This window comes from Camellia sinensis, chromosome 14, assembly GCF_055761805.1.
Source record: "Camellia sinensis isolate YWXY chromosome 14, ASM5576180v1, whole genome shotgun sequence".
Classification (NCBI taxonomy): Eukaryota; Viridiplantae; Streptophyta; class Magnoliopsida; order Ericales; family Theaceae; genus Camellia; species Camellia sinensis.
This window is the reverse complement of record NC_138974.1, coordinates 23,513,286-23,585,374: the sequence shown is the minus strand read 5'-3', so window position 1 is coordinate 23,585,374 and position 72,089 is coordinate 23,513,286. Positions and strand designations below refer to the sequence as shown.

General features: G+C 38.6%; 2 protein-coding genes and 1 long non-coding RNA gene across 3 annotated transcripts; all 3 read left to right on the top strand.

Moving 5' to 3' along the window:
- The first annotated feature begins 21,133 nt into the window (after positions 1-21,133).
- Positions 21,134-37,843, top strand: LOC114281714 (uncharacterized). Its single transcript, XR_014351051.1, has 8 exons — positions 21,134-21,256; positions 23,693-23,753; positions 28,079-28,153; positions 28,270-28,320; positions 31,286-31,346; positions 37,066-37,111; positions 37,322-37,399; positions 37,499-37,843. It is a non-coding gene; the product is annotated as an uncharacterized LOC114281714 (long non-coding RNA).
- Positions 37,844-39,783: 1,940 nt separating this feature from the next.
- LOC145806848 (uncharacterized) lies at positions 39,784-41,624 on the top strand. Its single transcript, XM_082904682.1, has 3 exons — positions 39,784-39,861; positions 39,960-40,377; positions 40,546-41,624. The coding sequence occupies exons 1-3, from the start codon at positions 39,784-39,786 to the stop codon at positions 41,622-41,624; spliced, it is 1,575 nt and encodes a 524-aa protein (XP_082760808.1).
- A 556-nt stretch (positions 41,625-42,180) lies between these two features.
- On the top strand, positions 42,181-64,658 carry LOC145806846 (ATP-dependent DNA helicase PIF1-like). Its single transcript, XM_082904681.1, has 4 exons — positions 42,181-42,942; positions 43,028-43,163; positions 43,233-43,360; positions 64,542-64,658. Exons 1-4 carry the CDS (start codon positions 42,181-42,183, stop codon positions 64,656-64,658), a joined length of 1,143 nt encoding a protein of 380 aa, XP_082760807.1.
- Positions 64,659-72,089: the final 7,431 nt, after the last annotated feature.

Below are 72,089 nucleotides of genomic sequence, written 5' to 3'. Positions count from 1 at the left end.
ATTGGACCTCCTCTCACGATTTCACCGTGGTTTGAGTGTCCCATTCCTTACGTGATTTCAGCGTGTTTAGAATTTATCTCAGGACGCTTGATGTGCGGGCCTGGGCGGGTTTTATATCAGGTTGCTTTGTAGACGCGCTGGGCGGTTTGTTTTGGACCTCCTCTCACGATTTCAGCGTAGTTTGAGTGTCCCTTTCCTCACGCGATTTCAGCGTGTTTGGAATTTGACTTAGGTTGCGTCGTATGCATACTTGATTGTTTATTTTTCCTCCTCGCATGATTCCAGCATGGTTGGAGTATTTTTCTCTTTTCATTCTCCATTACATTTTGCATGCATTGTTCGCGCTTTCTTGCGCACCTTACCTGCACTTGTTAGTGCATTGCATTGTTCGTGCTTTTGTGCGCATCTTACCTGCACTTGTTGGTGCATTGCTCGCGCTTTCTTACGCACCTCACTTGCACTTGTTAGTGCATAGCATTACACTGTCTTATGCACTCTCTGGTCTGGGAGACCTTAAATCCGACATCTTCATTCGCACTGTCTTGTGCATTCGCTGGTCTAGGAGACCTTAAATCCTCTAAAGGTGCAATTTGTTTGGTGTTTGTCGTGCTCGAACGACTTCCAGTGGTCTGGTATAGCCACCTGCCTGTGTTTGCGGTGAGTTCCTAGGAGACCAACTGAAACAATAGAAACTAGAGTTTGAATGGCTCATGCTTAGAACGCAAAGGTTCGGGATTTCCGAGACTAAAGTCTGGTTTAAATACCTAGGGGTATATCCTCGGCTTGAAATCTGTACGGCAGCCCCATAGATTGAGATTGCATGTGTATGGGCCTCAATTCTAGACACTGAACCAACCTAGTCTGTCACCCTGTTGAAGAATAGGGAAAGCTGCGACCATGGCCAAGGAGAAATGTAGTAGTTGTGGTTCAACTAAGAAGAAGCAAAAGATCCCCAGCAGCATGAGGTGAGTCATCACCACTTGCCCCTGCAAGGTACTTTCACTTCCCAGCTATATTGCATTTTGTATATCTATTACGTCCATTACATTTTACATAGCATTTATCGCATGCATTCACTGCATATCCATTGTATCGCCTGCATCCTTTCCATGTTAAGCTTAGTCTGGCATGTGTCCATACTTTTCGCGTTAAAGCATGGTTATGTGTTTATGTGTACGCACCTGTTCCACTAAGGGAATTGTGGTTTAAGGGTGACGACACCATTTCTGTGTTAGACGTGGTTTGTTTGTGTCCATGCCTTTTCTAGGCAAGGTATGGTTTGGCTGCGTGCCTTATTCAATTCATCCATTGCATCCATTGCATTGTATTTTAGTCTATTGCATCCAGCATTTAGGATCACGATCTTTCCTCAGCAGATCATTCCTCACTTATATCATGTCATCCACTTACTTGTATTTTGTGTTCTGTCTACGACACACATAGTTCTGCATGTGTACGCGCCATTTCCACTAAAGAGATTGTGGTTTGAAGGTGTCGGCACCTTTTCTATGGTAGGCACGAAGTTCAATCTTGCATCTCCATCCTTTCATGATATTTGCGTGGTTTTGTACTACTCGTGGTTTGATCATCTCAAATGCATTGCATATCATTTGCATTGTTTTCATAATATTGCATATCATTTTGCATTGCTCGCGCTATTTTGCGCACCCTTACCTGCACTTGTTAGCGCATTACATCGCGCTATCTTGCGCATCTTATCAACACTTGTTAGTGCATTGCATTGTATTCCGCATTGTTATGCGTCACACTTAGGTTGCATTGTCTTGCATCCATACCGCATTGTTATGCATCACACTTAGGTTGCATTGTCATGCATCCCTCGACTTGTGTTGTTACGTACTTTTCGATTGTATTGCTACGCATTGTCTCTAACGATATTGTACCTGTTGAGTTTCTTCCTCTTTCAGGCACGATATTGTATGTATGGTTCATTTGAAGTTGGTGCGACCAGACGAACCGGATGGTATTGTATTCTCCGTGTGAGACGTAACGAAAGTTGTATAATTCTCCTACATCATAACTGCATGAAATGTAGTTTGATTTTCCATCTTGCTTAAAACTGTCACATTTATTGTGAATTTCTGCTTCATTACAGCTTTCTTCGCATGATTCTTACTACATGAAATGTAGTTTGATTTGCATGGCATTCTTGCTTAAAACTGTTGCATTTATTGTGAATATTTGCTCCATTACAGCTCGCTTTGCATAATCATGAGTTATGTTCGGCTTTGTGCATATCGTTTTGCATTTTCCCCCTGCCTGCGGACACATCTCTTGCTTATCCCGCCTGTTTGTCTAAGTCTTCGGCCTTATCAAAAATGGGTCGTCTCTGGGCTTTGACATTCACTCCCGTCGCGTATGACTTTCGAGTTCTGTCAAAGAGGGGCAACTGTAGACACCTCATTTTTGATCGACCTTAAGACTCAGACGTCATCAATTGAGTGCTCGGTGATGGTGCATGTTGTGCTCGTTCTGAGGTTTCAAAGTTTCGGCTGAGAGCCTTACCCCCCGACCTCAGGACCCTTTTGTGCTTTGCCTCGGTTTGTGAATGAGGTCTTGTTTTCTCTTCCCGAAGGGAGGGAGAGGTCTCGTAGACCATCTCTCAGTGGCCGTAGGCTACTTTTTGTGGTCGTAGGCCACTTTTCCCGTTTAGAGACTAGTTTTCGATTTTCAGAGCCGTCGGCCGTGCGCCTCGGCTCGGGATCTCTTAACTTTCTCCGTTTGGCACGGTTTCTGGAACACACCTTGTTTTCTCTCTCTAGAGGGACATTGTGGCCCGAGAGACCACCTTCGTGGTCGCACGCCACTTTCGATGCTTAACAGTCAGTTTTCGGGGCACCCGGCTGTGCGTTTTGGCCCCCGAACCCTCATTTTGCATCTGTCTTGGTTCATTTTTGGCATGGGCCCTATTTTCATTGTTTGGAAGGTGGTACAAGGGTGGGAGACCACCTTTTCTCCTTGGAGACCACCTTTCTCTTTGCCGACCGATTTTCTTGACAGGAAGCTGGTCTCCTTGGTTTTGGGCCACATTTACTGGTCTCCCACCATACCACTTGCTTACATTTCATGTGGAGACCACCCTGGGAGGCTGCCGACCACTTGAACCTTTTGACCCTGGTCGGCCAACCAGGGCAAGTGGTCGGCCGACCACTTGAACTGGTCGGCCAGCTCCCATCAATTCTATCTCAGTGCGTTGATTCCAGCTGTGCCAGCTGGGAGGCACAGACTGCATCCTCCATACACGTGTATGGAGGATGTTTGCCCTTGGTTTTAAGCTTCTAGGAGAAGCTTTAATCCCTCTTGTCTATAAAGGAAGGGCTCCCCTTCCTTGTAGAGGGTTCAAAAAAAAAAATGGTCTAAGGCATACAAGACTTCTCCCTCTATATTTTTACATCCAAGCTCAAAAAGTGCATGGTTCTTGCACCATTGCATACCATCTCCCAACCTAACCCCTCCACCATCACTCTAAGCATCTTGGAGGCCATTTTCAGAGGTTGAGAGGCTGTCTTTGTGGTCCAGAGGTTGCTGGTCCTTTTGTGCTACAAGGGTAACACACTTTCTCCCTTTTAAGGCTTTATTTTGCTTTATCTTTTAGCTATACTTGCAAGCATATTTGAGCTTTGGTGTAAATTGAAAAAAGTCTTATTTTGAAGCCCTTAACATGTTTATTTAAGATCATTTTTCTGTTGGGGGTCATCTACCCCCTTGCATGCTTCATTTTACCCTGTTTTGAGCCATGCCTTAGAGCATTGGTGTTGGCCTTTGTTTGGCCTTTTAGCCACTGAAATCTAGTGGATTTTTAGTGGCTAGCATGCTATTTTGAGTGCCAAAATCAAATAGGGGTGACCCTCTCTCTCCTTGTTTTGTTTTCTAGCATTTTTGGCCTTACAAAGGAGCCCTTATTTGCGTGCTTCCAAGCCATGTTTCAGGCCATTTTCGATGAGTTTTAGGACCTACATAGGCTCTATCCAGAGCTTGTTTTGCCATATTGGATGTCCATCTTGCATGTGTAAAATAACCCTCTTCATAGCATATCAAAGGAGCATCTCATTCTTGCATGCATTAACCATGTTTAAGTGGGTTTTTGGGCTTTATTTGGCATGTCATACCTCTGACATTTGCTGGTTTAGTGGCCTATTGATTACCTCACATGCTTGTAGTGCAAATCCTCTTTACTACCTTACATTGCATGCTATTTTGGCCTTTGATTCTAGCACTTTTTGGCCATGCCTTAAACTGATTTTGTGCATGTTTTGGACTGCCTTAGCTCTATTTTTGGGCCTCATGGTCGAATGATGTTTGCTATGCATGGTTGTAGTTCAATACCCTTGCCTAGCTTTGAGTTTTGAAGCCTATTGCATGCGTATTTTGATATGTTTCCATGTTTTGGCATCATTGTAAATCATATTTCAGAGCTTATATGTATGCCATATTCCCATGTTTTCCACTCTTTAAATGTGTTTGAGAGTTATGCATGAATACCTCATTTTTGGACCATTACATGAGCATCATTTCCATGCTTTGCGAGCCATCATTTTAGTCCATATTTGCTACTGTTTTGGCCTGCATGCTGGTTTGGCCATTTGAGTATTGCTTTGCATGCCTATAGTGTAATCCACTTCACTAGTTTCGGTATTTGGGCCATCTAGCATGCATTGTGTGAGGTGTTTTCATGATTCGGGACCATCTTGCATGTCATTCAGAGCTGAAAAATATGTGATTGTATGCCATATTTCATGCTTACCATGCTTTGGTGGAGTTGCACTTTGTGCCTTAGGTTTGGTCCCTTGCATTTGTGCATGTTTGCATGTGTGTTGTTGCTACATTTTCATCATGCATGGCCACTGATTTAAGTGTGGCTGAGGCCCATTCATTTTAGTTTAAGTCCATCTTGCATTATGTATGCCATATCCGTGTTGTCGCATGCTTGATCGTGGCATTGTGAATGCCCTGTTCATGTCTTCGTGCATGTTCATCTTTGTATGTGCATTGCGTATGCCATATAGTTCATGTGCATTGACAAGGCGACTTGAGCATGCATGCATCCCTATCATTCGGAACAGAGCTTAGGCAGTCCATTTTGTTTATTTTGCATGCTGGTTTCCTTGCTTACTTAGTTAATTCGTTAATTAATTAATGTTGTGTAATAATTAGTTTAATTAGCTTAGATTAGCTAGTTTATTCTGTCATTCGAACCCTCCGAGGAGGGCAATGTTGTAATAAGTGCACGTGTGTGCATGATGCATGTCTTCCAACCCCACGTCTTTCTCCCTTTTATTTACCAGCTTATGATGGTTAGTTTAGGGCACGTTTCAATTAGCATACTTATGCTCGCATGTTTGCATCCATTTATCTGTCTTTCATGCACCGGGCTCGGCGCATCATACTAATTGCATTGTATTTCAATTCCGAGTTGAATACATGTTATCTGTAGCATCTCATATGCCATCTTAGAATAGCCGAGCCTATCTTAGTGACATTTTGCATGTGTTGCATTAGCCATCTTAACATGAACTAGGATCATGCATTGATTACTAACTAGTTTCTGTTTTGGCTCAAAGTACTCGGTAAGTGTTTATGCTTTAGCATCCTTGCATGCGTGTGAGTGACTGCCATGATAGCATGCTTACCATGAGGCTATGTGCTTATGTGATATAACTTCCTGAATGCCTGTTGGTGAAGGTTGGATTATTTGAATTGGAACAATTCATTGATTGCGAGTTTTAAGCCCACTTGAGAGTGGCAAATCACCATATTTTCTAAGCCCACTTGAGGGTGGCAAAATTTGCATTTTAGCCTACTTGCGAGTAGCAAATCGCTTTCAAAAACAAACATGAGATGTTTTGTTCCAACTTAGGTGATCCAGTCTATACTTGTATGTTGTGCGCATCACATAGTAATTCTAGGCTAATAAACTGGAATAAGAACGCATGTGTTTTCAAAAACTCGATATCATGTTTAGTAGTGGCCGATCTTTGATCTGGCGAGCGGGGGTGCTCATTGCATGACCTTCCCCAATCGTACCCAAGTTCCCGAGCCGAGGCAACTTTGGTGATGACGGACACATGGCCTTAGGCACGAGTTAGGGTTTCCTAAATTCCCCCAAAATAAAATATTTAGGTAGCGACTCTGTATCTAGGAAAGCAGTCCATGTTTGGCACTTCTTTCTAAAAATCGGTTTTTCAAAACGATTTGTCGGATTTGGACTCTTTGGTGATTTATCAGTCTCACATTGCACTCTGCTTTGCCAAATACAGAGTCGCCACCTAAATATTTTATTTTGGGAGAATTTAGGAAACCCTGACTCGTTGCCTAAGGCCACGTGTCCGTCATCACTAAAGTTGCCTCGGCTCGGGAACTTAGGTACGATTGGGGAAGGTCATCTATGAGCACCCCCGCTCGCCCGATCAAAGATCGGCCACTACTAAACATGATATCTTGTTTTGGAAAACACATGTGTTCTTATTCCGGTTATTTGCTAGAATATACTATGTGATGCGCACAACACACAAGTATAAGACTAGATCGCCTAAGTTGGAACAAAACATCTCGTATCTGTTTGAAAATGGTTTGAAGGTGCTACTCGCAAGTAGGTTAAGACGTGGATTTGCCACCCTCAAGTGGGCTTAAGAAAACATGATTTTGCCACAATCAAGTGGGCTTAAAACTCGCATTTCAATGAATTGTTCCAATTCAAGTAATCTAACCTTCACCCACAGGCATTCAGACAGTTATACACATAAGCAGTTAGCCTCATGGCAAGCATGCTATCATGGCAACAATTACATTCATGCAAGATGCTAAAGCATAAACATTTACCTAGTACTCCGAGCCAAAACAATAGTTAGTTAGAAATCAATACATGATCCTAGCTATGTTAAGATGGCTAATGCAACACATGCAAAATGCAACTAAAATAGGCTCGGCTATTCTAAGATGGCATATGAAATTCAACTTGATAACATGCTTTTGAACACGTATCCAAGTAAATGTATTGAAATACAATGCGGTTTATATGATGCGCCGAGCCCGGTGCATGCAATATAAATGAATGGATGCAAACATGCGAGCATAAAGATGCTAATTGAAACATGACCTAAAACTAACCATCAAAAGCAAGTAAGTAAAAGGGAGAAAGACGTGGGGTTGGAAGACATTCACACACTCACACACACTTATTACAAAATTCACCCTCTCGACGGAGGGTCCGAATGAATAATACAAATTGACTAATTACCTAACTAACTAGCTAATTAATTATTTCACAACACTCAACTAATTAAACAAATTAATTTAGCTACTAAAGCAGTAAAGAGGCCTCGGAAAGAGGGACAAATGCATTCATGCTCGGCTCCGCTCGGAAATCTATCGCCATGCTCATGCTACCTCTGTTTACACTGCTCTACACCTCTGAAAATTGTGCAAGTCTCAAGGATGCTTCTGAATCACCTTCTGGGTGTTGTGAGAGGCCATCGACCAAGTGGAAAGGCCATCGACCAAGGGGAACTAGTCATCGACCAATAATGGAGCCCTCAACCATAAATTTGTAGCCGACCGGCACTGAAGATGGCCGGCCGGCCATCTCTTCCTACAGAATGCTATTTTGCTGCAGCATAGGACAAACAGAGCATGACAATGTATTTTTAAAGCAACTATTTCCTATCATGTCACGGACTCAAAGGAGTATGGTTCTAGACCCTCGGGCCAACAATCACGCATTTCAACGCATGATGGCCAAAGGAGCCAAGTGTGCAAATGAATATGGAATGATGCAAAAAACACATGAAGGCCTCACACTCTATCATGTTGGATCAAGAGCGTCAGCAACTAAGGATTGAGGCACGTTTCATCACTTCAAGTACGAACGTTCCTCGCTCGTCATGTTTGGTTTGACACCCCAAACCAAACACAATGTAATGCAAGCGAGTATGCCAAATACAATGCAACATGGAAATGTAATGCTATGCAACCTAAGCATGCACAAGGCTAAGGTAACAAGCATGCCAAATGCAATGCAACCTAATCAAGCATGTGACAAAATGCAAACTAGCAAGCATGCAAAATGCAACCTAAATGTACAAACATGCAATGTAATAGGCATGCGACAACAATACCAATAACAAGGATGTGACAACATGCAATGCGATAAGCATGCAACGACACACAAACCGCATGATCCATGGACTTACATTGAAAATGGATAGGCCTCAACCACACCAAAAACAGTGGCCAAAATGATGAAGTGATAGAATGAAATGCACAATGAGCATGCACATGTAATGATCCAAGAGTTAAGGCATAAGGTCACAACACCCAAACATGAGCGAGGGGTGACAATCATGAGAATATGGCAATGAAGTAAGCTCTGAAATCTAATATAAATCGATGCCAAATCAACCAAACAATGCAAGCATAGCATGTTAGGATGTTCAAAGCTTAAGGCTAGCCGTAGAGCTTGTACTAAGGCCACATGAATCAAACCCCAAAGGGCCAAGGACAACCAAAATAGCCCTAGATCATGCCAAAATGAGTCTAAAACATGCATGGACTAAAGCTAAAACAAGCCAACATGAAGGGCATAAGACAAGATGCATGTAAGGCCAATAAGGAGGGTTACACTACACCTACCAAGACCAAGCATGGCATGACTTAACCAACAAAAATCACAGTTATGGCTTGTCAAACTAACAGCAAAAATGGGCTAATACCAAGTCAACACATGCTAGAATAATAAGCTCACTCATTAGGCATGCAAGACTAGTAAAGAGGGCTTACACTACAAGTGTAAGAAGCAAATGAGGGATGCTCTAACCAAGTAAAAATAGAGCTATATCATGGCAAAATAGGACCAAATACACACTGAAATGGTGACCCAAAATCCTAGGCAAGATGGCATACACATATGCTCATTCTGAAGGCATAAATAACCAACCCTTCAAAGCATTGAAAGAGTGACAAATGTAAGGGCATGGCAATGAAACATGCTCTGAAATATCATTCCAAATAATGCTAAATCATGCAAATAGCCCAAGCAATGCATGCTAGTGGCTTGGAAACTCAAGGCTAGTGAGCTAAAATGCACTATGGCTATACAAAGCATGGCATGTATGACCAAAACAACATAAATCAGACCTTAAGCATGCTAAAACATGGCCAAAAGCTTCTTGGAGTTAAGCCAAAATCACACTAGAATGATGGTCTAAAGCATGATCCATGTTGGGCTAGTGTGCAAGTTTACACTACAAGTGTATAAAGCATGCAAGAGGCTATCAAACCAACTTAAAACAGAGTCATGAAATGCTAAATAATGTCCAAAAACAAGCTGAAATGGAGCCCATACATGCTTAACAAACATGCTACTTCATGAGGCATATAAGGCTAGTTTGTAAGAATTACATTACAAGTGTATAAAGCATGCATAAGGTGATCAAACCAGACGTGGACAGAGTTATGGTAGGTGTGGAAAGTCAGAAAAATTAGCCTAAAAAAGTCCTCCAAGAAGTATAAACACATGCTCTTTTGGAAGGCCATCAATACAAGCAAACAAGAGAACAGGAGGGGGGACAACCCCCTCCTATTTTGAGCCCCAAAACAAGTTTTCTACCACTAAAATTCCTCTGGAATTCAGTGGTTTTAAGGCCAAAAGATGTTGTTTGAAAGGCTTGAAAGTTAGCTCAAAATGCCATACAAGCTGTAAACGCGCCCGCGTGGGGCCCCGCCACTACAGTTCGGACTCGATTTGAGTCACGGTTCTTAACCTGAAACAAAGAGTCCAAATCCGGCAAATTGTTTTGAGAAACAAATTTTTGAGAAGAAGTGCCAAACATGGACTGCTTTGCCAGATACAGAGTCGCCACCTAAATATTTTTTTATGGGGGAATTTAGGAAACCCTGACTCGGTGCCAAAGGCCACGTGTCCGTCATCACCAAAGTTGCCTCGGCTCGGGAACTTGGGTACGATTGGGGAAGGTCAGCTATGAGCACCCCCTCTCGCTCGATCCGAAGATCGGCTTCTACTAATCGTGATATCCGTTTTTTGAAAACGTTATGTGTTCTTATTCCGGTTATTAGCCTAGAATTACTATGTTATGCGCACAGCAAACAAGTATAGACCAAATCGCCTAAATTGGAACAAAACATTGCATGTTTGTTTTGAAAATGGTTTGCTACTCGCAAGTAGGCTTAAAATGCAGGTTTTGTCACCCTCAAGTGGGCTTTAGAAAAGATGGTTTTGCCACTATCTAGTGGGCTTAAAACTCACAATTTTAATGCATTATTCCAATTTAGGTAATTCAACCTCCATCCACAGGCATTCAAGCAGTTATATCACATAAGTAGCTAGCCTCATGGTAATCATGCAATTATGGCAACACTCACACGCATGCGGCATGCTAAAGCATAAAAGCTCACCTAGTACTTCGAGCCAAAACAAAAACTAGTTAGTAATCATATGCATGATCCTAGTTCATGTTAAAATGGCTAATGCAACACATGCAAAATGCAACTAAGATAGGCTCGGATAATCTACAATGACATATGAAATGCTACAACTAACACGTATTCAATTTGGAATTGAAATACAAATGCAGTTAGAATGATGCGCCGAGCCCGGTGCATGCAAGACAAATGTATGAATGCACGCATGCATAGCATAAGGTATGCTAAATTAAACATGTCCTATTACTAACCATCAAAGCAGGTAAATAAAAGGAAAGAAAGACGTGGGGTTGGAAGACATACACACACTCACGCACACTTATTACATAACTGCCCTCACTCGGAGCGTTCAAATAAATATTACAGTCCGAATAATGAACGCATAAATTATTACAGAATTTCTAATTAATTAACAGAAAGAATGCAGAAAAGAAAGGTGGCCACAGCCCCCGCCTTGGGATGCGCGAATGATGCATGCTCGAACCCGTCTTGCCCGGAAGGTCCGTACCATACCACTGCTGCCTCTGTTTACACTGCCCTACTTCTTTGAAAATTGCCAAAGTTCTGGGACAGGTCCCCTGAACACTGTGGAACACCATCGGCTGAAGGAAGTGTCCACCGGCCATTGCAAATACCCATCGGCTGTTTATGAAGTTATCGGCCCAAGAAGGGTTGTCGGTCGGCACTGAAAACTGCCGGTCGGCAGAAACTTCCTGCAGAAGACAGTTTTGACAGCAACAGAGGACAGACAGTATATGGCATGGGATTTCAGGCACATGTGAGCATGGTCATGTTCCCCATCATGTATTGAACTCAGGGAAGCATAGCCCTTAATCCTCGAGCCATCAATTGTGCATGATAGCCTAAGAGATCAAGCTTGCCATTTGATGTAAAAATGCATGCAACACACAAATAAGGACCAAGACCCTATCATGTTGAAGTCAAGGGTCCTGGTGACCGAGAGTTAAGACGCGTTACATCACTTCTAGTATGAACGCTCCTTAACCCTCACACCTGGTTTGACACCCCAAACCAAGTAATGCAATGCATGTTATGCAAACATGACTCAAAGATACAACATGAGATTAAGATGCAAGGCATGCCAAATGCCATGCAACCACCATGGCAAGTATGCAATGCTAGGTATGCAAGATGCAAATGCAATGCAAACATGGACGATTTAAGCAATAGGATCATCATGTTATAACACCTAATGAAGCAATCATGCAACAAACATGAGACAAGCATGCAATGGTGGACTTAAACCATAAAGGGGCAGACCTCAATCCACCTCAAAACAGTGGCCAAAAGTGCCCAAAATGGTGGATAAACACTCATGCCAACATGCAAGCCAATGGTCCTAAGGCTAAGGCACAAAAGGGGGCACTTTACATCCACTAACATGACCATGCATGGCATGAATTAGGCAAGCAAAAATAGAATCTTAGCATGCGAAAATGGACTCCAAAACCATTGATATGGCAGCTTAAGTGGCTCCAATGAGATGCATACACCAAAACTCATTTCTAGGCATAAAAGGGCATATCCTCAAAGCATGAAGGAGGTCACATATGCAGACATACAAACATGATTTATGGGCTGAAATATGATCCTAAATGATGCCAAATCATAAGGATGGTCTAAGCCATGCATGCTAGAGGCCAATATACTCAAGGCTTACAAGCCAAAACACAAAAAGATGACACCAAACATGGCAAGCATGACTGAAACAGATGGCCAACAGGCCTTAAACATGGTAAAGTAATGCCAATACCTTCATGAAATTAGGCTAATACATGCAAGAATCATGACCTAAACACAAGATACATTTCTAGGCCAAATAGAGGAATGTAAAGCAAGTATGTTAAGCATGCAAAAGGCCACAAATCCGACCAAGAACAGAGATAACATGTGACCTAGAGACACCCAAAAACCTCTGAAATAGGGCCAAAATCAATCAAGCATGCATGTTACCCTTTAAGCCAAAAGGCAAGGAAATGAGGCAATGAAGGGAGAGGGGTGTCCCTCCCCTATACAAGACTTCAAACCACCTTCCTCACCACTGAAAATCCACTGGTTTTTAGTGGTGAGAAGACCAAGACACTCAAGCAACAAAGCCTCACAAAGGAAACACCAAAAAGGCCAAATAAGGCCTAAGAGGGTGAGTTTGAACTCAAACCACAAAACACCCTTAATGAAAGTTCTTAAGCATGAAAATATAAGCTTTTTTTATGTTATGCACAAAGCTTAAATCAGCAAGCAAGACAGGTAAAAAACTAGTGCAAGTTTGGAGAAACTAAAGCAAAGTGATTACCCTTGAAGAACACCTCAAGAACAGCCAATGCAACCCTCTTCTTTTGATCAAAATCAGTCCAAAAACTCAAGAATCAACCCTCAAAGCCTCTCAATCTCGGAGCAAGGTGTAATGGTGTGTGTTTTAGTGCAAAAGTAAGGCCAAAATGCACTTTTGGGCTACCAAACACACACTAAGGGAGGAGAGAGAGGGAAATATAGAGAGAGATGGTATATCTAGCAGATATATGTATATAAGCTCTGGTTTTTAGGTTTAAAACTCCTAACCTTTAACAATGGAGGAGGGCTGCTCTATATATAGCCTAAGCAAATGGTTCTTGGCTTCTCCAAGAAGCCAAGTGAAAGGGGCAAAGGGTGCAAAGGAGTCTAGGCTTCTTAGAGAAGCTAAAATAGCTGGCCAAGCTTCTCCAAGAAGCTTAGCCAAGGGTTCATCCTTCTAGAAGGAACCAAAGGGGTTCAAAGGCTCATACCAGCCAGAAACTGCACGGGGAGGAGTGATGGTGCATTCCAGCTGGCATGCACCATGCCTCAAGGGTGCAAAGGAGTCACACCGGCCAGCAAAAGATGTCACCGGCAAAACAAAGTGCCGATCGGCAGTATATAATGCCGACCGGTCATTGATTTTAAGAAATCATGGCCGGTGGCGCCCCTAAATAGCCGGTGATGCTAGGGGAAGGCCGGTGGAACGTGAGGATGGCCAACAAGCCATTCTCCTCCCTTCAAGGCAAAAACACAAGTGTTTGGTGCCAAAGCCAAACACAGAACAGTCAGGTCGAGAGATCCTGAGGCGAGGCGCGCAGCCAAGACTTCCGGGAACTCAAGACGAACACAAACATGGATAATCACCGAGTGTTCAAACGGTGACGTCCAAGTCTTGAGGACGGTCAAAAATGGGGTGTCTACACAAGCCAAGGAGCAAAAGGGAGGAAGCACCTCCTAGCCAAACAAGGCACAAAGCAACACTTTTAGGACTGAAAAACAGAGAGAAAAACAAAGGTTTTTTTTTTAGTTCAACACCACCCCCAAAACAGCCCCAAAGTAGTGTGAAAAGATGGCCAAGCAAATGTGTAAAACAAGCTTAAAGGGAGAGAGATGTTACCCTTGATGCACAGCTGCAAAACCAACCCAAAATCTGAGCCAAAACACCTTTTGGAGCTCTAAAAAAGTCCCAAGTAAGCTTCAAGCAACCTCCTCCCAAAGATGGACCACTTTCACCAAGGATGTCTAGGCAAAAGAGGGGTATTTCTCTTCTTGCATGCACAAAAGGCATGAGGGAGAGGCTTTAGAGAGTGAGGGAGTTTTAGTGAGAGAGGCTCTCAAAACTTGCTCAAGAAGTTCTAACCCTTGAAAATGAGATATAAGCTTCATTATATAGCAATCCAAGAGCTTTTGGTTGAAATATCTCAATTGGAAATATTTGATGCAGTGTATAACAACTGGAGGATAAATATCTATCAATTCTGGGCTTTCTGGACACTTTTGGCCAACCGGCCACCATTTGTGGCCGACATATAGCTGCTGAGGTCAAATTGTGGCCGATGCAGTGTCATAGAGGCCGATGGGAAAAATCAGTCCTGGTCCATGACTTGAAGCAAGCCTAACTCCTTCATCTGGATGCCTTTTCAGGTCATTCTTAAGCCTAAACTGTAGCTCCGGAAGTCTTCTTTCCAAATTCGGAAGCCTCATGTCAAAATTTCATGTGTGTTAAGAGATATCCCTCTTTTAGTGAAGGCTGCTCAGTTTCGGTCCAACCAGAATGATGCCCAACTTCAACCAATCATATCTCCCCCATCTGGACAAAGCTTTAGAAGATTCTTAAGTGAAAAATGAAGCCCTGGAAGTATGCTTTCCAACGGTGGTAGCCTCATAGCTTAAATTCAAGTGTACAAATGGGTAGCCTTGATTTAGCAAGGACCGCTCGACTCTCTCTTAGCAATTCATGCCCAACTACTTCCTCAACTAGTTTTCTTCCCTCTTATCCTCTTTTCTTCAATTCCAAACCCCTAAACAAGGTGTTTTGAAAGATTTTTTTCAAAGATTTCATCTCTCTTTCACTCATTTCACTTTGCCCTTGCTTGGTTTACCGAAAAGCGCAACATTTAACAAAATGCGAGCCTCAGAACATCCTAGAAACGTTATTTCCAAAATATTTTGAAAGAGAGGATTTTAAGGTCTAAAAACCATTCAAAATAGCTTTGGTCCAAAATGGGGTGTGAGATTTAGATTTGACTCTCCTCTTGCCGAAGAAATTGAACTTTTGCTCTGCACATCTTTCACTACCAAGTAAACCATCAATAGCGCCCAAGTCTAAAGGTCGGTCAAAAATGGGGTGTCTACAATAAGTAAGTATAATTTTCTGAAAAGTATTTTTTGAAAAGTGGAAACAAGCAAGGTGAACACGTTATTCTGGAGTTATCTGTTTCTGGTTAGAATGGTCTAAAATATTGGAAGTATCTCTCTTATATATATATGATAGAATAAACAAAATTAGATATTTGTTTCAATTTTGTGTTTAGTTATAATAAACTAATTGTTTCATAAAATGCTCTTACATTTAGGTGGCATGCTTTCCCACCACTGCTGCTTAGGATGAAAGATTGCAAGACAGGAACATCATTATCAATAATTTCATGATGTTAGAAAGACTAAATTGGAAAAGGTGCAACTGAAGGGATTTGAGTAAAGGGATTTCAAGATTTATTTACCGTCCAAAATTGTGACTTTGAAGGGAATAGATTTATAAATGTACATTGGAAGTCTTGTTTCACATAATTCTTATTATATACAAAGTGTTTCATACAATTGATTAGCATATTTTTCAATGTGGATACGCAAGAAGTAGTTTTTCTCACTGATTCTTCACATCTACGGATTTTATAGCTACAGCTTCCAAACCAACCAACAACACAGCATAAATTTTTTTTGCAAACCCAATAGATAGAAACATGACAACTCCAATGGCATCTGCCAACAGTTTTTAAAATAAAAAATTACAACGTAACGTTTGGTTCATTGAAAATAATTTTGGGGCCTGGGAGGTGTGTTGGGAGGAGAAGTATGAAAAATGCAAGAAAGTTAAGAAGAGGAAGCAATGTAGTGTACAAAAACATACATCATCTCACTTTTTCTGGTATTGAGGACAAAATCCTAACAGTCTCAAAGTCCCAACCTCTTCAAGAGGCAGTAACAAACACAAAATTTGGTCACAACATAAATTTGATACTAAGATTCTTTTATTCCAATACCATTTCTAGAAAAAAAAAAAATCAAAAACAAGTGTCATTCTCTCCAAATAAAAAAGAATAAAAAAAAACGAACAAAAAAAATCTGAACATTAACTCCCATCAAATACAAAATGAATTTTTGACGCGGAATACACAGGGACTAGATACCGTTCTAGTAAACAAAAGGGGCTCTCAAATCCACAAGAAAAATAGAACCTTGAATCCACAAGGAAGAGAAAATATCTTAATATTATTGATTGAATGAATAAAAGTGGTCTTTGCCATGAGGCTTACATAGTTATTTATAATAAACTAAACCTAATACTTGTAGGAAAAGTAATTCTAAAATAAACTAGGAAACTTAAATCAATACGAATTTGAAAACCTAAGAGAATAGGAAACTAAAATTCTAAACTATTTAAAATCCTAGTCAAAATCTAATTCCAAAATAATAAAATTAAGAAACCTAATAATTCTAAAATATTTATACTAAATTACAAGAATCCTAATAAAATAATATATCAAGAATATTAAAACTAAAAATATAAAATTCTTAAAATCTTGTCCTATATCAGGCTCCTCTTCTTTAAAAGAACTCGTCCTCGAGTTCATATTAGAGATCTGTCATCTTCCATGTCAAATAAAGAGATATTTTGAATATTTCAGTTGCTTGCCCCTCTTCCAAAAGTTGTATATGGAAAAGTTTTCTTTCTGAAAGTTCTTCTCTATATGCTTCAACTAGTAGACAAGATTAATTAGACAAGCATTGCAAATCAAATAAAATTGGTCCACACTAAGAAAATCAACGAAGTATATTTTATGTTGAAGTTGGATACTCTCTGGACTTTGCTTTGTCTTAGATTTAGTTGGACATTCAATTATCAATCTTGGAATGTCAATTGCATACTCAATCAACTTCTTTAGTGTCAACCTTGTTACTTCATCTTTTATTTCTTCTTTTTCATTGAGTTCAATTAGATCTCCTTCTTTTGCGATCTCATAACCATTGTAATAATTAAAGATGATAGTTCTGTCATTAGAAGCTCTTGGCTAACTTTAATGTTTTTCTCTTGTTTCACCTCTTCGTCGTCTTCTTCAAACTTCTTGATTAAAGTAATTTTAGTGACCTCTCTTTTATCAAATTCAACGTTCTCACCGTTGTTCAAATCAACTTGATTTTCTTCTTCAATTGAATATCTATTTGGGTTTTCAAAATTTTCAAATATTGAGATACTCAAAATCTTTTCTTCTTTAATGTGTGGTTGAACGTGACAAATATGTTGACCTACAAGACTTGATTCACCCAAACTTGGCAGAGCTATAGTCACGTTTCTCAAATAATCTGTATCCACAATTGCATAATAATTATTGAGTTGCAAAGAATATTGTGAATCAGAATTATCTTGGAACAACTGTTTCGATTTTAGCTTTCTTTGATATTGTTGATACAATATTTTCTCATGATTTGATTGAAAGAATCTAGAACTCATCGACTTCTTCATCTTATGCCACGTCCTAGTGCGTTGTTTGTATTGTCGTCTTCAATCATACTGTAATTGTTTCCACCGTGTAGAAACATAACTTTGTAACTTACGTGCAACATATTTGGCTTACTTTTCTTCAAAGATTTCCGTACACTCAGGGAATTTGTTAACTTTGCGAAACCAATAAATAAAATCTTTGACATGACAAGAAGCATCAAAATAGGGAATTTCTGGTTGTACTTGATAATATGAAAAGCCATGATTGATGCTATTATTCGTATTGAACACATCATTAAATCTTCGTTGTCGCTTTACCGACTAATACTTACCATAATCTTCGAATAACTCATCTTCAGATTCGTCATCACTATCATATTGATAACGAGAAGATTGCCTCAAGACATTGTGATTAATAGGCTAGCCTTGGGCAAATCCCATAGTGCGGTTTCTATTAATGTTGTGACTAACAGGTTGGCCTTGGGTAAGTCCCTTGACTCGAATCCTATTAGATCTTTCTCTAAGATCATCGTCAATAGAACTTGTGCTTTCTCATTTGATGAATGCCACCGAGCCAGGCGAAACCTTGCTGTGATACCACTTGACGCAGCGAAATACACGAGAACTAGATATCATTCTAGTGGACGAAATGAGCTCTCGAATCCACGAGAAAAATATAACATTGAATTTACAAGGAAGAGAAATATCTCAATATTATTGATTGAATGAATAAAAGTTATCTTTACCTTGAAGCTTACATAGTTATTTATAATAAACTAAACCTAATACTTGTAGAAAAACTAATTTTAAAATAAATTATGAAACTTAAATCAACACAAATTAGAAAACCTAAGAAAATACTAAACTAAAATTGTAAACTATTTAAAATCTTAGTCAAAATCTAATTCTAAAATAATAAAATTAAAAAACCTAATAATTCTAAAATATTTATACTAAATTGCAATAATTCTAATAAAATAATATATCAAGAATATTAAAACAAAAAATATAAAAAAAATTAAAATCTTATCATACATCAATTTTAATCCCCATGCACTATTATCCAATATTGTCATTTGTTAGCTCCCATTCTTGAAGTTCACATCATTACCATTATCCACCCATATCATTGTTGCATTGCATCAACCAAATTGTAAGAAATTAAAGAAGTCAATTTTAATTTGTATCCAACAACACTATTCAAACCATAAATAAATACAAATCAATGGTAAGTTAAAAACCCAATAAAATATCAACTAACTTATAATCATCACAAACCCAACAAACGTATAAAGCACAATCACCACCACTCACAAAAATTAAAATAAGTGTCAAACCTCGTTTATCTGTGATCCACATATGATGTGATCATTAGAACTGTTTTTTAAAAATTTTAAAGTTAAAATTATCTATCATTATTGATATATTCGTGGGAGTCCTGAAATGAGCAGTGAGTGGGCCAACCAGAACCGACTCATTGATGATGAGTTATGCATAAGAAAACTGGACACATTGGGGGTGTTTGAGAAGCTAAGGTTTGATTTTTTTGGGTTAAAATTTATAAAATAATAAAACAGTTTAAAATAATTAATAAAATAAAATGTCATATTAAATCTATCATCATTTTACTTTTTTTTTTTTACGAACATCACATTCAATTATAAAAAAAAAAATTAATTTTCTTCTTAAATATAAATATTTTAACCTACTAAAATAGCTAAAAATTAAAATAACTTATTAAAATAGTCAACTTCCCAAACGAGTCCATTGTGAATAGGAATGGCAACGAGGCGGGGCGGGGCCGGGGATCACCCTCCCCGTCCCCAATCCCCGATGGTGGAAATCCCCCCGTCCCCGGCCCCGATCCCCGACGGGGAATCAACTACCGCCCCCACCCCCGTCCCCTAAAGGGGATCGTGTTTCCCCGACCCCGAAAATCCCTGGCCAAAAAAAAAAAGCACACACACACAGAGCTCCAGAAACCATCTTCATCTTCAGATTTGAACAACAACAATAACATCAATAGATCTCAACAACAACATCAACAGATCTTCATCTTCATCTCCACCATTTTTCAGATCTGCAGAACAAAAGCAAAAACACAAGAGAGAGAGAGAGAGAGAGGAGATCCGTGAGAGAGAGAGAGAGAGAAAGACGGAGATACCGTGAGAGGGAGATGAGTCGGCGGTGAGAAGGAGCGAAGAAGTCGACGGTGAGGGAGCTGCCGGTGAGAAGGAGCCGACAGTGGGAGAGATGCAGCGTGTGAGAGAGTGAGAGAAGCCGACGGTGTGGGAGAGGTGCAGCGTGTGAGAGATGAGAGAGTGAAAGAGAGGGGCCAGATCTGTTGTTTACATGTTTGTTGCCAACACACACACACACACCAAACCCCACGCACGCACACCACACACACGTATGTATATATATATAATATATATAAACACACAGCACACACATATATTTATACATATATAAACTGGATCGGGGGGCTAAACGGGGCGGGGCCGGGGCTGGGGTTGGAAAATATATCCCCGTCCCCGGCCCGAATATCATCGGGGATTTATTTTTAAATACCATCCCCGGCCCGTCGGGGGTATTTTTCGAAAAAAAACCATTCAATTCGGGGTCGGAGGGTCGGGTCCCCGTCGGGTCGGTTTCAAATTGCCATCCCTAATTGTGAAGCGTGGTTATGCATAAGAAGACCCCACGCAAGCTGATGATGAATTAAAGAGATTTAAGGATTGGTGTGGGGAGGGGGTTGATTTTTCAATTTTTTTAGTTTGGGGTTAAAAAAAAAATTGGGAAGAATTTTTTTAATTTTTTTTACTTTTTGTAAGAGAAAGAATGTAATGATTATAGATTATATATAATGTTTTGTCTTATTGAGATAAAAAAATCTATTTTATCTTTTTATAATTAAAATAGCTTCAAATCTAACCTAATCCTTCTTTCCAAACGAAGCCTTAAAAGGCCGTTTGGGTAGGGTTTTTAACTAAAAAATTTTTTTTTAAAATTATATTATTTTCACTATTTTTTTTTTCCATATTATTTGAGAGTTGTTTGGGATGATCTAAATAAGTGCACTTTTTGACTTTTTATGAAATATGGGTTGGGTTGGGTTTGAAGTGATGTGTTTGAGAGGTGATGTGACTTAAATAAGATGATGTGACTCAAATAGAATAGTGACTTTTTGACTTTTTATCTTTTTTCAAGTATGCCAAACTTGGCCTTGAAGTAAATCATAAATATATTTCCTAAGATTTATTTAAAATATAAATAGTTTCTTATGATTTAAAAAATTATAAATATTTCCTTATCATAATATTTTATTTAATAAAATTAATTAAAAAATAAAATTTTAACTATTTTTTTGTATAATAATAAAATTATTTAAATTATTAATTGAAATAAAATTTTGATATTATTAAAAATTATTAATTAATATAATAATTTATTAATAAAGTAGATTATTTTGTTATAAAATTAAAAATTTTAAAAGATAAAATGTACTATAATATATCTTACTTTATTTAAAAAAATAATTAATGCATGAAACAGAGCCTAGTGTAGAGAGAGTATGTATCATGTATGCATCTGTGTGGTGTGGGAGAGATTGGAGGGATTCTCAATCAAAACAACAGAGACAGAGACAGAGACCAAAGAGCAGAGAGGCAGCGGAGTCCTTTCTTACTGAGAGCGCCGCTTTCTTTTACTTTCTTGGCAGAGAGAGAGAGAGAGAGAGAGAGAGTAGTGTGTGGCTGTAGTGCAGTGTGTACCTTATCTGTATGTATCCATCCTTCTTCTCACTCCGTTTACTTGTGTCTGTTCGAGTCACTAAAGTCAAATACTATTCATGCGCCTCTCAATCTCTCCCCCTCTCTCTCTCTCTCTCTCCAGATGCAATGAGGTTGCTGGAGTGGATGAGCAGAATGAGCTCTCTCCTCCGGGAAAATCATTTTGTTATTATAACGTTGGTTTGGGGGCGTGGGTTAATTTTTTAATTATTTTAATTTACGATTAAAATATTTTATTTGAAATAAATTTTTAATCTAAGATATTTTAATCTAAGAAAGTCATGTCTAATAAAATATGTGCCAATTAATTAACAAATTGAGGTGGGTTTCTACTTTCAAGGCAACTAAAGGGTCATTTTTTTTTTAATAAAAAAAATGAAAAATTGAAAGAAGAAAATAAACATACATTCCTCTGCCTTTTAGGACATGTTTTTTGTGTTGAATGAGTTTATTTTTTGTATTAGTTTTTTACTTTTTATCTAATGTTTCAAATTTAACCAATATAGATAGGAGTTAAATTATTCTTTGTTTTTTTTTTCTTTTCTCCTTGAATGACACTTAGGACATGTTTGATTAGCAGTATTAGTGGTACTATTTTATTAACCTGTTAATCAAATAAAGCCTTAGTTTAAGTTTTATTTATTGCATAAAACGCCTGTTTATTAGTTTGTATAGCATTTTAATAACATTCGAATTTATTAGTTTGTATAGCATTTTGATAACAATTGAATTTTATTAGTTTGTAAAATTAATCTATTAGGAGTTAAATTAATAGTATTAATGGTACTATTTTATTAAGGCATGTTTGACTACGAGTTAATTAATTTTATTAACAAATAAGGCCTTAGTTTGAATTTTATTAATTTTATTACAAGTTAAATTAAAATTTTTTTTTTCCTTTTCTCCTTCAAGGACACTTAGGGCATGTTTGATTAATAGTATTAATGGTACTATTTTATTAACCTGTTAATCAAAGTGGTACTATTTTTATGAAATTATTTGTTGGCTTTTTAACTTTATGAAACAAAATTTGCTGTCTAAATATCTCAAAATAGAATGACTATGGAGGATCAATAAATGTATTCCATTCCACTGCATTATTTTCTGTGAGTTGGAGAGGCATTTGAGTGCGACAAGATGAAAAAAGAAGAGAGAATGTAATAGTGCTATTCTTATATACAAGATATATTACCTTTCTTAGGAAAAAGTGTCATTGTTCATATGAAATCACTATAATATTTTGGGCACCAAAAAATGCCATCACACATAAGAAATGTGTTTGAGGCTTCAAGAATATATTTTTTTCATTTGTGTGTAACTGACTTCTTATTTTGTCATGGTGACTGACCACAATCACTCTTCAAAATAGGCAATGGCTTTTTTAATTTTTATTTTTATTTTTATTAAACTAATTTGAAATTGATTATTTTATTGTATACATTTTTATTTGCATAAGGCTTGGTATGGTTTACTCATCTAAATTTGTTTGTTTCATCTGAGATGGTCCTAGAACAATTTGTGATCAATGTAACTTTTGATATAGTGGTCTTCCTATGGTTTTTTTGATATACTACTCAGGGCTATATTTGTTTGGGTATGCTACATAATACATAATTTCTCTTAAAAGTTTTACGAAAAATCATCTAGCTTTTGTTGATTGATTGATTGATTGATTGATCCTAAACATTTTTGATTGTTTGATCACAACTTTGAGACACTTTTCACAAAATATTTTTATGATTGTTAACTTTTTTGCAACACATAAATTGTAATACAAGAATTTTATTAGATAGTGCATTCAGGCACAGGCATAAAACACCTATTTATTAGTTTGTATAGCATTTTGATAACATTCGAATAGTTTAGTTTGTATAGATTTTGATAACATTTTAATTTGATTTACAAATAATGGGGAAAATGGAAAACTGAGTTTTGATTTTTCTTTAGTATTTATATTTCTATCTCTGGATACAAGTCTATAATTGTATTTTATGTGTGTATGGCTTTTTAAATAGAGAGAATGAGTTGATTTTATGTGTTAGTTTTTGGCTTTTTAGCTAATTTTTCTATTCGCAAACAAATTCAACCAAAATAAATAGGAGTTAAATTAATCTTTTGTTTTCTCTTTTCTCCTTGAATGACACTTAGGGCACGTTTGATTAGTAGTAATAGTGGTACTATTTTATTAATCAAAGGTACTACCCGTTTATTAGTTTGTATAGCATTTTGGTAACATTCAATTTTGATTTACAAATAACCTCTACGATTTATTAAATGTCATTCATACACAACCAACCAAGCATTAATTAGTAGCTAACAATTGGCCAAATGGAAATCTGAACTTTGATTTTTATATTTCTATCTATCTTTAGTAGCTAACCAACCAACCATCCATAATCTTTTGTTTCAACAATATTGACAACAGGTTTGAAGCATTGAGTCTGAAGCATTGTGGACTTCTTTAAGACCTTTCATATCCAAACAAGGTAAATTAATCTTTTATTTTTATTTTTATATATGATTATGGATGTATATATGATTCCAAACCCCAAACCCCCTCTTTATGTATGATTCCAATATGTATATATATATTGAGAAGCCATGTCTAAGAAAATCATGTCTAACAAAACCTGTGCCAATCTATATAAAAAGGAAGCTCAGATTTTTGAATCTGGATGGGACTTTTGTCCCTTTGTCCAAATTTTGACCATTAGATTGATTTAATCTAAGGGCTAAAATCATCCCACTCTCATCTCTATTAACACACACTCTCTCAACACACACCCTCTCTCTCTCACAGATACCCTCTCCTCTCTTTTTGTTTTCACATTTTGAACACTCTCTCTCTCTCTCTCTCTCTCTCTCTCTCCACCTCCATTGGAGCCCATTCCCGAACTTCCCTTGCCGTGCTTCCCTGTCTTCATCTTCTCTCTTCCTCTCTCCCTCTCTGCCGTCAACAGGGGAACATCAACAAGGGAGTCATCACTGCCGGAACCGGACCGAAGTCTGTCCCCGGCCAGAGCATCACCGTCACAGTCCCCGGTTACCTCTCTCTCTCTCTCTCTCTCTCTCTCTCTCTCTCTCTCTCTCTCTCTCTCTCTCAGAACTGAACTAGGAGTTGAACATATTTCTAATTATTTTCATCATTTCTCACACCTCACAAGATCATGTCATGTTTCCCCTCTCTACCAATCCGTATTTCTGCCACAGCAAAATGACTCCATTGTTGCCATCACTAAAGTTGGAAAATGACTCCATTGTTTCCCCTCTCTACAAATATCCAATATTATTTATGGTTTGCTGCAATGAGCTAATTCAAATTATTATTATTTATTTATAAATATCCAATATTATTTATTATTTATTTATTTACAAATTATAGATCTACAATCAGTCTTTTCTTCCCCTAACTCAACTCTCAGTTGGAAACAATATGCTTTGCTAACAAAATGGGACAATGTAAGTTGAAGATGAAGTTTCCCACGAAGGCATTTGAGACTCAAAATTCAAATGCATCACTGTATTTGTGTGTATATATATGTATGTAATGGGTTTGAAATATTTGATATGGTTAATTTGAAATGTTTGATGTTGAACATAGTTTTGATTTATGAAACGGGTTTGATTATTTAATGGGTTTGATTTATGAAATGGGTTTAAAATGGGTTTGATGATTTATGTTGAACATGTATGTATTTGTGCGTATTATATATATCATTATATATATAATTTGCATTTTGGATGTATATAGATGTATATATATATATATGTAATGGGTTTGAAATGTTTGATATGGTTAATTTGAAATGTTTGATGTTGAACATAGTTTTGATTTATGAAATGGGTTTGATTTATGAAATGGGTTTGAAATGGGTTTGATGATTTATGTTGAACATGTATGTATTTGTGTGTATTATATATATCATTATATATATAATTTGCATTTTGGATGTATATAGATGTATATATATGTATGTAATGGGTTTGAAATGTTTGATATGGTTAATTTGAAATGTTTGATGTTGAACATAGTTTTGATTTATGAAATGGGTTTGATTATTTAATGGGTTTGATTTATGAAATGGGTTTGATGATTTATGTTGAACATGTATGTATTTGTGTGTATTATACATATCATTATATATATATATATATATATAGTTTGCATTTTGGATGTATATAGATGTATATATATGTATGTAATGGGTTTGAAATGTTTGATATGGTTAATTTGAAATGTTTGATGTTGAACATAGTTTTGATTTATGAAATGGGTTTGATTATTTAATAAGTTTGATTTATGAAATGGGTTTGAAATGGGTTTGATGATTTATGTTGAACATGTATGTATTTGTGTGTATTATATATATCATTATATATATAATTTGCATTTTGGATGTATATAGATGTATATGTGTATATATATATATATAAATGTATGTAATGGGTTTGAAATGTTTGATATGGTTAATCTGATATGGTTAATTTGAAATGTTTGATGTTGAACATGGTTTTGATTAAACCAAACAAGGCCATCAAAATATATAATCTACTTATAAGTCTCAGTGAATCTCACATTATAATAGTAGTCATTGTTTGGCTCTCCAGGTCCCCTATTTTGAGAGAGTATATTATAATAGCAGTCATTGAGACAGTGAGGGTGATGGAAAGGATTAGATTTTGTTTATTTACTGTTCTGCAGATTTTGGCAGAAACCCTGTAATTGAGGGATGGGTTTTAGGGTAGTAATGAGACACTATTTGGCTCACTGATTAAGCGTTTTATTTATTTTGTTCTGTTTTACTTTTTTGAAAAGATGTGTTGAAGTGTTTATTTATTTATTTTTTTAATTTCTTAATAGTGTAATAGGGAAAAAAATACACAAATATAAAGGGTTACAAATGAGATTTGCATCCCCATAATTTTTTACTTACACCTCATAACAGAATCACTTATATCTCATATGTCTGTATTTTTTTTTTACTTCACTGTTAAGTAATTCCCCAATTTTTTAAATATATGTACTATATGTAAATTATGATATTTATAAAATTAATGATTATAAATGTCATAATTGAATTCTTTTAATGTTGTAACTAAAAAAAAAAATTTAATATCACAGTAATATTATAATTAAATATCAAAAAATTTAATATCACAGTAAAAATTTAATGTTGAATTCTTTTATGTTGAACATGTATGTATTTGTGTGTATTATATATATCATTATATATATAATTTGCATTTTGGATGTATATATATGTATATGTGTATATATATATATATAGATGTATGTAATGGGTTTGAAATGTTTGATATGGTTAATCTGATATGGTTAATTTGAAATGTTTGATGTTGAATATGGTTTTGATTTATGAAATGGGTTTGATTATTTAATGGGTTTGATTTATGAAATGGGTTTGATGATTTATGTTGAACATGTATCTATTTGTGTGTATTATATATATCATTGTGAACACACACCCTCTGTAATCTGATGGCTCTATTTTTTAATACACATGCTCTAATATCTAGAAATCTTTTTTTTCTCGAAGAGTCAACTTGGAATTTTACACAAATTGTTAGTGTTAATGGGACAATTATATATGTTGTTTAATTATTGTTTTATTTTTCTTTGATTCAACTAGGTCTTTCCTTGCTGGACTCTGTTGTTTAAAAAATTCAACTACAGTGTTTCTTTCATTTGTCCTTTTAAATTTGTATATTTAAAAAAAAAAATTGATTAGTATAATTAAGATGGTCACAATTGTTGACAAATAGGGTTCTATCATTAGAGAATAGAGAGATGAGCTCTTGCCAAATTTTGGTATTGTTATAATTTGGCACCAAAAAATAGCACATGAATTGGAAGTGTTGTTGCCAAATTTTGGCTTTCGCATGAAGGGGAAGCATACCATTAGAGTTGCTCTAACATGCAATTTTCATGTCATTTGAATCTTTAAAGCTGCTTTGTCACGTTCCAATATGTATTTTTTATTTATTTATTATGGGGTATAGGTTATTTGAGAAATAAACATAATTGACATTTTTTTTGTGGTGTTTCTTTTGATAAATGTGTATGAATGTGCACTAAATCTGAGCATGTTAATGAATAGATTTAAGCATCCATTTTATGAAGTTTTAATACATATCGGAATGTATTATCAAATATGTAAAACAATTATATGTATTTGTTTACATGTGGTATAATCATAATAAGTTGCAAGTCTTCCCATTTAATAACTTCTGTTGTGGGCAACTTTTATGGCCTTAATTGGTTCCATATTAGTGTATTAGTTTTATGTTTTTGGGCCAAAACTTGAAAATTGAACTGCAAGTCCACATGACATTTGGTTATATATGATTAGGGACAATGCAAATATTGAGAATACAGATATCCCAAATATTGAATCAACTCTTTTATATATAGATACGATTATGGTTACTTGATCTAAAATGGGTTTTCAAAATGGTTTTCAAGATTGTTTTGAAATGGGTTTTGAAGATGGTTTTGAAATGGGTTTTTAGAAGGTTTTAATTTATAAAAGAGTAAGGATTGAATATGGTTTTCTTTTTTAAAAAATGGTTAAAGCTGATTGAATATGGTTTTCTTTTTTAAAAAATGGTTAAAGCTGATTGAATATGGTTTTGGAATTTTTCAAAAATATTTGCTGAAAAAAAATAGTAAGGATTGGAGTACTCCTATCAAATTAAGTTTTTAACCAAGATTTCAATTGAATTTGATGAAAAAAGAAGAGTAAGGATTCGAAATATCATTTAGTTGTTGATGGATGGCAGATATTTTTTTTAGGGGAAGAAGACAGTTGCAGATGTTATGCCAATTGCTACAGGTCATGAGTGTGAAGAACTTTAGGCCGAACTCAAGGTATCCTATTGTTTATTCAGTTCAATTCATGTGTTTGATCCGTATGTGTAATACCATATACATTTGATAGTTTGAGAGAGAATTGAATATGAATTTAATCCAATTCTTTCATTTAGGGAAGGAATGTTCTGGAGATGAATTATCCAGTTGGACCTTTTGTCCCCAAGGTTTGAATTATTGGATCTTTGCTGTGTACTGTGATTTCTGCTTTACTTTGATTGTGCTTTCATTTGTATCCATTGAGTTCTGCTTTATTTATATGCATTTTGATCCCAATCTGATATGCATTTATAAAATTAATTTGAAATGTTTGATTTCTCACATGGTTTTATGTATCTGCCACATCCAATTGTGGGAAATTATTTTTAATGTTTATAAAATTATTTTTCCAACATCTATAGTCCTAGGGGTGTGGATAAACATCTACATCTTATGTTTATACATAGAAATTATTTATGTATCTGCCACATCTATAGTGGCAGATAAACATCTATTGTGGAAACATCATCCAATGGGTTTGATTCTTTAATGGGAAATGGGTGTTGATTTTCTATGGTTTTGAAAAGCTTTTGATTGATAAAATCATTGGAACGAAGACTTAAGTGGGTCTTTCTGAGTAGAGAATTCTAATTTTACATAACGAAACAGAGGGTGTTTTTTTTTTAAAAAAAAAATTGGAAATTGGAAGAAGAAAAGAAACATACATTTTTTGTGTTGGATGGGTTTATTTTTTGTGGGTTGAGAAAAGAATGGGTTGTTTTTTTGTATTAATTTTTGACTTTTTAGCTAATGTTTCAAACTTAACCAATATAAATAGGAGTTAAATTAATCTTTTATTTTTATTTTTATATATGATTATGGACATATATATATATATATATATATGGATGTATATATATATATCTATATATATAATTCCAAACCCCAAACCCCCCATTTATGTATGATTCCAGTATGTATATATAATATTGAGAAGCCGTGTCTAAGAAAGCCATGTCTAACGAAACCTGTGCCAATTAATTAACAAACTGAAGTGGGTTTTCTGCTTTCTAGGCAACCAAACAAAGGGTCATTTTTTTTTTAATAAAAAAAAATGGAAAATTGGAAGAAGAAAATAAACATACCTTCCTCTGCCTCTTAGGGCATGTTTTTTGTGTTGAATGAGTTTATTTTTTGTATTGGTTTTTTATTTTTTATCTAATGTTTCAAATTTAACCAATATAGATAGGAGTTAAATTATTCTTTGTTTTTTTTTTTTCTCTCCTTGAATTACACTTAGGGCATGTTTGATTAGCAGTATTAGTGGTACTATTTTATTAACCTGTTAATCAAATAAGGCCTTAGTTTGAGTTTTATTTATTGTATAAAACACCTGTTTATTAGTTTGTATAGCATTTTGATAACATTTGAATTTATTAGTTTGTATAGCATTTTGATAACAATTGAATTTTATTAGTTTGTAAAATTAATCTATTAGGAGTTAAATTAATAGTATTAATGGTGCTATTTTATTAGGGCATGTTTGATTACGAGTTAATTAATTTTATTAACAAATAAGGCCTTAGTTTGAATTTTATTAATTTTATTACGAGTTAAATTAATTTTTTTTTTTCCTTTTCTCCTTCAAGGACACTTAAGGCATGTTTGATTAATAGTATTAATGGTACTATTTTATTAACCTGTTATCAAAGTGGTACTATTTTTATGAAATTATTTGTTGGCTTTTTAACTTTATGAAACAAAATTTGCTGTCTAAATATCTCAAAATAGAATGACTATGGAGGATCAATAGATGTATTCCATTCCAGTGCATTATTTTCTGTGAGTTGGAGAGGCATTTGAGTGCGACAAGATGAAAAAAGAAGAGAGAATGTAATAGTGCTATTCTTATATACAAGAAATATTATCTTTCTTGGTAAAAAGTGTCATTGCCCACATGAAATCACTATAATATTTTGGGCACCAAAAAATGCCATCACACATGAGAAATGTGTTTGGGGCTTCAAGAATATATTTTTTTCATTTGTGTGTAAATGGCTTCTTATTTTGTCATGGTGGCTGACCACAATCACTTTTCAAAATAGGCAATGGCTTTTTTAATTTTAATTTTAATTTTTATTAAACTAATTTGAAATTGATTATTTTATTGTATACATTTTTATTTGCATAAGGCTTAGTTTGGTTTACTCATCTAAATTTGTTTGTTTCATCTGAGATGGTCCTAGAACAATTTGTGATCAATGTAACTTTTGATATAGTGGTCTTCCTATGGTTTATTTGATATACTATTCAGGGCTATATTTGTTTGGGTATGCTACATAATACATAATTTCTCTTAAAAGTTTTACGAAAAATCATCTAGCCTTTGTTGGTTGATTGATTGATCCTAAACATTTTTGGTTGTTTGATCACAACTTTGAGACACTTTTCACAAAACATTTTTATGGTTGTTAACTTTTTTGCAACACATAGATTGTAACATAAGAATTTTATTAGATAGTGCATTCAGGCACAGGCATAAAACACCTATTTATTAGTTTGTATAGCATTTTGATAACATTCGAATAGTTTAGTTTGTATAGATTTTGATAACATTTTAATTTGATTTACAAATAATGGGGAAAATGGAAAACTGAGTTTTGATTTTTCTTTAGTATTTATATTTCTATCTCTGGATATAAGTCTATAATTGTGTTTTATGTATGTATGGCTTTTTAAATGGAGAGAATAAGTTGATTTTATGTGTTAGTTTTTGGCTTTTTAGCTAATTTTCCTATTCGCAAACAAATTTAACCAAAATAAATAGGAGTTAAATTAATCTTTTGTTTTTTCTTTTCTCCTTGAATGACACTTAGGGCATGTTTGATTAGTAGTAATAGTGATACTATTTTATTAATCAAAGGTACTACCCGTTTATTAGTTTGTATAGCATTTTGATAACATTCAATTTTGATTTACAAATAACCTCTACGATTTATTAAATGTCATTCATACACAACCAACCAAGCATTAATTAGTAGCTAACAATTGGCCAAATGGAAATCTGAACTTTGATTTTTATATTTCTATCTATCTTTAGTAGCTAACCAACCAACCATCCATAATCTTTTGTTTCAACAATATTGACAACAGGTTTGAAGCATTGAGTCTGAAGCATTGTGGACTTCTTTAAGACCTTTCATATCGAAACAAGGTAAATTAATCTTTTATTTTTATTTTTATTTTTATATATGATTATGGATGTATATATGATTCCAAACCCCAAACTCCCTCTTTATGTATGATTCCAGTATGTATATATATATATATTGAGAAGCCATGTCTAAGAAGGCCATGTCTAACAAAACCTATGCCAATTAATTAACAAACTAAAGTGGGTTTCTGCTTTCTAGGAAACCAAACAGAGAGCGTTTCTTTTTTTTTTTTAATAAACAAAATGAAAAATTGGAAGAAGAAAATAAACATACCTTCCTCTGCCTCTTAGGGCATGTTTTTTGTGTTAAATGGGTTTATTTTTTGTATTAGTTTTTGACTTTTTATCTAATGTTTCAAATTTAACCAATATAGATAGGAGTTAAATTAAAACAAGGCCTTAGGGCATGTCTGATTGGTAGTATTAGTGGTACTATTTTATTAACCTATTAATAAAACAAGGCCTTAGTTTGAGTTTTATTTTGTTTGTAACATTCGAATTTATTAGTTTGTAACATTCGATAACATTTGAATTTTATTAGTTTGTAAAATTAATCTATTTGGACTTAAATTAATCTATTATTAGTTTGAATTTTATTAATTTTAGATTGAATTTTATTAATTTTATTAGGAGTTAAATTAATTTTACAGATGTGGTAAGTATGGAAATCTAAACCACATTTCGTATTTTTCTATTTCAACAAAAAGGCCCTTATAGAATTCATGAGTTAATTTTTTAAATTCATACTGTGGTATCATACTGTTTGATTTCTTAAATTCATACTTTGGTTTGAATTTGTGGTATTATATACTGTTCAAGCTTTATTAAATCCGAAATTTTTGTGTCAAACAGTTTTAGGGGATTAATCAATAAATCGGATAGTTTTTGGCCAATAATGACCTCCATATGTGTTTGTGTTTCTAAGGATTTTGAAAATATTCTATCTTATTTGGTAATAAACCTAGGGATTAATCACTACATTTTTATTTCGAAAACAGTTTGGTTTGTATACACTGTTTTGGTTTCATGTCTTAGATGTGTTCAAGTTTTTACCTTTTCTATAAGATGTTGTAACAAGTCCGCGAGGGACCGCTACAGTTCGGACTCGATTTGTGTCACGGTTCTTAATCTGAACCAAAGAGTCCAAATCTGGCAAATCGTTTTGAGAAACAGATTTTTTTGAAAAGAAGTGCCAAACATGGACTGCTTTGCCAGATACAGAGTCGCCACCTAAATATTTTTTAATGGGAAAATTTAGGAAACCCTGACTCGGTGCCGAAGGCCACGTGTCCGTCATCACCAAAGTTGCCTCGGCTCGGGAACTTGGGTACGATCGGGGAAGGTCAGCTATGAGCACCCCCTCTCGCCCGATCTGAAGACCGGCCTCTACTAACCGTGATATCCAATTTTGAAAACGTTATGTGTTCTTATTCCAATTATTAGCCTAGAATTACTATGTTATGCGCGCAGCAAACAAGTATAGACCAAATCGCCCAAATTGGAACGAAATATTTCATGTTCGTTTTGAAAATGGTTTGCTACTCGCAAGTAGGCTAAAATGCAGATTTTGCCACCCTCAAGTGGGCTTTTGGAAAAAAATGGTTTTGCCACTATCCAGTGGGCTTAAAATTCACAGTTTTAACGCATTATCCCAACTTAAGCAATTTGACCTCCACCCATAGGCATTCAAGCAGTTTATCTCATGTAAGCACTTAGCCGCATGGCAAGCATACTATTATGGCAACATTCACACGCATGCTGGATGCTAAAGCAAAAATACTTACATTGTACTCCGTGCCAAAACAGTAAACTAGTTAGCAAACATGCATGTCCTAGTTCATGTTAAAAGTGGCTAATGCATCACATGCAAAATGCGATCTAGGCAGGCTCGGCTAGCCCTAAAACATGGTATGTGAAAATGCACAATTATCACATATTCGGTTTAGAATTTAAAATACAAATGCGGTTAGCATGATGTACCGAGCCTAATGTATGCAATACAAATGCATGGATGCACGCATGCATAGCATAAGGTATGCTAATTTTGAAAAATGCCCTAATCTACCACCATAAGCAGGTAAATAAAAGGGAAGAAAGAAATGGAGATTGGAAAACATACACACCACCCACACACACTTATTACAGATTTGCCCTCACTCGGAGGGACCAAATAAATATTAAAAATTAATTAACTACGCAAGCTAATTAAATATTACAAATTAATTAATTAATTAACAAATTAACTAATCTAGGAAAACAGGTAAACCGCCTCGGGAAATGCGCCGCCATGCATAGGCTGCCTCTGTTTTCTTTCCTCTGCTCCTCTGAAGGCTACCAAAACCTCAGGACTGCTTCCTTGGACACTGAGGAGTGCCACCGACTGAGTAGAATCGCCACCGGCAGTGTGGTGTAGTCACCGGCACAAGATGAATCCATCGGCTGCTTGTTTACTGCCGGTCGGCAATATATACTGCCGGTCGGCAAGGAATGTCTGCAGAACCTGCAATTGACAGCAACAGAGTGCAAAGCAAAGCATGGCAGCCCAATTCAAGGCATATATGCACCATTCATGTCCCTTATCATGGTAATGACTCAAAGGGGCATGTGCCTCGATTCTCGGACCACCAATCGCGCATTTCCATGCATGATGGCCCAAGGAATCAAGTATGCAACTTTCATGTCAAATGAAATGCAAACCAATCAAACAAACTAAAGCCCAACCTCTATCACATGATCAAGGGGCAAGGCATGCATGCCAATGCAATGCAACCTAGGTATGCGAACAAGAATACAAGCATGCTATGCAACTACATGGCATACATAATGCTAACAACATAACATGTGCAACGCTTTGAAACATGGCATACACAATGCAAGGTGGACTTACACCAATGTGAGTGGACCTCAGCCGCACCCACATCAGTGGCCATAAGATGAAAATGAAGTGCCTCGAAATGCGTGCACACGGGCACGCAAACCGAGGCAATGACATATGCAATGCAATGGCTAAAATGACATATAGAATGCAATATGGACTTATACTAACATGAGAGAGCCTCAGCCACACTCACGTGAGAGGCCGATGGATGAAAATGAAGTGCCTCGAAATGCGTGCACACGGGCACGCAAACCGAGGCAATGGCATATGCAATGCAATGGCATAGAAATGGAAAGCAATCATTCTAATAGAATTTCAGCACTAAAATATGGGGGAAAACAGTCCCGAAATGAGGCGAAATGACACCAAATGCATGGAATAGTCCCGAAATGCGAATTTAGGCACCCGAAATGGCCTATAGCTATGCCAAACATGCACGATATGGACATGGAATGTAAAGACAGAAGCAAGGCAGCCCCAAAATTAGCATTTTACTAGTACAAAACATGGTCAAACAGCAAACCAAGATAGGGCAAAACTAGCATGCAAGAAATGGCCCTAAACATGAGATTAAAAAGAAACTCATAGGTGCTGGCCCCAAACAGGTTAGGGTCCTTCAACAATGTTGAAGAGGGACCCAAAATAAGACTATTTACAGTTTATGGCAGCCCCCAAAACAGTATACAAATATATGAGAAAAGCAATGCAAAAATGAGGCTCAAAAGTGGCTATAACATGAGGTATACAAAACATTCACCAAACAAGAAAATACCCTTAATAAAACATGTTCAGGAGGTCAAAATAAAGCCACTTTTAGTTCGGACCAAGGTCCAAAAACAGCAACATCAGGGGCTGCCAAGACATACAAAAATGGGACCAAAAAGAGGATATAAAGGGAAGTACAACATGGAAGTCCCAAACAGTGTTGAGCCCTTCTTCAATGTTGAATAGGGGCTCAAAATAAGCCTATTTTCAGTTTACCTCAGGCTCGAAAACAGATCACACATAGGCTAAAAGAATCATGCAAAATAATGGCATACAAAGGGGTAATGAAGAAAGTGCCAAAAATAAGCTTCAAACTGTAATAAGCCCTTAACGAAACATGGAATATAGCTCAAGAAAATGGCATTTTATGTTTTGGTCGGAGCTCGAAACAGCAAGCAAAGAGGCTAAAAAAATGAGGCAAGAAATGAGCTAGAAAGAGGGAGAAGAGTGCTCACCCTTAAAGACCCAACCTTTGCTGCCTCTAGGACTGAAAAATGTTGCCTCTTAGCTGCTGGAAAGCCACTCCTATCTGCTGGAATGGAGTAGTGGTGGTGGTGCTTGGTAATGATGAAGGAATGATGCAAGGGACTTGGATGCTTGAGCTTGAAAAAGAGAGATGGAGGGAGATATATGGAGGGATGTATATATCAATCCCAGCTGGTTTTTCTAACCTAGTATAAGGAAGAGGAGAGCTTCCTTTATAGGAAAAACAAAGTGTAAAGCTTCTTGAGGAAGCTAAACAAGGGTGCATATCCTCCATACACGTGTATGGAGGATCCATTCTGTGCCCTCCAGCTGGCACAGCTGGCATATACTCAATCTGCAGAATGTTCCGGAAGGTCGTCGGCCAGCAAAATTTGCCGGTCAGCACAATAAAGTGCCGGTCGGCACAATAAATTGCCGGCCGGATAAATAGATTGCCGATAGATGCTGAAAAGGTCAAAAAAATGGCCGGTGGATGTCCAAATTGAATCCCCGGAAGTTAGCTTTCCAATGGCGCAAACCTTGCATTAAAATTCGTTCTGTGCAAAAAGTTATGCCCTTTTTCGTGAAGCCGCGCAGATTCGATCCAACCGGGATGATGCCCGACTTCAACTGATCATATCTCCCCCACCCGGACTTGGTTCTAGGAGATTCTTGAGTGCAAAATGAAGCCCCGGAAGTAAGCTTTCCGACGGTGGTGGCCCCATAGCTAAACTCCAAGCGTACAGACAGATAAGCCCGATTCAACGAGGGCTGCTCGACTCGCTTCTACCCGGATTCATGCCGAACTTCTCCCAAATTAGTTTTCTCCTCTCCTTTCCTGTCTTCTTCAACTCCAAACTCCTAGACAAAGTGTTTTGAAGGATTTGCCTCTCTCCTTGCCAAAGAAACTGAACATTTCCCCTGCACACCTGTCTCCACCAAGTGAACCATCAGTAGCGCCCAAGTCTTAAGGGCGGTCAAAAATGGGGTGTCTACAGATGTGTTCCAGGTTTTAGATAGCATCAGTTGGATCTCAAGTTCTAAAATTAATTAGCTTCGTTATAGGAATTCACCCAATTTTGATGTTGTTTGGATTCAGATTGTGTTACCAATACCTGAAAATGTTTGGAGTTAAATTATTATTTTCAAATTGTGGATTTATTGCAAATCTTTTGTTATTTGTTAATTTCAATAAATACATTCTTGGAAACACAACTCCTTTTGGTGGCGGAAAATGATTGTTGGGTTATTAGTTTGTCATATGTGTGATTTTTTTTCCAATGTGATTTTTTATTAATTCCTTGAATGAGATATTTTATCATATGAATTAACTGTGGATTTCAAAATGATTGATGATTTTTTATTAGTTTGTCATATGAATTAACTTTATAAATTTTGCAGTTCCATTTAAACTTATTTTAGTTCAATTAAACTCAACAAAGCTTAAGCCATCAATAGGTTTGATTCCATTTAAGTATCGATTGATTGCTTCATTTGGTTTCACTTGGTGAATTAAAATAACTTTTGTATTTACATAAGTTATGTATTCCAAAACCTTTACAGGTTAATTTTTTTATTATGTATTTACTGAATTCAACTTTTGTATTACAGGTTTTGGCAATATTAAGCTGGAATGACCTCTAACATTATGGATAATGTAAGTTGTCTTTTTTAAAAAAATTGGTACATAGATTTAAAAAAAAAACTTTTGTATTATAGGTTCTGATTATAAAAAAAAAAATTTCCTCATTTTTTACAGCTAGATGGAGACTTACAATGAACTGTAATATTCATTCCCTTTACGCATCGTCTTATAAAATTTCATTTTGTGTACATATCAGCTACTTATTTGTTTTTGTATGTATAGGTTCAATTTCTTCAACAAAGAAATGTCGGTGTAGTGATTCGTGATGAGCATGATTTCAATGTTGTTCATATTTCTAATGTTAGCCCAAAAATCACTTTCTTATCATTTTTTATTTATTTATATTTTTATTTCTTATACTTTGGTTATTTCTTAGACTTTGGTTATTTTTTTTTAAAGGCAATGGAAAAGGAAAATGCAAAGGCAATGTCGAAAGGAAAAGAAAAGGTGTCTTATGCGTCCAAGGGCAAAGGAAAGGAAAATGCATGTCCAGCGGTATAGTTCTTAATGGTTTTTGTAAAGTGTTTTTTTTTTTTTTAAATTGTTAGTTTTCGTATGTTTGTATTTTAAGCCATAATTGTAGAGTGTTTTTGAAAATGCATGTCCAATTATTTATTTTAAACCATAATTGTATTTTTATCTTTTAAACTGTGCACTTTTTTAAGTGTCTTCTGTATATATGTGTAAATCTGCACCACTTTTCAATGTAAGTGGGCAAAAATTTTGAGATAAGAGATAAAGAGAGGAGAGAGAAAATGGCAATTTTTTTTTTTCCAGCTATGTGAATGGGGATATTTTATGAAGTTCATGAGTTGGCCGAACATTTGTTTGTTTGTATAACAAAACCATACAATTTATTATATAGATTATAAATGACAATTTTGAGTTATGTCATTTTTTTTTTTTTAGTTATGACCAATTTTCTTCTTTAGTAATGGCTTTATTTTAGTTATGCGTCGCATGTTGTTTGATTTTGATTTTTTTGGTTTTTATATATAGTTATAACTCAAAAAGTATGAAATTATGCTATTTTTTCTTTAGTTATAATGTGCATACGGCACACACCATTTATAGTGCTTCCCTTATGAGAGGTATCATTTTGACAACTTATTTACATCTATAAATATAGAGAAGTGCTATTCAAATTTTAAAAAAATAACAATAATAAATTTATTGGGTATATTATGCAAATGGTCCCTATACTTTACACGATGTGTCAATTTATTTGTTTGAATTTGCTCGATTTTGCTCCTTAATTTAACAGATTGTGTCATTTTAGTCCAATAAATAACTGTTGTCAAGTTTGATGGACGGAAAGTCTACACAATATGTCAATTTGGTCCCTGTAGTTTACACAATGTGTCAATTTAGTCTCTGTTATTTTAATTTGCTTGGCTTTGATAAGAACTAAATTAGCACATTGTGTAAACTACAGGAACCAAATTGACACATAGTTTGACTTTCTGTCCACTAAACTTAACAACCGTTATGTATTGGACTAAAATGACACATTCCGTTAAATTAAGGACCACTGATTGCAAGGGCAAGTGAAAGGAAAATGCATGTTTAGCGGTATGGTTGTTATTGATTTTGTAGAGTTTTTTTAGTTTTTATTTTTATATCTTCATATATTGTATTTTATTTAGCCATAATTGTATTTTATTTTTGAAACTATGCACATTTTTTGGTGTCTCCTGTATATTCTTAGGAAGAAAGAAATATATAGGGGATACTTTATGAAGGAATATATAGTGCCTCCTGTAAGTGCATGGGCCCTACAAGAAAATGGGGATACTTTATGAAGCTCATCTGCTGATCGAACATTTGTTTATTACTGTTACAAAACCACACAATTTATTATATAGATTATTATTATTATAAAACTATTGGTAGTCATGGGCAAGAGTATAATACATTTTCGAAAAATTCTTGGTATTTTCTTTGGACAGTGAAAAATGACACTTGATAATATTTGCATTTTAAGCATTCAATGATTTAATATTCATATTTTAGGGACCCAATGGTTATGTTATATCAAGAGCTGTATTAGCTCAACGTGCACGACGAGAACGTGAAAGAAATGAAAATGCATGCTCTGCATATCAATCGAGACACTGCTTGCGACAAGAACGAGAGAGATTAGGAGCATATGTTAAAGACTTTCCTTCATTAACACCGAGTCGTCGCAGTCATGCTTGCCTAGAACAGGGTACCAAGACACTTGCAGATACTTCGTTGGCACAAAAACAAACAATGGTTACACATGCATCCACATGTTTGTTCTCTATGGAAGTACATCTTTAGCTCGGAATTGGTAAAACATGTTTAATTCTTTAAATAATACTCTTACTTTTACATGTGTATAAATTTTAATTTATGCACAACAAATATTTGTAGGCCTAATTCTACAGTCACATTTCTTCAAGAGGATCTATGTACAGATGATGAATTAAAAGATATGACTATAAGTACTGCGATTAATACTCAATCACACATGAATTCATGTCGTCATTCTCTCGGCAAGATGAATGTGTTGTGTCCTTACTGTTCAGCCTTAGATTGGATGGACGAAAAATTAGCACAATCATCTCGAAAGCGTCCCCTATTTGGAACTTGCTGTTCAAAAGGAAAGACTAGGCTACCTCTGCTTATGACACCCCCTCTACCGCTTCAAGCATTAAATGATGGGGATGATGATCAAGCAAGATCATTTCGATGTTATACTCGAGTATACAATGCAGCCAATGCTTTTACAAGTCTTGGTGCTACATTGGATCCAAGAGTACTAAGGGGAAGCGGCTCTAAACCATTTATTATCCATGGGGAATTGCGACATCGAACAGGATCACTTCTACCATAGCCAGGTCAGGATGCGACTTATGCTCAGTTGTACATTTATGATCCTGATTCAGCTTTAGAAGTTCGAAATCGTAGAAATCCTCACTTACAAAGGGATGTTCTCAAAACTATTCAAGATAGTTTGTTGCAAGTTAATGCATTTGTAGACAAATTTCACCAAGCTCATGCAATTTTGAATCAATTAGCCTTCACTGGACAAAATCTACCTGCTCATCTTCACTACAGTTCAGCAATAGACCGACGACGATATAACCTACCAATTGCTGATGAGATTGCAATTGTAATACCAGGTGATGGAACCGAGGTTACTGGAATGAGAGATGTTGTTTTACATCTACAGGGAAATAATGAACTGATGCAAATTAATGAATGTCACCCAGCGTATTTGCCATTGCATTATGTTTTATTATTCCTGTATGGTGAGCTCGCATGGGAACCTGAGTTGAAATTGTGGGACGTTAAACATGATCGGCCTTCAACTGATCGACTTACTCAAATGGATTTTTATAGTTATCGTTTGTTTGAGCGACCTACAGAGTATTCAACAATTTTGAGAGGTGAAAAACTATTCTAAGAGTTTTTGGTAGATGCTTGGGCTGCAACTGAGCAAAATCGGTTGACGTACTACAAGCTTAATCAAAAAAAAATTCGGGCTGAACTTTACCAAGATTTAAGCGATATTGATCCAGATGACTTGCAACCTAATCAAATTGGTCAAAGGTTTATTTTTCCATCTTCATTTACTGGTAGTCCTAGACATATGTTTGAAATCTTTCAAGATTCAATGGCTATCACGCGATACAACCAGCACCCAGATATTTTTCTCAGCATGACTGCAAATCCCAATTGGCCAGAAATTACTTCAGCATTATTACCACACCAAAAATCTATTGATTGTCCGGATTTGATTTTCCGTGTTTTTGAGCTAAAAAGAAAGTGTTTGATGAAGGAGATAGAGACAAACAAAGTGTTCGGTAATAAAGTTGCGCATGTTTTTTCAATTGAATTCCAAAAACCAGGCCTACCACATATGCATACGCTTTTCTTTCTTAAAGGTCTAGACAAAATTCGAACATGTGCTCAATTAGACAAATTAGTTTGTGCAGAATTTCCAGATCCAAAAGATGATCCTACACTTTTTGAAACTGTCAAGTGTTGCATGGTACATGGACCATGTGGTGCTCGAAATCCCCAAGCACCATGTACGGAAAATGGTAAATGTACTAAGAAATACCCTCGAGCCTTTGCAGAATCAACAACTATGGACCAAGATGGATATCCAATCTATCGTCGTTGCAATAGTGGTCAAGTATATACCGTGAGAGGACAAGAAGTTGATAATAAGGATGTGGTACCATACAATGCATATCTTTCTAAACAGTTCAACTGTCATATAAATGTAGAAGTTTGTGCTGGAGTGAGATGTGTTAAATATATACATAAGTATATTTACAAAGGTTATGATCGCACAACAATGGTTTTGGGATTGATTAATGAGATCCAACAATATCTTGATGCAAGGTATATTGGACCACCAGAAGTTGCTTGGCAAATATTCGGTCATCATTTGCATGCAGAGATGCCAACAGTTGTTCGCTTGGCACTTCATCTACCTGGAATGCATCGTGTTCTTTTCAATCCTAATGACTCAAATGATTCTTTCTAGAGCTGCGCAACAAAAATTGACTCTTATTGGCTTTTTTGATTATTGTGCTTCCAATGAAAATAAATGCCAATTCACTTACCAAGAATTTTCGCAACATTTTGTTTGGCTCAAGTCAGAACATAGATGGAAACCAAGAGAACATGGATATGCAATTGGTAGAATGTACTTTGCTAGCCCTAACTGTGGTGAAAGATTTTATCTGCGTTTGTTGTTAACTGTTGTCAAAGGGCCAAGATCGTTTCAATGTTTACATACAGTTAACAATGCTTTGCATGAGACGTTTAAATCAGCATGTGTTGCCAGAGGACTCTTAGAAGATGATGAAGAATGGATACAGTGCCTGAAAGAGGCTGCAGTTATGAAAACCGGATATCAATTGAGGAGATTGTTTTGTATTATTCTGACCCAATGTTTTTCACTACAACCACATGCGTTATGGAATCAATTTTCAATGCATATCTGTGATGATCTTGCACATAAGCTTCGTACATTGTTTGCCATTTCTAACCCAACTGAGGCTCAAATTGAAGATTATGGTTTGTATCTTTTGAATCAAATGCTTGAAGAATCAGGAAAGAGTTTAATTGACTTCCCGCCCATGCCACAACCTACAGCAAATTGGAGTGCAACAGTTGGTAACCGATTGATATTCGAACATCAACAACTACATAATGAGGCACAACAGACAGATGTGCAAATTACTATTGATCGCCTCAATAATGGACAACGAACTGCTTATAACGCAATCACTTCTTCAGTCTTTGAAAGTAAAGGGACTATTTTCTTTTTGAATGGCGGTGCTGGAACGGGAAAAACATTTTTGTACAATACGATTGCATTAAAATGTCGCAGCCTTGGCCATATTGTTGTTGCCGTGGCTTCATCTGGAATTGCATCATTGCTATTAGTAGGAGGTCGTACTGCACATTCAACATTTTCCATTCCATTGGATGTCTTGGAAAATTCAGTTTGTGAGTTTAGCAAGCAATCATTACAGGCTGAATTGTTTAGAGAAACAAAACTCATAATTTGGGATGAAGTTCCTATGCAACATAGACATTGTGTTGAGGCGGTTGATCACACACTTCGAGATATTTGTGATTGTGAAAAGCCATTTGGGGGTATCACTGTTGTTCTTGGTGGAGACTTTCGACAAATCTTACCAGTTATAACTAAAGGAGTTCGTGAGCAAATTGTGAATGCATCATTGAGACACTCTGTTTTGTGGAAGGATCTACATGTTTTATCTTTAGATTTGAATATGCGCTTGAATCATGCAAACCTTGGAAATGCTTTTTTTGCAAAATTCTTGATAGAGGTAATACTCATTCGAACTTTGATTATACCATTTGAGGATACTTTGATTATACCATTTTTTTAATTTATTTTATTTTATTTATTAGGTTGGAACCAATCCGCAAGAAATCATTAAAATTCCATCAACAATACACAGATGCCAGAATCTAAAGGAATTACTCTCAGCAGTTTATCCACAATTGGATGTGGCAGATACATCAACCCCATCATTCTTAACGGAACGTACAATTCTTTCTGCATGAAATGATGATGTCAGTGCTATCAATATTGTTGCGTTGAATATTTTTCCAGGGAATACATATACGTGTCTTGCTGCAGATAAGATGGCTGAAGATGATGAAATTGATCCTTCCATTGCAAACAGATATCCTAATGAGTTTTTAAATTCATTGGATCCTCCTGGGCTACCAGCTTTTAAGGTAGAGTTGAAAGTGGGTTGTTATAGCGACCCCGGTCTTTTTTTCATTTGATTATTGTATCCGGACTTAGGTTCCGTAGATTCTGTCATTGTATAATGATTGTGTTGTTGTTCCTTATTTTCTCTTTTGGAATTATAGGATGTGTTAGGCAGGTTTGTTCAGGCTGGTTGGGTTTAGAAACCAAGTGTTGCTGTCCAGGTTTTTGGTTCTTCGCTCGAGCGAGGAGTTGTTCGCTCGAGCGAGAGGTAGTGTTTGATTTGGACCTGTAGCTGTGCATTCTTGGCTCGAGCGAGCTTTTCTTCGCTCGAGCGAGTTAGTTCATCCTTCGCTCGAGCTATAGTTCCTTCGCTCGAGCGTGTGTCTGGGTTCAGACCTGAGGGTTTGAGTTCTTCGCTCGATCGAGCTTTCTTTCGCTCGAGCGAGCTTTTGGCTTGTTGGCTCGAGCAAGGCTTCCTTGGCTCGAGCGTAGTTTCTCTGTGTCTGGTCGCTCGAGCGACCAAGTCTTCGCTCGAGCGAGCCTGTCCAGTTTATATACCCAGCAGCGGGTTTTGATCAGTCTTTTCTTATTCTTTTTGGTTCTAAACCATAGGTCCGACTTCTCTCCCTCAAAACTCATCTTCTCTTTAGGTGTTCATCTACTTCTAGTGTGAATCCATCCTAAGTTCTTTGTAAGAAAGATAGAGGGCGGCTTGGGCTTCATTCTAATCTGAACATTTGGTGATTTGGAGCATATTGGAATTTGGGCACTCATCTCTGTCTTCATCATTTGGGTTGTTTTCTTTGAGGTAGGGATTTCCTACTCCATTTTATAGGTTTTGTTCTAAGTTTTGGTATTTTGACATGTTGGGATACTTAGGTAAATTTTGGGAAAACCCTAATTGTATTATTGAATTAATTTGTATAAGTAATTCATGGAATTGGGAAAGGAGGGTTAAATTCATGGAATTTATTGATTAAATGGCGTAATTGGGTGATTGGTATCATTTGTCTAATGAATTGTTTACATAGTTATTTTCAGTTTAGAAATAACTGTTTTGGGCTATCGGTGGAGGATAGTTGTGATTGTTGTAGACATTGCATGTGGATTAGGAATAACTGAAACTAATCACATTGGTTGAATCATTAATTTTGACTATGGCATTGATACAGAAAATACGTGTATTGATTGAGCATTGCATTTGCATACATTGTTTTGTGTGTGGGAGGAGATAGGGGATGTACTCCACGGTTTAGGGGAAGATAGGGGATGGACCTCTAAACCGGATTTTGTTTGGGAGGAGATAAGGGATGGACTCCATTAGCATCACTTTTATGTGTGCTTATTTATATAGAAGTGTTTTATTGATACAGCACTAAAATGTGTATCAATATGGAAGTATGAAGTGTTTGATTTGAGCTTGAGTCTCATTTGTTTGTTGATATTGGAAGGATGTGAATATTATATATGTGATTCACTGTTGTAAGTTTGGCCAGGTTCTGAGCCATGTTGATAAAATTGGTAAGTAAAACGTATCTTTGGCAATAGTGTCATAAGACTGTAAAATGAAGTAATTGATTATTTTGGTTGACCATCTGTTGAATGCTATTGCTTTATTCATTGCTTATATGTGGTTTAGTATATTTCTACTGGGCTGTGGCTCACCCTTTATGGGAACATCATTTTCAGGTTCAGGCGATAGACTACCTCCAAAGACTTAGCTTGGGAGGGTTTGGCTTCTGGATTGAAGAAGACTACCTTTAGTTAATAGTGGTTATTTATTGGTACATGTAAACATTCAAGCCTAGGGCTTTTCTTGTATTGAGATAGAACTCATAGTTTTGTATCCAAGTGTTGGCTTGGAAAGATGTAAGCCTGTAGGGCATTTTATTCGATGTTACATGTAATGCTTTATTTAGTAATACTCTGATGATTGAATTAATAAATTGTCTTCTTTAAATAATGCATGTCAATGATATATAATGGGTTAATTTTGAGGGCGTTACAGTTGTCCTATAATGTTATTAAGAAACATTGCACCGAAAGATGGACTGTGTAATGGTACAAGATTAATGGTATCAAGGTGCGACACTCGCATAATTGAAGCTCGAATCTTAACTGGAGAGAAGTTTGGCAATTTGGCATTTATACCAAGGATATCATTGACTCCGTCTTCTGCAATTGGCGTATGCTTTGACCATTAACAAATCTCAAGGACAATCTGTGAAAATTGTTGGGGTTGATTTGCGTATACCTGTTTTTAGTCATGGGCAACTATACGTGGCATTATCCAGATGCACATCTTTCGATCGTATAAGTATCCTCCTCCCTAATGATGAGCCAAATTCCACTACAAATATTGTTTACCCTGAAGTTTTGTTATGAAGACCTTTCAGAAATTGATGAGACGTTCGTAAGAATTGTGGGAAAGAACAAATTTGAAGACATTATCAAACACATATTTTTGTAAAATATATACATTTTGTAAAGCAGACGATAGCTATGACCCACTTTTTGTAAACCTTTCTACCTATGTGGACTTTGTTGCATTTCAAATATTTTTGTGAAGCCTTTTATTCCCCTATATTTTTGCATTTCCAGTATAGCTAAGTTTGATTTAAGAGTGCTGACTTGATCTTTTACAATTGAGTTATTACTTTGGACATGTCAGTTGTCACTACTTTGTATACACTTTTTTTTTTTTCCCTTTTTGTATAAAATTATGTTCTGTTTTATTTTCATAGGATGATGGAGATTTGCACCAAACTGTTATATGGTGTAGACACCCCATTTTTGACCGTTCTCAAGACTTGGACGTCACCGTTTGAACACTTGGTGATCATCCATGTTTGTGTTCGTTTGGAGTTCCTAGAGGTCTCGGCTACGCGCCCTGCCTCAGAATCTCCGAACTCGACCGTTTTGTGTCTGGTTTTGCACCAAACACTTGTGTTTTGCCTTGGAGGGGCAGGGAATGCCTGTGAGGCATCCCCACACACCACCGACAGTGGCTAGAGGCCACCGGTTGGTTTTTGTTGCCATCGGCAATGTATGTGGCCGGTCAGCACTCTTTGTTGCCGGTCGGCAGTCATTTTTGTCAAAATGACATTTTTGGCCAGCCGACTACTGTTAATCTGCTTTTGCAGATATTTTAGGACGGCTGTATGGCATTTTGTTCCCCTCCATACACGTGTATGGAGGGATGGCTTCCTTGTTAGCTTACCTTGTAAGCTTTACAAGATTGGCTCCTCTATAAGAGGAGCCCTCCTCTCTTGGCTTTAGGTTGGACATTTTAGAGATAAAAAATACAGAGAAGAGCTCTAGTTTTAGGGTTAGGGTTTGATACACATTCTCTCTCTCTTTTTCCCTCTTGTGTGTGTCTAGGTGCATTTGTGTCTTACTATTGCACACAAGCACATAGTATTACACCTTCCCTTGGCTACTGAGGTTCCAAGAGGTTGTTCTTGAAGTTCTTGGGTGGTTTTGAGCTTGAAGAACCAGCTGGTCCACCATTTTTGAAGAAAGTCTTCAAGGGTAAGAAACTTGCCTTTATATTCCCCATTTTTGCATTATTTTTTTACCTATCTTAGAACTGTTTTTGTGCTTAGTGTATAATACAAAAAAGTTCTATTTTTAGGCCCTCTAAATAGTTTGTTTAGAGTGTTTTTTGGTTTGGAGGTGTTTGACCCCTCTTAGGCCTTGAAAGGCCCCATTTTGTGCTATTTTGAGTGAGCTCCGAGACCTTGATGTTTGGGCCTCCTCACCACTGAAATCTTGAGGGATTTCAAAGGTGAGGATGGTGCCTTGAGGTCCTAAGAAGGAGAGGGCCACCCCCTCTCCTTATTGTCCTTGAAATGGACCATTTTTGGCCTCTTGAGGGAGCATCTAGCTAAGCTTCATGTTGACCATGCCTTGACTGTTTTTTATGCCTATTATATCATAATATGCCTCTGTTTATTGTTGGTTTTGGTACACTATGCATGCTTAGCATACCTACCTTGTAATGCCATGTTTAGGCCTTAACATGCCTTAGGTTGTAAACCCTTGTTCAAGCATGTTTTAGGCTTAGCCTTGTGAAGCTTTTGTGCATATTTTGCCATGTTTAAGGTCTGTCCATAGTGGTTTGGGTCGGCTTTGGCATGCTTAGTATAGCCCCTTTGCATTCTGGCTTGTTGGCCTTAAGTGTGTGAATGTATAGCATGCCATTCTTGCATTGATTTAATGGTTTGGGACTATCCACCCTGTCATTTCAGTCCACTTAGCATGATTATATGCTTGCATTTCATGGCCTTTTTGATGTTTCAAGAATTGATGTTTCATGCTTCATGTTTATGCCATTGTGTATGCCTCTAGGATTAGGTCATTTGGATGCCATCTAAGTGGTTCTTGAGGCTTAATTTTGCATGATTCGGGACTGTTTTGATTCAATTTGGTCATTTGCTGCATGAGTCATATGGCCATGTTTTAGGTACTTGGGTTTGGTTGCATGTATGGCTTGCATTGGTAGGTTAATTTGGCATCATTTCCTACATGTTTTCAAGGCTTATAATACATGTCACATGTCCATGATTATTCCCTTTTAAGTGTGCTTAGAAGTAGTCCTTTGATGCTTAAGCATTTAGGCCTTAAAATGTGCATGTGTGTATGTGTGTTTGGTTCCATTTTCTTAAGCTTTTGGCCACTGTTTTGGGCCCATTTAGAGCTGCCCAAATCATGTTTAAGTCCAATCTTTACATGTTGTTACATGTCCTACATTTTGCATGCTTTGATTGCACCATGTCTTGCATGTCCACTAGCTTGCATGCTTGTTCATTGCTTGCTTATTTGCATTGCCATATTGCATCCCTAACTAACATGCTTAGGTTGCATTGCATTGGCATGCATGCTTGGCCTCTTCACTATCCATGATAGAGGTTAAGTCCCCATTGGTTTGATTGTTTGCATTGCATTTGACATGGAAATGCATAACTTGGTCTCTTGGGCCATCACGCATTGAAATGCGCGATTGATGGTCCGAGAACCGAGGAGCATGTCCCTTTGAGTCACTAACATGATAATGGACATGATTGGTGCATATATGCCTTGAATTGTATTGCCATGCTCTGCCTTGCCCTCTGTTGCTGTCAATTGCAGATTCTGAAGGAGCTTTTTGCCGACCGGCAGTGCTAAGTGCCGACCGGCAATCCTCTCTCTGCCGATAGCTTCACCAATGGCCGGTGATCACAGGCCACTGCCGGTGGGCATTCTACTCAGCCAATGGCATTCCCCAGCATCCAGAGCAGCAATCCTGAGGTTTTAGCAACCTCCAGAGGAGTACAGCAAGGAAAACAGAGGCAGGCTATGCATGGCCGTGCACTTCCGAGCAAGACCCGAGCATGCGCTACATTTGGCTCCCCTCCCGAGGCGGTTTACTGCTTTTCCTAGCTTAATTAGTTTATTAACTGATTAGGCAATTTGTAATATTTAATTAGCTTGCGTAGTTAATTAATTTGTATTATTTATTTGGACCCTCCGAGTGAGGGCAATTCTGTAATAAGTGTGGGTAAGTGTGTGAAAGTCTTCCAACCCCCACTTCTTTCTTCCATTTTATTTACCTGCTTATGATGGTAGATTAGTGCATGTTTAAATTAGCATACCTTATGCTATGCATGCGTGCATCCATACATTTGTTTTGCATGCACCGAGCTCGGTACATCATTCTAACTGCATTTGTATTTCAATCCCAAATTGAATACGTGCATTAATTGGTTTCATTTCACATGCCATGTTTAGGTTAGCCGAGCCTACTCTAATTGCATCTTGCATGTGCTGCATTAGTCAACTTGACATGAACTAGGATCACGCATGTTTGCTAACTAGTTTATTGTTTTGGCACGGAGTACGATGTAAGTATTTATGCTTTAGCATCTCGCATGCGTGTGAATGTTAACCTGATAGCATGCTTACCATGTGGCTAGATGCTTATATGTTATAAATTATTTGAATGCCTGTGGGTGAAGGTTGGATTGTTTGAGTTGGGAAAATTCGTTGAAATCCGTATTTTAGCCTACTTGCGAGTAGCAAATTCCAAAGTACTTTTTTTTAAAAGACAAACGGATATGCAATGTTTCTTTCCAAATTAGGCAATCTAGTCTATACTTGTTTGTTGTGCGCATAACATAGTAATTCTAGGCTAACAATTGGAATAAGAACACATAATGTTTCCAAAAACGGATATCACGGTTAGTAGAGGCCGATCTTCGGATCGGGCGAGAGGGGGTGCTCATAGCTGACCTTCCCCAATCGTACCCTAGCTCCCGAGTCGAGAAACTCTGGTGATGACAGACATGTGGCCTTCGGCACCGAGCCAGGGTTTCCTAAATTCTCCCATAAAAAATATTTAGGTGGCGACTCTGTATTTGGCAAAGCAGTCCATGTTTGGCACTTCTTTTCAAAAATCTGTTTCTCAAAACGATTTGCCGGATTTGGACTCTTTGGTTCAGATTAAGAACCGTGACAATTTGAGAGTCCGAACTGTAGTGACTCCACAAATGAACAGAACGGGACTCACCCTCCCGGGGCGTTCGGGGACGTCTACATATGGGCTCTCTTTACTCATCTTCTTTTTTCATTGAGAAAATTACAAATCAATGAATTTTTAAATATTTTGTGAAGTTATCACCTATTTATAATTTTTCTTATTTAATTTACTCTTCTTACTATACATTTTCTTTCAAGTATTGATACTAGCAATACTTGATGGCTATTAGATGACTTTAAAATTTTTTTAATTTGACTATTTTGTAAAGCAACAATTTGTATTTTATAGTTGATATAATTGATGATTTTCACATTAATTTGACAAACTAGATGAGTTGCTGGAATTATTTTTTTTTACCATTTATTGTTGGGATGCTATGGCATAGAGTTCTCTTCTTCGTGATATAATGCATTTAGTTTTTCAATGCTTTCCGTATCTTGATTGGAAAATTATTTCAAAATATTTGATTTCCGTATCTTAATTTGTAAACAACTTCTAAAGACTACTATTTGCGAGGTTATGGTATTTATGTTCTGTGTATTATATAGATTTCAATCAAATATTTGTGGTTCGGGATACTATGACACTCACCAATGTATTAGGTGTTAGCCACAAACTAATGGTAGGAGTGCTGACTTGAACTTTTAGGGTACTATGATACGTACAAATTACAATTACATTTTAATCTCAATATTATTTATACCGTGCCTTCAGGCACGGACATACACTAATTTATTAATAAAGTAGATTATTTTGTTATAAAATTAAAAATTTTAAAAGATAAAATGTACTATAATATATCTTACTTTATTTAAAAAAATAATTAATGCATGAAACAGAGCCTAGTGTAGATAGCGTATGGCTTATTTTGGGAAGTTGGTAAAAAGTGACTTTTGACTTTTTTAATTAATGTTTGTTTATGATGTCAAATCATAATAAAATGACCAAACTATCCTCATTTATTTAAAATATTTACGACTTCACCTATATAACACATTTTGATCCATGAGGGCAAAATTATAATTTCATCGTCGACTAAAAACTAATTTCCCAAATGAAAAAAAAAATAAAAAAATTAACTTTTAACTTTTGCTACAAATCAAAAAAAAAAAAAAAAAAAACTTTTACCTAACTTCACAAAATAGCCCTGTGTATCATGTATGCATCTGTGTGGTGTGGGAGAGATCGGAGGGATTCTCAATCAAAACAACAGAGACAGAGACAGAGACCAAAGAGCAGAGAGGCAGAGGAGTCCTTTCTTACTGAGAGCGCCGCTTTCTTTTACTTTCTTGGCAGAGAAAGAGAGAGAGAGAGAGTAGTGTGTGGTGCAGTGTGTACCTATATCTGTATGTATCCATCCCTCTTCTCACTCCGTTTACTTGTGTCTGTTCGCCTCGGTAAAGTCAAATAGTATTCATGCCCCTCTCTCTCTCTCGCTCCAGATGCAATGAGGTTGCTGAAGTGGATGAGCAGAATGAGCTCTCTCCTCCGGGAAAATCATTTTGTTATTATAACGTTGGTTTGGGGGCGTGGGTTAATTTTTTAATTATTTTAATTTAAGATTAAAATATTTTATTTGAAATAAATTTTTTGATTTTTTAAATTTTTATAAGAGAAAAAATAAAATGATTAAGAATTAGATATCATATTTTGTCTTATTAAATTAAAAAAATCTATTTTATAATTAAAATAATCAAAAAATTAAAAAATCTCACATGTCAAACAAAGGTTAAAAGTGTGGCATGTGGGTGTGGATTAGATTGGGTTATTATAAAAAAATAAAATAAATTTTTTAATCTTAGGTTAAAAGTTATTATATTTAAATTATAATTATTTTTTTTATAAAAATCAAAAATATTAGAAGTCTATTTTAAACGATACTATTTTAGGCCCAGACAATTTCGTTTGAGAACAGATTATTTTAATAATTTTTTAATTTTTTTGTTTGTCAACTCATTACTTTAGCTTAAAAGTTAAAAAATTACTAAAAAAGCTAAAAAGTTAATAATCTATACCAAAAGTTAAAAGTTTTATTTTCTCTCTACTTTTACACATCTTTTTCTAAAATTTCATTTTCCTTATATTTTAATAAAAAAAATTAAAAAATTATTAAAATAATATATTCCTAAACGAGACTTAAAATAACTAAAAAATAAAAAAACTAAAAAATCAGCTCACATATCAAATGATGCCTGGGGTCCAAGAATAAAACAAATCTTACTAAAAATATTGTGATGATTTGTTTTATTATAAAAAAATTATATTTATTTGTTTGTTTAGAGAAAATATAACAATTTATACAATTTTCATATAATTAACTTGACTTTTCTTTTAGGTTGTGATATTTGGTACGGCAATATATATATATATATATATTTTTTTTTATGATCAATAAAAAATATTTTTTTGGGTGAATGTTTTTCACTAGGGAAAAAATATTTTTTAAATTGAAATTTTACAAATGTCACTACACTACCTCCTACTCCCACATCCACCCATCATTATCACGGCAACTGTACGGGGAGCAAATATTCCGGCGTGCCCGTATTCCTTTCTTCCGAGCTCCGTCGATATCCGATCACCTGCGAGCAAATAACGGTGAGCTACCCGGCGGTGTGTGGCCGGAAAAACCCTCCGACGGTCAAGTTAGCACACACCTTGGAGAGAATAGAGAGAAGGGAGAGAGTGTTTGAGTGTAAGTAATCCTTACAGATGTGTTCGTGTGTCGCGTATGGGGGGCGCAGGCATGCTTTTATACCTTCTGAACCCCATATCCACTCCCAGTCATCTCCTGACACGTGGCTCTGCTATCCCATCTGTCAGCATAAACCATGCCATTCACCACCTAACCTCAACTGCTTGACTTCACAGCTGGAGCTCGGCAGCCGAGCTGTTCTACTTCGGCCATGTCATGCTTCAAACCCATGCGCCTAGCCGGACAAACACATGAAGGACCGGGCTAGGCGGCATCTCGGCAAAGCCTAGCCCGGGCTCCTCCTTTGGTTGGCCCTCTCGCCGGTCAATCAACTACCTCGGCTGACCGCGCCTTTCCGGGCGCCGGTCTCTCGGTCTGTCTGGTTTCGACCATCCTCGGACCGAGCATCCTGGTCTGACCGGTCACTTCCTGGCCGAGCAGCTTCCGTACGGTCCGGGGCGGCACACACTCAGTCCAAACTCTGCCCGGCCCAAGTTCTGGTAGCCCATCTCTGGGTGAACAGTCGATCATCTCGGCCCAATGCACTGCTGGGCTCTCAACTTGCTCGGTCGATACCTCGGCCCAACACCGGATCATAAATCACCCTCTCAATTGCCCCTTAATCCCGTCCGCGAAAGCGTGACTGGGATTACTCACTTCGACCGAGATAACATTTCTCCAGTCGTCAAGTCGCCAAGCCTTCACCGAGCTAATCTGCTATCCTTCCCCGGTCATGTTCCTCGGCTTACAGCCTTTTCGTCGAAAGTAGCTCGGCTGGCTCTTCGTCTCTTCATCCCGTTGCTTCAATCCTGACGTAGCCATAAATGGGGACACGTGGCGAGCTCCCATTGGTCATCGAGAAGCCAACCCGCCGTTCTTGTCAGATTTTTGAATTTGGGCGGCCTTTCACCCTTACATATACATCACCCTCCTCAAGCCATTTCTTCCTACTGCCTTTCTACTATCTGACGATCCAGAGCTCAAGCCCTCTCCTCTATCTCGACTGCCATTTCTCATTCTTGGAAGAACAGCCCCCATCCTCCAAAGGTAAGGTTTTCGATCCCCCTAGTTGCTATTTTCTTTCATTTTACACACATTAGGGCACAAAATCGTAGCATTTAGGGCAAAGGCCATAGAATCTGTCCCAAACCCCCCACTATTCTTGGTGTTCTTCGTCTTCCTGAAGAACGCTGAAGAACTGGGGTGAACCGGGCTCTGGGCCTTCTTTTGATCCAAAAAATCAACCAAACCGGGCAAACAACATGTTTGTTTCAACCCCAGCGAAAACCGAGATAACAAAGGACCTGACCGTTCAACCGGGCTAACATCTGGTCCGCTTGGGCGACCGGGCTCCTTAGATAGACAACCGAGGTGGTTTGGCACCCTTAATGATCGAGGTAAAAACCAGCACCTTTCGCGCGACCGCGCTGACACTTAACACTTGCCATCCTTTTCCTGCAGAGTCCAAGGGGACCACTGTCATTCCTGAGGCTCTCAGGACCGGGCAACATCCAATACACAGAGCCAAACCCCTCAGCCGGGATACCCTAAGCCGGCCAAAAATGGGGAAATTCCGCTTCCTAGTGGATACTCCGGCTGCGCTGGCTACGTTCAGGGAGGAGTACGGCGTCCCGGCCGATGTCCACCTGCAGCTCGCAGAAGAGGAGACCACACCTTGGGGTAGGGAGGAGTGCCCCTTCACCGTGCTATCCATCGTTGAAGGGGGTCTTCATTTCCCGCTCAACCCTCTCATAACCGAGTTCCTCCGCCGCACCGGGCTGGCACCCACACAGGTGTCCACCAACACTTATAGAATAATCAACGGCGTTCACGAATTGAACCAACGGCTAGGCACCAACTTAGGCCTAGCCGAGATATTGAGGCAATACACAATGGGCCACACCGGTGACGGCCTAGCTTACTACTTGAAAATAAGACCGGGCAAGGAAAAGATCATAACCGACACCCCGGATAAAGACATGCACGACGACGATTTTTTCTGGGTGTCCGGCAACTACGAAACAGCCGAGGTACCGGGCTGGTCTATAAACAAAAACTTCGGTTCTTCATGTAAGCCGCTCACCTTGCTCGGTTGGTCTAACTCTTTACTCTGCATCTAACCGGTTTTCCTGTCTCCTTTGCAGCAATCCAAGCCTTACAAGCCAACTATCAATTCCCAAACGTCGAGGCAATTCGGGCCGTGCTTAGGTACCGTCACCGAGATTGCAACGAACTGCTCGGCTACACCCCGACTTACAGATATTCAGCTCCGCGCCGGAGCAGAGTAACTGACTTCCTCAGGGCTCCTTCGCCACCCCCAGATCCTACCCTTCCAGACGTACCACTCATTCGCCTGACCGAGGAACAAGAGATGGCAAAGCGCAGCAGAATCAAAAACCTTCTAACCGCTACCTCAGCCGAGATACCGAGCGTCACCACCCGCTCCCCGGCTGCCGGTCAGTCGAGTGCAGCCGTGGTAGCCCTTGCTTCTCCAGCTCCAGCTGCCGGGCAATCTGCCAGAGAAGCGCGCCGGGCTGGAAAAAGACCAAGGGCAGATCCCTCCGCCGAGCTCGTCGCCGAGCTGACAACCGAACACCCAGCTGAAACTCCTGCTCCCGTGCCCGCTTGGCGTCATCAGCTGAAGCACCGGGGACAGGACATCCCGGCGACGGCTTCGATCAAGGCTGACAAAGAACATTTGCTCGCCTTCGATCTCTCCAAAGCATTTCTCCTACCGGGCGATGTGGTCGGCAGCGACCACGTCCCTGACACCCGGCTGGTGAAATCCTCAGTCAAGTCCATGGCCAGGGTAAGTCGGCGTTCTTCTGAAAATTTCACGAAGTGTTTGCCCGGTACTTTTTCTGCTCGGTCTCCTTTCTAATCTACTTTGCTTTTGTGCAGGCCATTCAAAAACAACATCTTGTCTTGGAGCGCATCCACCGGCTTAAGCAGAAAGCCAACGACACTGCCAGCCAGGTTGAAAGCCTTCAAGCCGAGCTCGGCCGGGCTAAAGCTTCTCTCGAGATGGCCAACAATGATAACAACAGACTGCTCGCCCAGCTGGATGCAGCCGAGAAAAAACGAGATGAGCTCCAAGCCGAGGTGGACGCTCTGAAGAAGTCGAAGAAGAAAGCTTGCCGGGCTGCAAACACCGCTGGCTTCAACGAGGCCGAGGAGAGCTACAAAAAGCAGGTCTTTGCAACCCAAGACATCTACTTTAAGGCCGGTTGGAAGTCCGCCTGCGAACACCTCGGCCAAAGTTCTGACACCGACGTATTTGCCAACCCTCCTCCAGCTTCTCTACCGGTCTACCTTGTGCCATATGCAAACGATGTTTTCAGTGCTTTACAGGCTGAGGCCGAGGAGGGACTTGAAGATGGGGACGGGGAGACAGATTCTGAGGAAGAAGAGGCCGAGGTGCCTGAGCAGCCCGGCAACGATGAGCCCGGCGCCCAAGAAGCAAGCCAAGCTATTGACCTTGATGCTAATGCTACCGAGGATGCGTTCACCAATCTTTCCCCCTTAGTTTAGGTTTCTTTTTCCTTGTTTTTGTATTTTTGCTTCCAACTCTTTTGATGTAACCGGGCTCTGTCCCCTCCGTTTGTAATAAACTTCTTATCAATGAAAATTCAAATTTTTGCAACTGTATGCACGGTTGTAATCAGTTCTGTCTTCAGCAAAACATCTCAGTATAACTCATCGAACCGGAATACATAACACGGTCTAAGCACTTCAGCAGAACAAGACAAATTCATGAACCGAAGTAGCCACTTCGGCTGTAACAAAGTCGAACAAATCAACACTTCCAACCGGAGTACATCATCTCGGTTAGGAATCCAAAGTTGGACAAGACACCAACTCTTCCAACCGGAGTACATCACCTCGGTTGGGAATCCAAAGTTGGACAAAACACCAACTCTTCCAACCGGAGTACATCCTCTCGGTTGGGAATTCTAAGTTGGACAAAACACCAACTCTTCCAACCGGAGTACACCATCTCGGTTGGGAATCCTAAGTTTGACAAAACACCAACTCTTCCAACCGGAGTACACCATCTCGGTTGGGAATTCTAAGTTGGACAAAACACCAACTCTTGCAACTGGAGTACACCATATCGGTTGGGAATTCTAAGTTGGACAAAACACCAACTCTTCCAACCGGAGTACATCCTCTCGGTTGGGAATTCTAAGTTGGACAAAACACCAACTCTTGCAACCGGAGTACACCATCTCGGTTGGGAATTCTAAGTTGGACAAAACACCAACTCTTCCAACCGGAGTACATCCTCTCGGTTGGGAATTCTAAGTTGGACAAAACACCAACTCTTCCAACCGGAGTACACCATCTCGGTTGGGAATCCTAAGTTGGACAAGACACCAACTCTTCCAACCGGAGTACATCATCTCGGTTGGGAATCCAAAGTTGGACAAGACACCAACTCTTCCAACCGGAGTACATCATCTCGGTTGGGAATCCAAAGTTGGACAAAACACCAACTCTTCCAACCGGAGTACATCATCTCGGTTGGGAATCCAAAGTTGGACAAAACACCAACTCTTCCAACCGGAGTACATCATCTCGGTCCGTAACATTAAAACAATAATCCAAGTGCTAATGCAAAATGACTTCTATAATTTGACAAAAAGAATTACATTCTGCTTTGCAAGCCAAAAAATTGCTTTACAAAAAGAGGAAAGTAAAAAGCTTAAAAATAATAAAATTTCAAGTTGGCCGCATTCCATGGCCGGGGTATGGCTCTTCCCTCTAGATCCTCCAAGTGGTAAGCCCCCTTGCCAGCCAGACCAGTGATCTTGTAGGGTCCTTCCCAATTTGCCCCTAGTTTGCCTTCTCCTGGCACCAGGGTGTTGCCCATAATCTTCCTCAAAACCCAATCTCCAACTTTGAACGGTCTGGGTGCACTGTCTTGTTATAATTCTTGGAGAGCTCTTGTTGGTAGGCGGCCACATGGATGAGGGCTTTCTCCCGGCGCTCTTCCGCTAGGTCCAGCTCCAAGGCAATAGCCTCGGCATTTAGCTCGGGCTCAAAACTCTCGGTTCTGAGGGTAGGTATTTCAACTTCCAAGGGTATGACCGCCTCCATGCCGTAAGCCAAAGCAAATGGAGTTTCCCCGGTTGAACGTCGCGGGGTTGTTCGGTATGCCCAAAGTACACTGGGCAATTCCTCAGCCCACTTTCCCTTGGCCTTTTCCAGCCGTTTCTTCAACCCATCCAGGATAGTCTTGTTCGACGCTTCGGCTTGACCATTGGACTGCGGGTAGGCCGGGGTGGAGTTATAAAATTCTATCTTCAGATCTTCACAAAATCCTCTGAATAGGCGACCGTCAAACTGGGTGCCGTTGTCAGAGATCAAAATCTTGGGGACGCCAAACCGCGTGACAACGTTCTGCCAGACAAATCGCTTCACGTCTTTCTCTTTGATGATTGCCAAGGGCTCAGCTTCAACCCACTTTGTGAAGTAATCTGTGGCCGCGATGAAGAATTTCCGGTTGCCCGGTGCTGTTGGCAATGGTCCCACTATATCTAGCCCCCACATGGCGAAAGGCCAAGGACTGGTGAGGGGAAGAAGTGCCCTGGCAGGCTGGTGGATCTGATGGGCGAATTTCTGGCATTTCTCGCACTTGCGGACATATTTTTGCACGTCGGCCTGCATGCACGGCCACCAGTAACCCTGCGAAATAGCTCGGTAGGCCAAGGACCAGCCCCCGATGTGGCTGCCACAAATGCCTTCATGAATTTCAAACAAGAAGGCCTCCATACTGTTCGGGTGCACGCACTTGAGATAAGGACCGGTGAAGGACTTCTTATACAACGCGCCTGATGGAGAGAGCCAAAACCGCTCTGACTTCACCCGGATTTTGTGTGCTTCTTTCTTGTCCGCTGGAAGAGTCCGGTCTCTGAGGAACAAGATCAAGGGGTCCATCCATGAAGGACCTAGCTCGGCGCAGAGTACATCCGTCTGCCCGGCGTTTTCAATGCTCGGCCGCGGAAGAAAGTCAATCAACAGGGGGTTTGGAGACATACTATCTACCATGGAAGCGAGGCCGGCAAGTTCATCAGCCCGGCTGTTTTCTTCCCGGCCAATCCGTTGGACTCTGATTGCCTCAAACTGCTTGATATGGTCCCTGACCAGAGCTTGGTACTTCGCCATCCTGTCGTCCTTCGCTTCATAAATCCCTGAAACTTGGTTGACCACAAGCTGGGAATTACTATATACCAGAAGCTCGGCAGCCTTCATTTGAATTGCGCTCTTGAGCCCAGCAAGAAGCGCCTCGTACTCAGCCTCGTTGTTAGACGCCTGGAAGCCGAGTGTGATAGAATGCTCAATGGTTAGGCCGTCCGGGGATATAAGAACGATACCTAGGCCGGCACCATGACGGTTGGACGCTCCATCAACAAAAAGCTTCCACATGTCCCCCACAAAAAGCTTCCAGCAGTCAGATGGGTCCTGAGAGTTGCGAAGGGCAATGGGATCACAACTGCTCGGCTGTGCGGTGTCAAGTTTGGTGTTGACCGGTTCAAATTCAATGCCCCTTGGTGATTCGACACCGGACTCAGCAAGTTAGTCCATAATGCCCAAGTCCGTAGGCGAATCACCAGGTTGCAGTGTGAAGCCGGCCGCAGGTTCTGAGCTGTCTGGAACCATTCCTCCCCCCCTTGATGATTCGGCACCGGACTCAGCAAGTTGGTTCAGAATGCCCAAGTCCGTAGGCGAATCATCAAGTTCTGAGCTGTGTGGAACCATTCCTTCCCCCCTTGGTGATGCGGTACCGGACAGAGTGGATGGGTGGGTGATACACAACTCCGTCATCGCAGCACCGGGAGGTATTACCGTGCAAACTGAGGGAACTTCGATGGTGCGCGCTAACTCCGCGGCGCGACCTTCTGCAGCTGGTTGTTCCTCGGTTGGCATTGTGTGCGTCTCATCATCTGCCTCGGCAATGTCGACCGGGCATACCGGATGAGTGCCAGGTGAGAACTCGGCAACAAAATCGGCCAAGGTTTGGGCTTTGATTGCGGTGCGCGGCTGGAACTTCACATCGAACTGTCCCAACTCGACCGCCCATTTTAAAATTCGGCCTGAAAAGTCTGCGCGCTCAAACAAGGCCTTGAGGGGGAACTCGGTCAGTACGACGATGGTATGGGCGTGAAAATAATGTGCCAATTTCCTCGAAGCCATCATCAGTGCCAACGCAAGCTTTTCCAGCGGCAAGTACCTCGTCTCAGCCGGCAGCAAGGTCTTACTTACGTAAAAAATTGGGAGGTGCTTGATTCCTTCAGCCCGGACTAACACCGCACTTACTGCGTGCTAGGAGACGGCAAGGTAAAGGTAGAGTTCCTCACCGGGCTCTGGTGTAACCAACAGCGGCGGAGAAGACAAATAATCTTTGAGCTCGGCCAAAGCTCGGTCACACTCGTCATCCCATGAGAACTTTGACTTCAATGCTTGAAAGAAAGGGCGGCAGCGATCTGATGACCGTCTTATAAATCGATTAAGCGCGGCGGCCATCCCGGCCAGATGTTGCACGTCCTTAGCCGAGTGGGGCTGCTTCAACTCTTGCACGGCTCTAATCTGAGTAGGGTCTGCTTCGATGCCTCGGTTCGTGACTAAGAATCCCAAAAATTTCCCGGATCCCACACCAAAGGCACACTTCGAGGCATTCAAGCGCAACTTGTGCTTCTTCAGAATGGCGAACATCTCGGTTAAGTCGGACAAATGGTTTGCCTCATGTCGGCTCTTTACCACCATATCATCGATGTAAGCCTCCATTGTTCGGCCGAGCAAAGGAGCAAACATTTTGGTCACCATCCTCTGAAAGGTTGCCCCGGCGTTTTTCAAACCAAAGGGCATAACTCGATAGTAGAAGAGTTCCCTTGGAGTCGTGAAAGAGGTGATCTCTTGATCAGGCCCATGCATGGCAATCTGGTGATAGCCACGGTATGCATCCAAGAAACTGAGCCGATTGTGTCCAGCCGTCAAATCCACTAGCTGGTCAATGCGCGGCAAAGGGAAGCTATCTTTTGGACAAGCTCGGTTGACTGTCTTGTAGTCGACACAGACTCGCCACTTTCCATTCTTCTTAGGCACCACTACCGTGTTGGAAATCCACCGAGGGTAGTGCACTTCCTGTATTGCTCGTGCCTCAAGCAAGTTTTTTACCTCCTCCGCTACTACCTCGGCGTGATGCAGCGCCGATCTCCTTGTTCGCTGGATGACTGGCTTTGCTCCAGGGAAGACATTGAGGTGATGGCAGATAAAACTTGGGTCAAGGCCAGGCATGTCGTAGGGCGACCATGCAAAGACTTCGACATTCGCCATCAAAAACTCAATCATCTCGGTTCTCTCCATGGCCGAGAGACTTGAACCGAGCAAGAAGAATCTGTCCGGCTGCTCGGCATCAATCCGCACCTCAACCAATTCTTCAACAGCCTTGTCTTCGGCTTTGGTGCCAACATCATCCAAGACACTCCGGTCCTCCGGTCCCTCGATCATTTGAACGAATCCTTTGGCAGTCCGGCTCCCGTTGACCGCCACGAAGCATTGCTTGGACATGACCTGATCACCCCAAATCTCCTCAATTGCCCCCATAGCCGAGGGGAATCTCATCACCTGGTGGTAGGTCGATGCTACGGCCTGCATGGCGTGAAGCCATCCTCTTCCAAGGATAAGGTTGTACGTTGAAGGCACTTGTAGCACCCAAAACTCCACTTGCTTGACCACGGATCCCGCTTTGACCGGCAGGATAATCTTTCCCAATGGCCACTCCGGCTGCGAGTTAAATCCAACCAGTGGCGAAGTGGCCGGAGCCAAGTCTGTCTCACGGAGTTTGAGCTGTTTGAACGCATCATAATACATGATCTCGACCGAGCTTCCCTGATCGATCAAGATCCGTCTAACATCAAATTCTTTGACGCGTAGTGTTACTACAAGAGCATCGTTGTGCGGCGTCTGGATACGCTCTAAATCCCTTGAGGTGAAACTAATCACGTCTTTCTCTTCTGTCTTCCCCCTTTTGATGGCGGGCTGTACTGACAAAACTTCCCTCATATGTTCTACCTTCTTGATCATGCCCCGGAGTTCGCAGACACGCTCCGGTTCCACGATGCCGTGGATGACATTAATAACTCCTTGTGGTGGTGCATCTCGGTCATCCTGTCCCCTGGGATCGACCGGAGCCTGATTCGGTTTCACGCCGCCATCAATGTAAAGGTCCAGATGCCCGGCCGCAACCAGTTCTTCCAAGTGTTGTCGCAAAGGCAAACAATCCTCAGTCCGGTGGCCCCTCTCCCGGTGAAACGTACATCGATACCGCGGATTGTAACCCTTTTGTCCATCGCCCAACTTAGCAGGAAACCGGACATACTCCTCGTCTCGAATTTCACTAAGTATGCGATAGATTGGAATCTTGAAGACCGTGGTTATGCCAGTCCTTGCCTTCATTCTTCTGTTTGCGTCCTCAATGTCATCCCGGGGGTAATCATCCCGGTCATTCCGACGTCCTCTTCCCCGGTTTTTACGATTTGAACCTCGGTCTGATTCCTCTGCTCGGTCATTTGAGCGGCTGGACTCTTGCCCAACTGCGTGCACTTTGCCTGCTGTCTTCTTGTCTGTTCCGACCGGAGTGGCCTTCACGGTGGAAGCTGATGCATCATCCTCTACTCGGATGTGCTCATTGATGCGCTGCATGAGCTGGCCCATGGAGGTCGGCTGGTGCATGGTAAGCGAGTCCCGCAGTCTATGTCCGACCGGGAGACCACGCTTATATTGCGTGATTGCAAGGTTGACCGGGCAATCCAGGATCTCGTTGAAGGTTTCCCAATACCTTGAATTGTATGCCTTCAGTGTGTCGCACGGTTCCATCTTGACACTCAGCAAGTGATCGACTTCCTTTGGTGTTTTTGTGTTGGTTTTGAAGCGCGTAACAAACGCTTCGGCCAACTGATGCCACCGTTGTATGCTCCCTTCCGGCAACCTCTCAAACCACTTTAAGCCCAGCTCACCTAAACTGGACGGGAAGATTAGGCACATAAGTCCGTCATTTCGCCTATGTCCGGCCATGACCTGTCGGAAGTGGCTCACATGCATATAAGGATCGGTTTTGCCGTCGTAGAGCGTGAACTTAGGCTGGTGGAAGCCTGCCGGAAGCGGTGTTGTTTCTATTTCCAGGGAAAATGGGGTGGCACTCAGCCTGGCCAGGTCTGTATCTTCAAATATTGGCACTGCGTGGCGGGGTGGAGGCATTCCGACCTCCTCGCTGGCGTGAGCCCCATAGGAGAGCCGCTGGAAAGCTGGTATTCTCTGAGCTTCGCGCCGGTGAGCCCGCTCCCTTAACACTGCCCGTAGGTCCTCTGACTGAGCAGAATAAGAGTACCTCGACGTCGTCGCCGGACGTGAGGGTTTGTAGGTACTGTCTTGTGCGCTAGACTTTTCTGCATGCACGTCGGAATCACCAACCTGGTAACTCCTGGTGATGGAAATGGACTGAGTACGTCGCTGACTCTGATCGCCTGACCGGCGGGACGGGGTGCGCTCACTGTGGTCTCCCACTCCAGCTACACCTTTCCCTTTGACATGCCGCTTAAGATCCTCCATCTCCGCCGCCATCCGCCTGATAACAGCGTCTTGGTCCTTTAACTTGCTTTCCAGTCGCCTGGCGTGTGAGTCTCTCCGCTGGTGACCGTCTGGACTCCGTGAACGCCCATGACTCCTTCCGCGCTTATCCCGTGCGTCTCCTGACTGTCCTCCAGTGGGCGTCCCCAAGTCAGCCATTGGATGGACGGCAGGAGGTCCCTCTCTCCTTCGGGTATACTCCGGGGTGGCTCCGTCGATGGCGGACAACGGGAACTCGTCGTTGTTCGCCATGGACGGCGATCAGATGAACCTGGAAGACAAGGTTTTGTCTGTCAAGTTCCCACAGACGGCGCCAATTGTACGGGGAGCAAATATTCCGGCGTGCCCGTATTCCTTTCTTCCGAGCTCCGTCGATATCCGATCACCTGCGAGCAAATAACGGTGAGCTACCCGGCGGTGTGTGGCCGGAAAAACCCTCCGACGGTCAAGTTAGCACACACCTTGGAGGGAATAGAGAGAAGGGAGAGAGTGTTTGAATGTAAGTAATCCTTACAGATGTGTTCGTGTGTCGCGTATGGGGGGCGCAGGCATGTTTTTATACCTTCTGAACCCCATATCCACTCCCAGTCATCTCCTGACACGTGGCTCTGCTATCCCATCTGTCAGCATAAACCATGCCATTCACCACCTAACCTCAACTGCTTGACTTCACAGCTGGAGCTCGGCAGCCGAGCTGTTCTACCTCGGCCATGTCATGCTTCAAACCCATGCGCCTAGCCGGACAAACACATGAAGGACCGGGCTAGGCGGCATCTCGGCAAAGCCTAGCCCGGGCTCCTCCTTTGGTTGGCCCTCTCGCCGGTCAATCAACTACCTCGGCTGACCGCGCCTTTCCGGGCGCCGGTCTCTCGGTCTGTCTGGTTTCGACCATCCTCGGACCGAGCATCCTGGTCTGACCGGTCACTTCCTGGCCGAGCAGCTTCCGTACGGTCCGGGGCGGCACACACTCAGTCCAAACTCTGCCCGGCCCAAGTTCTGGTAGCCCATCTCTGGGTGAACAGTCGATCATCTCGGCCCAATGCACTGCTGGGCTCTCAACTTGCTCGGTCGATACCTCGGCCCAACACCGGATCATAAATCACCCTCTCAGCAACAATCACCATCACTATGCCACCATCACCTCTATCTCCATCTCCATCTCCATCTTCGTCTCCACTTTTGTCTCGCCATTATAACCACCAAACATAGAAAAAAAATTTGCCTAAATAAACGAAGCGTTAGTAAAATTGAAATGATAGAAACTAATGCTAATTATGTCAAAAGATAAATAAAATTTATAATTTAATATAAAAGAGATGATAATATTATTTTTCTATTGTAAAATGTGAAATTATCTCTATAGGGAAAGCGAGATGATGTGCCCAATTCTTTATGCTCTGCAAAGAAAAACCAAACGTTAGTGATCACTCCCAACCAGAGTTGGCTGGAGGATCCTCCGACGATCAAGTCAGCACAATAATTGACCATAGTGTATTACATAAAGGAAAAATATTGCTGGTATATAATTTGATTGAGTTTTGGTTGGGTTAGATAGAAACTACTTACTTGTCCCCTATGCATTGTTTGCTTACCCTTTTTATAGCTGTTCTGGCTTAAACCTCATCCGTTGGATTTTGCTTTGATCGAAGGGTTCTGTCCAACCTAGCTTTGGTCGGACAACTTGCCAAATATGCTTTGCCTCTAATTGTTGGATTATTAATATATAGATGGTTTAGATGATATCACATGTCAGTGGCCAATTTGCTGAGCATCTCGTTCGTAAGATTAAACTTGATCAGACGATTCTGCTTTTGATTAGGCTCAGTCTACATCCTAGTCTTATTTGTCCTATGCTTTTCACTGTTGCATGAAGGTTTATCTGACGCCTCTCCTTTACTTAGCAGATTTGGTCTTCTAGAAGGCTATATTCTATAATTGCTTTGTTCTTCCACACACCTTAATCTGATGATGAGATGTTGCTAACTATTTTTCGTGGGTTTCAAGGAATGCGTTTAGGCTTATCACTTTTGGTTTGGGATATCGTGACTAGCATTGGGCCTTAATTCATGGCTGTGTTTGGTTATGTTTGTCAAACACATTTTCACTCACTTTCATGAGTATGGTGCTTGTTTTGAGTTTTCAAATTACAATTCTACATCTACTTTTGAAAATTCCTTTCCAGGCAGGAAAATTTGGCTAACTCGAACGTCCGAATGGTTGACCGGAACAGTGTTCAATTTTTTTTTTTGGAACCTGTTATTTTTATAACATAAATAAAAAATATTTTCAGAATTTTTTAAATTTTTATATGAGCTTTGAAGAGAATTTTAAGTTGTGTGTTTGGTTATGAGTCGTAAGTTTTTGAATAAAATAACTTTTCTAATTTCAAAAACTCAAAACTCCTTCCAAAACTTAATTTAAAATTCTTTTCAAAACTTATAACCAAACAAATTTTTCACACTCAAATCATAATTTCAAAACTCACAAACTGCAGATATAACTCTATTCTCAAATCATATTTAGAAAACTATACCAAACGGTACCTTTATTTTTTTCCCTCCACATCTATTTATATGACTAATGAAATACTAATAAAAACGAAACTTATATGGATTAAAATTTTAAGAGAAATATAATTTACCTTTTCATTATATATTTTATTAAATCATCATATCTTATCACTATATTTTAAGAGAAATATTATTATATGTGACTAATTTTTAGTCATCATTTTATATCATTCTATATAAATACTCAACTTTAGTTATCTTATTTTGAGATAATTATTAAATAATTAATAAAAATAAATATATTTTTATGTAATCGATTGATATAAACGGGTGAAAAATAAGTAGTCGGTTGGTAGCATGAGTGTTTGGACCTTTTAAATTACTCATTTCATTTCATTTCAAAATAATAGTTTTTTTTTTTTTTGGTTGAGAAATTTAAATTTTTTTTACTAATATAATTATTACATTTTAAAAATATTTAATTTTTCAAAATTACCTTTGATAGTATATTTTTTGAAAATATCAGTTGTTATGATTGTATTTTTTGTGTTGTTACTTAATTTAAAAGAAGGGCAAAATAGAAAATTTATATTATTTTAATTCTTAATTTTTAAAAAGAGACTAATATTTTGGAATAATGAAAAATGAAATAAGGGACTAATATTTTAAAACGGATGGAATAGGAGAAATTACATATATATCAATGTACATTTATAAAAATAATTATAATAAATAAAAGATTTTATAAATATTAATAATTAAACTCATAAATCTTTTAATAAGTTTATAATTATTTTTTTAAAATAATTTGAATTTTAATTTTTTCTTTTAAATTAATACAATATTCACAAATAAGATTATCAATTATGTTAGATTTTTTGTAATTTGCAATTCTGTTAGACAAAAATCCCATTCAATTGTAATTGCTTTGGTTTTTTATTTTATTTATTATTATTATTATTATTATTATTATTATTATTATTATTATTTTGATATTTGTGAGGTTATGAGAGTTTAAATGTGAACCCAACTTGGGTTGTGCCTGAGTAAAGGAGTTTGTACTGACGTTCCATATCTTGACTTGAGCAGTTCTTGTTGGCCTCTTTGTTGACTAAAAGTTGACGAACCACTTAAGCGGTCTTTCGTGCGCTCGAGCGCTGAAGTAGTTTATTCAGTATCTTAGACTATAGGCCAACCGCTCAAAAGCAACATCTATTACTTGAGCGATAAAATGAGCGTTGAGCAGTATTCATAGCCCTATTTAGTATAAAGTGTGCCATTTGCTTTTTTTAGGGTTCAACTCGTTTAGATTCTCAAAGAGAAGTAAAAAAATAAAGTGATATTTATTGAAGGGTGTTTATATGTAAGTTTTCTTGATGTATAGAAGGTGATCGATTGATCAACCAATTACATATTGACAAACATCAAGGATTGTTTTTATTTTTTCATTCACAAAAACAAAGAGGTGTTTATCGGTGAATTTCGAAAAACTTGGGCCTGAAATTTTGGTGGATTCCGGAGTGGCTAATTGTTATGGATTCGATATCGGCGTTGTGAATTCAACACTGGGCTAAGCAATTCTGAGGTGAAGACAATAGTAGAAGAGACACATTGAGTTGGCTTCAATTTGGGAGTGGATTCGCTAAATAATTGAGGTATCTTGTGTGTAATTTGTTTGTCTTCTTAGTGGATTATTTTATGATTTTGGCCTGTGATTTTTATCACAATTAGAGGAGTCCAATTATATTTTTTCACGTTACATCGTCATGCCGATTTGTCTTTGTTTGTTTGTAGATATAATTCAATTCTCATTTGATTGGATTAGATCTGTTTGTGTTTGATTGGGAATTGATATTAGTAGTTTAAGATTGAATCATAATCACAGATCACAATCTCTGGATTTTTAAGAATTTTCAAATTCATAACATTTTTATTAATTAAAATTATAACCAATTTCATTTAAAATGTAATTTGCTTAATTTATAGGGGAGGCTCTATTTCATTAGTTCCTTCATTTTCTTTCTTTTGTTTTGTTTTGTTTTTTTTTTTTTGGGGGGGGGCTCTATTTCATTAGTTCTTTCATTTTCTTTTTCTTTTTTTCTTTTTTTTAGGGGAGGGGTTTGTACCACATGAGGATGCTAGTAAATTATAAAGTTGGATTTAAAGGAGCCAACACCACCCGCATTAATTCGAGCTTGAAATCTCATATTATTGACATCTAAGTATCTTGTCTTGATTACTTGGTCTACAGTCTCTATTTCATTAGTTCTTTCATTTTCTTTCTTTTTTTTTTTTTGGGGGGGGGGGGGGGGGACATCTAAGTATCTTGTCTTGATCACTTGGCCTACAGTCTCTATTTCATTAGTTCTTTCATTTTCTTTTTCTTTTTTTCTTTTTTTTTTTATTTAGGGGGGGGGATGCTAGTAAATTATAAAGTTGGATTTAAAGAAGCCAACACCACCCGCATTAATTGGAGCTTGAAATCTCATATTATTGACATCTAAGTATCTTGTCTTGATTACTTGGTCTACAGTCGTAATCTTATTTCAATAATTAAAATAGTGAAATTTTTTACTCAACCTTCATTTGGTATGAGGTTAAAATGAGAATGGGATTAAAACAATCATAAAAAAATAAAATAGATTAAAAATTGATAAGATAAAATAACACATTCAAATCATAATCATTTTACTTTTTCTCTTATAAAAATCAAAAAAATCAAAAAAACCTAACCTAAATGAGGTTTTAGCCCTAGAATAAAATATCTAAAAAGTCAAAAAATTAAAAAGTCATTTCACTTTCCAAATGAAACCTTATACCCATTTAGCAAATTAACTGTTTTAGTAATTTTTTGTTTTATGAAGTAAAAAAAGTTTGTGTTTAAAAACAATTTTTTAATTGAATAAATAGATTGGGAGAAAAAATTGATTAGGTTTTTTTTTTTTTTTTTTTGAACGAAGAAAAAATTGATTAGTTGATTTGTATAATTTGATTTTTGCTAATGTGATTAAACTTATTAGATTTTTGGACTCTTTGACTTTTTAAACCAAAAAAAAAAAAAAAAAAATCTTTTGCCAAATGAAGGTTGGCAAGAGTGGGAGCGAGGTTGCTATTGTGCCTGAAGACACAGTAGCCCTGCTGTGAGGGTTTGTGCGAGTTACCTAACTTATTTTGATTATCCAAACCATTTATATTATAGGTTTCGTTGAGTATTCCATACATATGTAGACACTCCATTTTTGACGGCTTTTACGACTTGGACGTCATCACTTGCACACCCAATGATGAGTGTATATGCTTATCAAGTGCTCGAAATCCTCAACAAAATGTCACAGCTTTGAGCCTTTCTAACCTTACACACCTGTTGTTTCATTTTTGAACCAAACCCAGAGATCTTCAAGCTTGCAACCTCTGGTGGCCTGCCGGCCATCTCTTTGGGCTGCCGGCCACAAGTGTCTTTTGCAGATATTTTGTGATAGCTGTGCCAGCTGTTTGCACAGATGCTTACATCTGCTCCCATGTATATGGTTGGATATTTATGAGGGAAATTCATGTTTTCTATATAGAGGACCTCCCCTCTTGTTTCAAGGTTAGAAAAAATTTTAGAGCAAAAGTTTTACACACACACACACACACACACACACACTCTCTCTCTCTCTCTCTTACAAATTTCTTAACCTTTGTTTACATATCCTTCACCTTTGTCTATATACCCTTAGGCCCAGTTTGTTTGTTGGAGATGGAGGGTGGGATAGTATATAATATACTGTGGGCCCAATATATCTATTGTTTGGAAATTTTTTTGGAGGAGGAGATAATATACCTCTTCATTGTATATCCCCTATTTTGACTGGATATACAATAACACTACCCCCCCTCGGTTATTGTTTATCAGGGAGGAGGGGATAAGGAAATATTTTACTCTTTTACCCCTTGCTATATATAATAACCCACACAGGAAACCCTACATCATTCTCACCATCTGCCGTTGTAAGAAGAAGCGATGGAGAAACGGTGCTGACCAGTTGCCGATCTACCCCCGGTTGCCGATTTCTGTCGCCGGCATCAAACATAAGGTTCTCCTCTGTCATTTACTTTACCTAAACACACAGATTTTCTATTTTCTTTATTCCTCAAAAATCGTCGGCATCAATCTTTATTTCCCATTGTTGATTTGTGTATATATGCAAAATCTGTGTCTTCTCTCTTGTATGTGTGATGGGTTTCCATAGCTTTGAGCCAATGGGGCTCAGCCTTGGCCAAACCTTCATTATACATACACATATATATACATATATATATATACACACGTATATACATATGTATAGCCCTCATGTATCCATTGAGCAGTGCACTATACATGTATCCAATAAGCATTGGGATTCAAAATTTGACAAGTTTAGAGATACAATAACGAAGCTGTAATGCCAAATCTCTCACATGTAAGTTTTTTATTTAATTATTATTAAACCCAAATTTTGTTTCTATCTTTGTAATTAGTTTTTATCTGGGTGGGTAATTTTTTTTCTTTTTTTTTAATGTTATTTTTATTTTTGGGTCAACAAATAGTTCTTTTATTTATTGACATTCCCAGTATTATTTATCAAATTCTCTGTAATTAATTGTAATTTTTGCTGTTACTTTGCATTTCTCATAGTTTGACAGTAATCATTATGGTTAATTTCTATGTTCTGGAGTTGTTCACGTGATTCACTTGTACTGACCCACATAAGGAAATTGTAAATTTAATTCTGGGTAATAATAATAATAATAATAATAATATAATAACTATGAGAAAGAGCAATACATTTTAGGTCTCTATTAAATGGTATTCATGTGTGATTTGTTGTTGCAAGCTCATGGAGATAAAGATTTTAATTAATTAATTTATTTTTGATAATAAAAGTAGCTCTGTTCTTGCAATATAATTTCATTGAAACACAATGCCATCTGTTAATGATTAACATTTTATTTAGTTGGTTCTGTTTGCACTATGACTTTGCTAATGTGATTGGGATTTTCTTGTAGCTTCATTGGTTTTGTTTGCACTATCTATTTTTTCATAGATGGCAAGTAACAAGGGATTTGATACTAGGAGGGACCTCATTGAGGGATATATTGCCCTGCAACATATTGTATCATCCATGAACTACACTTGTGGAGTCTATCTTGTGATTTTGCATGCTGCACTGGAAAGGTTTGATCAGGGTAGGAGGGAAATAAGTAGAAATCCTAACCCTTTCAACCAACAAATTGACCACCTCAATTATTGCCATGAACAATTACGAATGAATAGACATACCTTTATGCGCTTGTGTGCGCTTATTAGAACAAAGGGCGTGTCAGATTCAAAACATGTTGTGTTAGAGGAGAAAGTTGCCATGTTCTTGTCTGTGCTTGGGCACCACCATAAGAATCGAACTGTCAAATTTAATTTCATGAGGTCTGGTGAAACAGTTAGTAAATATTTCAACGAAGTCCTTAAGGCTGTGCTTCAACTGCAAGGTGTCCTACTAAAGACACCTGAACCAATAATTGCTAGGTGCACAGATGATAGGTGGCGGTGGTTTCAGGTAAATACTAGTTTTAGTGTCATTTCATGTTTGATTAAATTCTAACGTTCGTAATTACTATTGGTTGAGTAACAATTTATTGTTTGTGGTCTTTGGTAGAATTGTCTTGGTGCGCTAGATGGCACCTATGTTAGGATGCTACCTCCTGCAATAGATAAGCCAAGGTATAGATCAAGAAAGGGTGAAATTGCAACCAATGTGTTGGGTGTTTGCTCCCAAGACATGCAGTTCATTTATGTCTTGCCTGGGTGGGAAGGGTCTGCTTCAGATTCTAGGGTACTTAGAGATGCCATAAGTAGACCGAATGGGATAAGAGTGCCAACGGGTATGAATGCATTTCACAATGTTAGTATGTAGATATAAAACTTTGGCCTTGTAGTTAGCTTAATTATACAATCCTACATGATTACAGGTTGCTACTATCTAGTAGATGCAGGCTACACTAACGGAGAGGGCTTTTTAGCCCCTTACAGAGGACAACGTTACCACTTGTCCACTTAGAGAGAAGGGGGTGCACCAAGTAATCCACAAGAGTTCTTCAATATGCAACACTCTGCGGCTCGTAACATAATTGAGAGATGTTTTGGTATTCTGAAGCTTAGGTGGGCAATATTGAGGGCATATTCCTACTTCCCAATCAAGACCCAATATCGAATTATAACAGCTTGTTGTCTTCTACAGAATCTCATCAAACGTGAGATGCCTGTGGATCCATTGGAGGAAGATTTAGATGAAACATTCCCAAATCAAACTGAAATATGGGAGGACTGCATTGACACAATTGAGGCATCTGACCAATGGACTGATTGGAGGGACACTCTAGCTAAC

What these genes read in the sequence shown, in the direction of transcription:
- LOC145806848 (XM_082904682.1), top strand. Translation starts at nt 39,784, where the DNA reads ATGGGGATGATGATCAAGCAAGATCATTTCGATGTTATACTCGAGTAT. An exon ending in CAATGCTTTTACAAGTCTTG is followed by an intron (nt 39,862 to 39,959) that starts GTGCTACATTGG and finishes CTTCTACCATAG; the next exon opens with CCAGGTCAGGATGCGACTTA. An exon ending in TGTTTTATTATTCCTGTATG is followed by an intron (nt 40,378 to 40,545) that starts GTGAGCTCGCAT and finishes AGTTTTTGGTAG; the next exon opens with ATGCTTGGGCTGCAACTGAG.
- LOC145806846 (XM_082904681.1), top strand. Translation starts at nt 42,181, where the DNA reads ATGCTTGAAGAATCAGGAAAGAGTTTAATTGACTTCCCGCCCATGCCA. An exon ending in TTGCAAAATTCTTGATAGAG is followed by an intron (nt 42,943 to 43,027) that starts GTAATACTCATT and finishes TTTATTTATTAG; the next exon opens with GTTGGAACCAATCCGCAAGA. An exon ending in CCCATCATTCTTAACGGAAC is followed by an intron (nt 43,164 to 43,232) that starts GTACAATTCTTT and finishes ATATTTTTCCAG; the next exon opens with GGAATACATATACGTGTCTT.